At 43.4% G+C, this 69,079-nt stretch overlaps 6 protein-coding genes, 1 long non-coding RNA gene and 1 other non-coding gene across 10 annotated transcripts; 3 read left to right on the top strand and 5 right to left on the bottom strand.

Annotated features, from left to right (window-relative positions):
• Positions 1-1,614: 1,614 nt before the first annotated feature.
• Positions 1,615-1,775, bottom strand: LOC123400452. Its single transcript, XR_006610724.1, has one exon. It is a non-coding gene; the product is annotated as a U1 spliceosomal RNA (small nuclear RNA).
• Positions 1,776-12,406: 10,631 nt separating this feature from the next.
• On the bottom strand, positions 12,407-14,552 carry LOC123453072 (B2 protein-like). The gene is made up of 4 exons (XM_045129835.1): positions 14,218-14,552; positions 13,861-13,971; positions 12,963-13,186; positions 12,407-12,693 (listed from the first exon to the last, which is right to left on the bottom strand). The coding sequence occupies exons 1-4, from the start codon at positions 14,503-14,505 to the stop codon at positions 12,582-12,584; spliced, it is 735 nt and encodes a 244-aa protein (XP_044985770.1). The 5' UTR covers positions 14,506-14,552; the 3' UTR covers positions 12,407-12,581.
• Positions 14,553-15,733: 1,181 nt separating this feature from the next.
• LOC123453071 (alpha-mannosidase At3g26720-like) lies at positions 15,734-29,225 on the bottom strand. Its single transcript, XM_045129834.1, has 29 exons — positions 28,818-29,225; positions 28,593-28,676; positions 28,207-28,295; positions 27,930-28,104; positions 27,278-27,397; positions 26,871-26,957; positions 26,718-26,789; positions 24,904-25,017; positions 24,059-24,159; positions 23,872-23,965; positions 23,590-23,757; positions 23,414-23,503; positions 23,265-23,330; positions 23,074-23,130; positions 22,682-22,901; positions 22,447-22,580; positions 22,162-22,230; positions 22,013-22,072; positions 21,814-21,885; positions 21,341-21,388; positions 21,084-21,203; positions 20,768-20,833; positions 19,941-20,053; positions 17,126-17,210; positions 16,847-16,957; positions 16,668-16,763; positions 16,332-16,379; positions 16,176-16,244; positions 15,734-16,086 (listed from the first exon to the last, which is right to left on the bottom strand). The coding sequence occupies exons 1-29, from the start codon at positions 29,025-29,027 to the stop codon at positions 15,868-15,870; spliced, it is 3,057 nt and encodes a 1,018-aa protein (XP_044985769.1). The 5' UTR covers positions 29,028-29,225; the 3' UTR covers positions 15,734-15,867.
• Positions 29,226-31,639: 2,414 nt separating this feature from the next.
• LOC123453070 (putative methyltransferase C9orf114) lies at positions 31,640-38,371 on the top strand. Of its 2 annotated transcripts, XM_045129832.1 has the most exons (10): positions 31,641-32,001; positions 32,090-32,299; positions 32,382-32,448; positions 33,810-33,868; positions 35,606-35,684; positions 36,090-36,208; positions 36,284-36,363; positions 37,120-37,189; positions 37,433-37,510; positions 37,592-38,371. In XM_045129832.1, exons 1-10 carry the CDS (start codon positions 31,735-31,737, stop codon positions 37,655-37,657), a joined length of 1,095 nt encoding a protein of 364 aa, XP_044985767.1. In that variant the 5' UTR covers positions 31,641-31,734; the 3' UTR covers positions 37,658-38,371. The 2 variants fall into 2 exon arrangements, with proteins under 2 accessions (XP_044985768.1, XP_044985767.1); XM_045129833.1 differs by lacking the exon at positions 37,120-37,189 and having other exon boundaries at positions 31,640-32,001; positions 37,592-37,695.
• A 1,222-nt stretch (positions 38,372-39,593) lies between these two features.
• Positions 39,594-47,341, bottom strand: LOC123453069. Of its 2 annotated transcripts, XR_006632696.1 has the most exons (4): positions 47,243-47,341; positions 46,324-46,542; positions 40,153-40,243; positions 39,594-40,043 (listed from the first exon to the last, which is right to left on the bottom strand). It is a non-coding gene; the product is annotated as an uncharacterized LOC123453069 (long non-coding RNA). The 2 variants fall into 2 exon arrangements; XR_006632695.1 differs by lacking the exon at positions 47,243-47,341 and having other exon boundaries at positions 46,324-47,231.
• On the top strand, positions 41,982-45,771 carry LOC123453068 (WAT1-related protein At5g64700-like). Its single transcript, XM_045129831.1, has 7 exons — positions 41,982-42,218; positions 42,297-42,359; positions 43,093-43,209; positions 44,384-44,624; positions 44,696-44,854; positions 44,951-45,099; positions 45,186-45,771. The coding sequence occupies exons 1-7, from the start codon at positions 42,037-42,039 to the stop codon at positions 45,382-45,384; spliced, it is 1,110 nt and encodes a 369-aa protein (XP_044985766.1). The 5' UTR covers positions 41,982-42,036; the 3' UTR covers positions 45,385-45,771.
• Positions 47,342-47,801: 460 nt separating the features above from the next.
• LOC123453067 (pentatricopeptide repeat-containing protein At1g59720, chloroplastic/mitochondrial) lies at positions 47,802-49,792 on the bottom strand. The gene has a single exon (XM_045129830.1). The coding sequence runs from the start codon at positions 49,738-49,740 to the stop codon at positions 48,112-48,114; it is 1,629 nt and encodes a 542-aa protein (XP_044985765.1). The 5' UTR covers positions 49,741-49,792; the 3' UTR covers positions 47,802-48,111.
• Positions 49,793-60,715: 10,923 nt separating this feature from the next.
• On the top strand, positions 60,716-61,636 carry LOC123453065 (photosystem I reaction center subunit IV, chloroplastic). The gene is made up of 3 exons (XM_045129829.1): positions 60,716-61,126; positions 61,229-61,294; positions 61,371-61,636. Exons 1-3 carry the CDS (start codon positions 60,857-60,859, stop codon positions 61,476-61,478), a joined length of 444 nt encoding a protein of 147 aa, XP_044985764.1. The 5' UTR covers positions 60,716-60,856; the 3' UTR covers positions 61,479-61,636.
• Positions 61,637-69,079: the final 7,443 nt, after the last annotated feature.

Below are 69,079 nucleotides of genomic sequence, written 5' to 3'. Positions count from 1 at the left end.
TAAAGCATATAAATAACGGAAATACACATTTTTCCTCCGAACCAGAGCAATAACAAGGGAAAGAGGGAGAAGCGAGTTCGGGGCAATATCAGAAAACCCACCGTCTGCGCCTTCATCAGGAACACAAGACTATGGGGCGAAAATCTAGATAACACCCAAACCCGTCAGAAACTAGGAAAGAAAAATCACCGCCAAGTACCGCAATCAGTCCTACCAGACAACAAGACAAAACCACCAGTACTACGACAAACCACGCAGGGTTAGCAAAACATAAACAACAAAAGACCAAATTGAATACCAGCAGCATCAGCACATCCTCCACCAGCTTGATCCGCAGCTCACCACTCATCCCATTTGTCACCTTCCTCGCCCTGCTCGCTAGATTCTGGCATTGGAGGTCCACAGAGCAGCAACATTTGTGATGCATTTTCCTTCAGCATCTCAACACCTTTCTTAATCACCTCAGCCATTTCCGGCTTCTGCAGACCTGTCCAATATTGTATGAAAGCACACGCTGTGAAAACAATTTCGAAAGGGTTATTAATCCAAAAAATTTTCAAAAGTGGCACGGTTGCGTGCCAGCCACATTGCCCAACATATCGCATCAAGACCAACAGTATAAACATCATTACAGACAGGTAAGAACACATTAATCCAAACATAATATTGCCATATATAATTAGGCCCACACTCAGAGGGTGCTTGGATCCAAAAGACTATAACTAGTCTGACTAACACTAGTCTTTTTGAGAGGCTAAAGTTCCAAGCACCCCTGACGAAGGAGAGGCTAAAACTAGTCTTGAGGCTAAAATCTTTTAGTCAGGGGTACCCCTACTAAAATGTGCATTAGTCCTCTCTCTCCTCATTTAACTCCTCATGCAAGTTCTGAACTGGAGGATTTGGAGGATAATAAACGTTCATTAACTTGATTTTAGTCTCTTTACTACTTGGATCCAAGCATGGTTGAGGCTAGCAAGTTTTAGTCTCATTACTTTTAGTTATGGGACTAAAACGTATCCAAGCACTCTCTCGGTCCTCAGTATTGAACCCACTGTTCTCCATACTACTCTAGCAACAAGGCAAAGAAACATCAGGTGTTGGGCAGACTTTAGCTGATCACAAAATGAATACTAGGTTGGATCCCCCTGTCAGTGCCTTTTTTTAAGTTGTCTCTAGTTAGAATGACCTCTTGGCACAATTGCCTACAATAAAGATCATATTGCCGGAATTTTTACAAGCTGGTGGCCGGCCAGCGGCACGACTGGGCTGGCAGCGGCGTGCGGATGGCGTCGAGGCGAGCGACTGGTGGCGCGGGCGCCTGCCACCACCACCATGCCGATTAAGGGATAGACTTTTCCTTAATATTTCCCTTAGGAATCTGAATTTAAATAAAGATACCTGATGAAATATGGACCATGTTACACGTCCTATCGAATTCCTGGACAAGGCAGGGACTAAAATGAGAACTACACAGTTGCCCTGTTTGAGAACAGGCCAGGGATCAAAATTACTGCATTTTTCTCAAAAGGGCAGGGACTAGAAAGAAAACTAAGCAAGGGCACTTCGCTCTGTTTGAGAACATGCCAGGGATCCAAATTTAATTTAAAGGGATTGGCAGGGGCCGCGCGAACGCGTACCCCCTCTATCACAAATTATGACGTCCACTCTCCCACTTGGGGAGATGGTAGGCCAGCGCACCCACCAAGTGCAATGTGGGCCACTGATCTAGGCCACGGGCCTTCTTGATCGCCCGTCGACCCCGTCCAGGTAAGTATGTAAGAACGGAGCACCACGCCCTCCTTATATAGCCAGCTCGGCCGCCCGACGCCGCTCGCTAGGCAAGGTGGGACTAAAACCTGCAAAACGCAGCAGCACGCCAGCACCAGCGGCGGACGGACGTGAGGGGCGCTACGCTATTGATCGGGAGTATTCTGCAAAATGGGCTGGCGTTTGCTCGATCTGGGCCGTAACAGCAGCTTTATTTTGTGCTCGCTCAAATTCTTCTTGTTGTAAAAAAAAGGTCCAGTACTACTACTCAAACTACACTCCAAAGAAAAAGAAAAAATGGTAATACTACTCATACAACATGGAAGTCATTTCCTTCCCGCGAACAAGAAACAGAATCAGAGCAACTCATGCATGTATTGATTGGTAATCCCATTCTAATGATTTTATACAGAAACTGAAGGTACCGGGCTAGGTAAAAATAAAAAATGATGTAGTGGCATGCATGGTATTCTACCACTTAAGTCCATATATTCACAAGAAATATAGACATGTCAGCACAAATGGGCGGTGCACAATTTCTAAAATTGGGGTAGAGGATATGATGACGCGCTTTTGCTCAAGTGATAATGGGCGGCTGGCCTTTGGCGAGCTCGCAGTCTAGAGAACTTCATGGTGGATGTTGTCCAAGTTGATTGGTCCGGACCAACAACATGAGTACCTTCTCCGCTTGCATGTCAGCCGCTAATATTGTGTTGAGATTTGCAAGTATTGGTCTACGGGGATACCTGCTAATACAGCTGGCGGGCAAGGCGGTAAAAAACCACAGTTGGCTCCTATTAATCGATGTTATATGCCCATCATTGCTCTGGCGACAAATTTACTATAAGGCGCAACAAAAAAATTCTACAATGAAAATTCCACCTCGACCACTCGCGACCTCATCATGGGCTATGAATAGCGCAAGGTATGTTAAACTAAATGTCGATGTTACTTCTAATATTGACCAGGGTGAGTGGTCGTGCATTGCACTGGAGCCACATATATTTTGGGGGCACGATCAAAATTAATCATGCGAACAAATATGGCTAAAACAACACAAATGCTATTTTGCCATGTGGATCATTAAAAACTTTTGAGGATGGAAGTATTGTTTTCACGCAAACTCAAGTTACCAAAATATTATTTTTAGAGAGATAGGGACCATACTTATCAAAGGTCAAGCTCGGGCTAATATGTTGATAATCTACTTAAGATGCTACTCGAACAACTCACCATCGATGCTCACTATAAATGAGAAATATAATTGCAAGTTATGGAGTTGCAATCTAAAACTCTTGTAACACATGGCATGCACGTTAATGATCGTTCATGCTCATTTTCACCTGCTTATAAAATTGTAGTACATCTAAAACTAGGATCTTTCGATGAGACTATTGGTTTTAAAGCCAAGCAGAACAAAAAGCTTAGAGCACAATATATCTATAGTTAGCAATCATTAATCTTGCTATGCTAAAGCCCTTGCAAAATTGTTCCCCCATGTATGTATGTACATGTAAAGTCTCGTAGTTTAGAGAGAACGTTTTTTTATTGAACATTGCATTCATCATCAAAAACTTGGGATAAATTTAAATTTTTCATTTGAATTCAGAAAAGTTTGGCTCAATTCTAAATATGGGCATGACCTTTGCTCATTTTAAGTATTTGGATCACAACTCAAATAACATACTCCCTCCGTCCCAAAATAAGTGACTCAAAAATGGCTCAGTTTTGTGAGTCATTTTTGAGTCACTTATTTTGGGATGGATGTAGTAGAACATAACGACCGAAGTCCATAAAGTGCAATTCAAATAAGTGAATTGGTAATTCAAATCACATGAATTCAAACTGATTTAGAATTAATACATGGATTTACATTACAAATATATCATACAAAAGTTGATACAAAAATGAATAAAGGAAACTTTATTGATAATAAATATTATTACAAAGTGATATTACAAACTATGATGTGAGCAAGAAACAATTCACTTTATTGAGATTAATATAAATTACAAGTATTCAGGAATCACATCCTTGAAATAGAAGTAAGAAAAAAGAAAAGAAATCTAAACTAAACATATCTAGTTCTTCTTCTTATTATTGTTTTCTTCATGATCTGCATGATGAACTGCAAAACAAACAAGCAAGCAAAGGAAAGATGTTAAAATGTATCATTTCCCTTAGGGAAATGCATTACTATATGCCCTAGTACTTAGGGCATTTGGAACTGGTCCAAACCCCCTAATAGGATAGTATCCAAGATGGTTTTCACAAAACCAAACAAGTAGAACATCAAATGATCTAGGAAATAGTGAATGATCACATGCAACACTAGCGACTGATCAAGTCAACGGATGCCAATGCAAGTGTAGATCCAGAACCTAGTCCATCCAAAGTATAGGGGAGTGACCAAATGTGCAGTTCAGAGACCAAAGCACACTAAATGGTCAAGTTTCAGGAGTCATAAGTAGCACCAGATCAAGTCTAACAGTTCAGAGACCAAATGAAAACTAATCTTGAAGTACATGAAGGTTACTTTGAGAATATACGATGAAGAACTCATGAGATAATTTCCTAGAAAACACGGAGAGCAAACTGAGTTAGCACTGATTTTACCTGTTGCAACCGCAACAGTGGAAAGAGCATTCTCAGCAATGAGCATTATCAAGACTGGATTGAGGAACAAAATGGACAATGATTGGATGAACCATAGATTGGTATGTTACATTGAGCTAGGTGTATTTGTTAGTATTGAAGAATCAAATAAAATTGAGCGATTTCAAGGTTATCACACACGTAAAGGAGTTTTGCCTTGTCCTAGACGTAAGTTTTCACATTTTGCATCTATTTTTAAGTAGTTTTACCTGCTATATTATGCACTATTTGCATTTCAAAATTGATGATCAAAGCTTTAGCTCCTTCTATTATTAAAGATGTAGTCATGAGAGGCTCGGATCAACCAATCTTTTGATTGGGTATTAATCTTTTGTATCATCTATCTATGCTAAATATTGCCTTTTGATTTGTCTTGATTTATTAGTTGACATATCATGAAACAAATGTTGTCAATAAATATTATATTTGGTTTCTTATTAGTTATGCAACATTGAAACGATTGATATAGTTGACTAGAGGGGGGTGAATAGGCATCTACCACTTTTTAAGTTTTCTTTAACAAATTAGACTTCGCAACAAAAGGTTGACTAGATGTGCAACTAGGTGAGCAACCTATATGATGCTAACAACAATAACAATACAAGCAAGGAGATAAACAATACAAATAGCTTGCACAAAGTAAAGGTGGGTAGTAACCACAAGTGGAACCAAAGAAGACGAAGATGTGTTACCGGAGTTCCTTCCCGGTGAGTGAAAGTATGTCTCCGTTAGACCGTTGTGGAGGCACAGTGCTCTCCAAGAAGCCACTAGGGCCACCGTATTCTCCTCACGCCCTCACACAATGCGAGATGCCGTGATTTCACTATTGGTGCCCTTGAAGACGGCAACCGTGTTGGAAATATGCCCTAGAGGCAATGATAAATAGTTATTATTATATTTCTTGTTTAAAGATAATCGTTTATTATCCATGCTATAATTGTATTGAATGAAAACATAGATACATGTGTGGATACATAGACAAAACAATGTTCCTAACAAGTCTCTAGTTGGCTAGCCAGTTGATCAAGGATAGTCAAGGTTTTCTGACTGTGTGCAAAGTGTTGTTGCTTGATAACTGGATCACATCATTAGGAGAATCATGTGATGGACTAGGCCCAAACTATGAACGCAGCATATTGATCGTGTCGTTTTATTGCTAAAGTTTTATGCGTGTCAAGTATTTGTTTCTATGACCATGAGATCATATAACTCACTAGCACCGGAGGAATACCTTGTGTGCATCAAACGTCACAACGTAACTGGGTGACTATAAAGGTGCTCTACAGGTATCTCCGAAGGTGTCCATTGAGTTAGTATGGATTAAGACTGGGATTTGTCACTCCGTGTGACGGAGAGGTATCTCGGGGCCCACTCGGTAATACAACATCACACACAAGCCTTGCAAGCAATGTGACTAAGTGTAAGTAACGGGATCTTGTATTACGGAACGAGTAAAGAGACTTGTCGGTAACGAGATTGAAATAGGTATGCGGATACCGACGATCGAATCTCGGGCAAGTAACATATCGAAGGACAAAGGGAATGACATACGGGATTATATGAATCCTTGACACTGAGGTTCAACCGATAAGATCTTCGGAGAATATGTAGGATCCAATATGGGCATCCAGGTCCCTCTATTGGATATTGACCGAGGAGTACCTCGGGGCATGTCTACATAGTTCTCGAACCCGCAGGGTCTGCACACTTAAGGTTCGACGATGTTTTAGTATAGTTGAGTTATATGTGTGGTTACCAAATGTTGTTCGGAGTCCCGGATGAGATCACAGACGTCACGAGGGTTTCCGGAATGGTACAGAGACGAAGATTGATATATAGGATGACTTCATTTGGTTACCGGAAGGTTTTTGGGCATTACCGGGATTGTACCGGGAGTGACGAATGGGTTTCGGTTGTTCACCGGGAGGGGGGAACCCACCCGGGGGAATCCCAAAGGCCTTATGGGTGGCTCACCAGCCCTTAGTGGGCTAGTGGGACAGCCCAAGAGGGCCTATGCGCCAAGGAAAGAAAACCAAAAAAAAGGGGAGGTGGGAAGGAAGAGAAGGACTCCACTTTCCAATCCTAATTGGAGTAGGATTGGAGTAGGACTCCTCCTCTCCCTTGGCCGGCGCACCCTTGAGGGCTTGGCCCTCAAGGCAAGCCTCCTACCCCTCCCTCCTATATACAGTGGTGATTTAAGGCTTATTTGAGACAACTTTTGCCACGTGCAACTCAGATCTAGACACCATAGTTCTTAATCTAGATCGTATTTCTGCGGAGCTCGGGCGGAGCCCTGCAGGAGTAGATCGTCACCACCACGAGAGCGCCGTCACGCTGCCAGAGAACTCATCTACTTCTCCGTCTTGCTTGCTGGATCAAGAAGGCCGAGATCATCGTCGAGCTGTACGTGTGTTGAACGCGAAGGTGTCGTCCGTTCGGCACTAGATCGGAACGGATCGTGGGACGGATCGCGGGACGGTTCGTGGGACGGTTCGTGGGGCGGATCGAGGGACGTGAGGATGTTCCACTACATCAACCGCGTTTCTTAACACTTCCTGCTGCGCGATCTACAAAGGTACGTAGATCCAAATCTCCTCTCGTATATGGACATCACCATGATAGGTCTTTGTGTGCGTAGGAATTTTTTTGTTTCCCATGCTACGTTCCCCAACAAACCGGACCTTTACAAACAAGGTTGGGGCTCTCCCCGACACTTAATTGAAGGCTCCCAACGAAACCACGAAGCTTCACCATAATGGAATATGGCTTCGAGGTGATCTCTTCCGTCTAGGGTGCTCAAATAGCCAAGAGTAAAAAATCCACACAAGAAAGTATGAGGGAATCAATTTTTCTTTGGTAGAAGTGTAGATCTAGATCTCCTCCTTCAATCCCTAGCAAGACAACAAGTTTGGGTGGCTACACAGAGAGATGAGGCAAGAAAGTTGTAACGCCCAAGATGCGGTCCGATCCTTATTTTGGTGCGAGGGCCTCGATAGGGATAGAAACGCATCTCGTCATTTCGCAAGAATGGATATCGTTACAAGTACATGTATTGAAAAGATGAGTATAAGGAGTTGGCTTACACTTGCCACAAGCTACATCAGAGTCACATCAATACAACAACATAATCAGTCATCATGAAGAAGAGCAGGGTCCGACTACGAACGAAAACAAACGACAAAAGAACGACGTCCATCCTTACTATCCCAGGCTGCCGACCTAGAACCCATCCTAGATCGATGATGAAGAAGAAGAAACTCCAAATGAATAATCAACGCGCTCACGTCATAGTAACTCTTTACCCGTACCTGTAACTGGTGTTGTAGTAATCTGTGAGCCACAGGGACTCAACAATCTCATTTCCAAACGTATCAAGACTAGTAAAGCTTAATGGGTGAGGTATGGTTAAGTGGTGAGGCTGCAGCAAGCGATTAAGCAGTTATTTGAGGTGGCTAACTTACAAGTATAAGAATAAGAGGGGGACGATCTACGCAGAGCGGACATGAACTACTGATGATCAAATGAATGGTCCTGAACACCTACTTACGTCAGACATAACCCCACCGTGTCCTCGATCGGAGAAGGAGCTCATGAAGGAGACAGTCACGGTTACACACTCAGTTGGCATGTTTTAATTAATTTAACTTCAAGTTATCTAGAACCGGATGTTAAACAAAGTTTCCACGTTGCCACATAACCGCGGGCACGACTTTCCAAAAGATTTAACCCTAGAGGGGTGCTCCAACTAGTCCATCATAAACTACCACACGCTACGACGGAATGACCCGTGGGGAGACCCATGATCTCCTTGGGTTCCTATTGGAACACCTCAACCTCGAGATAACCCAAAGCATCCTCGGAATCCCTCGCACAAGATGCTCGAGAAAGGTAAAACAAGCCCATCAAGGCCGCCCGACGTGTTGACAATCCCGATAGGAGCCGCGTATCTCGTTCTCAGGACACAACGGATAAGCACAGCGTACGGTGGCGTGATAGACATCTCCTGAATTTCCCCGGGTTGGCCCCGCAAACGGCTCTAGTTTGGACCAGCACCAGTAGCACTGGCCCCCTGTATTTTGTTGAATTACTCCTCGGGTTCATGACGCCCTATGTTTTTCAATATTAACGGAATTATTATGTTGAGAAAATATAGTATCAATGTTGGGCCTTGCCAGACGAGCTTTATCCCAAAACGAGAATCTAGTAGGTCCCCATAAGAACCCCAAGCATGTTAGGAGCGCTCATTTATGGAATATAACACCGGTAGCCGAAACTAAGGCGACAAAGGTGGAACAAAACACCAGGCTAAAAGGCCAAGCCTTCCACCTTTTACCAAGTATATAGGTGCATTAAATTAAATAACATTAATAGGGTGATATAATAAGGAACCCAAGTTAACACATGGAAGCAACTGCACCTGCAACTAGCAACGCTATCCAATGGTTAAGCAAGCGGTAACATATCCAATCAGTGGTTTGCCAGGTTGTAGATAGGTTGAAGGTTTTCATGGCAATGTTGGGAGCCTGATATTCAACAGGTGGTAGGTGATACGTCTCCATCATATCTACTTTTCCAAACTCTTTTGCCCTTGTTTTGGACTCTAATTTGCATGATTTGAATGAAACTAACCCGGACTGACGCTGTGGTGTTGTTTTTGCGCAGAAATAAAAGTTCTCAGAATGATCTGGAAATTTACGAGGATTTTTTGTGGAATATATAAAAAATACTGGCGCAAGAATTACCTGGAGGGACGGAGCTAGGAGCCCACAAGCCCAGGAGGCGCGGGCCCCCCTGGCCGCGCCTGGCAGGCTTGTGAGGCCCTCGTGGCTCCGCCGCCTCCAACTCCAGCTCTATATAGTCTCTCTCGCCTAGAAAAAATTAAGAGAGAAGAGTTCATCGCGTTTTACGACATGGAGCCGCCGCCACCACCTGTTCTTCCTTTGGAGGGCAGATCTGGAGTCTGTTCTGGGCTCCGGAGAGGGGAAATCGTCGCCATCGTCATCACCAACCATCCTTCATCGCCAATTCCATGCTGCTCTTCACCATTCGTGAGTAGTCTCATTGTAGGCTTGCTAGACGGTGATGGGTTGGATGAGATCTATCATGTAATCGAGTTAGTTTTGATGGAGTTTGATCCCTAGTATCCACTATGTTATGAGATTGATGTTGCTACTAGTTTGCCATGCTTAATGCTTGTCACTAGGGCCCGAGTGTCATGATTTCAGATTTGAACCTATTATGTTTTCATCAATATATGTGAGTTCTTGATCCTATCTTGCAAGTTGTAGTCACCTACTATGTGTTATGACCTAGCAACCCCGGAGTGACAATAGCCGAAACCACTCCTGGAGATGACCATAGTATGAGGAGTTCATGTATTCACTAAGTGCTAATGCTTTGTTCCGGTTCTCTATTAAAAGGAGACCTTAATATCCCTTAGTTTCCATTAGGACCCCGCTGCCACGGGAGGGATGGACAATAGATGTCATGCAAGTTTTTTTCCATAAGCACGTATGACTATATACGGAATACATGCCTACATTACATTGACGAACTGGAGCTAGTTACAAATCACCCCATGTTATAAGTGATACATGATGAATGTCATCCGACATAATTATCCATCACCGATCCAATGCCTACAAGTATTTTCCTACTGGTCCTTGTTACATTACTTTACCGCTACTGTTGTCACTGCCGCTACTGTTACCACTACTGTTGTCACTACCGCTACTGTTACCGCTACTGCTGTCACTGCTGCTACTGTTACCGTTGATACCATTGCTATCACACTACTTTGCTACTGAAACTTTGCTGCAGATACTAAGTCTTTCAGGTGTGGTTGAATTGACAACTCAACTGCTAATACTCGAGAATTCCTGCTGTGTGCCGAGGCGTTCTCTAGCCTTCGGACCAGAGCTGAAGAAAACAACCTGATCCAGGGGGTCAAGGTGTGCCCCAATGCACTGAGCATCTCCCATTTGTTCTTCGCAGATGATTCTCTCATCTTGTTCAAAGCAAATAAATAAAGTGTGGAGCAGATCCAACACATCCTACGGGTGTACGAAGCAAGCTCAAGCCAAACCATAAATAAGGACAAGTCTGTAGTTTTCCTTAGCAACAATGTGAAAGCGAAGGATAAAGATGAGGTGATGTGAACCTTAGGTATCTCGAAAGAGGCTCTTAATGAGAGATACCTAGGTATGCCAATTCATATGGGAAAGTCAAAATTGAAGACATTTAGGCACATCATTGAGAGAATACTACAGAGGATTCAGGGATGGCAGGAGAAGCTGTTGTCTCGGGCGGGGAAGAACTACTGATCAAAGTCGTCGCCTAGGCTATTCCCACTTTCACTATGTCTTGTTTTGACTTGACCAAGACTGTGTGTGAACAGATCAGCACCACGGTGTGCAAGTACTGGTGGAGTCAACATGATAAAACAAATAAAGTTCATTGGCTGAGTTGGGAAAAGTTGACAAAACAAAAGGCCGAGGGAGGGTTAGGTTTCCAGGATATACACAGTTTCAACATGGCAATGCTTGCCAGGCAAGGATGGCAGATGATTCAAAACCAGGAGTCCTTGTGTGCTCAGGTACTTGGGGCTAAATACTTACCAAATGGAAATTGTTTGAATGCGACGGCCACGAGTAATATGTCCTATACTTGGAGAAGCATCTTAAAAGGTATTGACCTTCTGAAAAAGGGGCTGATTTGGAGGGTGGGTGATGGTTCCTCGATCAACATGTGGCATGACCCATGGATACCCAGGGGAATTACCCGTCTGTTGGCTACCCCGAGAGGCATGAACCTGCTTTCAAAAGTCCATGAGCTAATCAATCCAGCGACAGGCATGTGGGACGAGGCTCTTGTGCGAGATGTGTTTAATGAAGATGATGCGGCCTGGATACTTGCTATCCCAATCAACAGGGAGCTCGAGGATCTTCTCGCGTGGCATTTCGACACCAAGGACAAATTCTCGATCAAGTCTGTATATTGGGTCAACATAAATAACGGAAACCTGGAGGGACCAAAGGGGGCCGCATCCACAACTGAAGCCTCAAACATGCTATCCCCATGGAAGAAATTGTGGAAAACTGAAGTACGAGGCAAGATAAAGCACTTCTTGTGGAGAGTGGCCCACAACTCTAATGCCTTTTGTGTAAACTTGGCTCGAAGAGGCATGGACGTTTCCCTTTGGTGCCCTGTCTGCCAAATGAATGGAGAAGATGGGGCCACATTCTGTACAAATGCAAACAAGTCAAAGGGCTCTAGAGAGAATGAAGACTGGAAGAGGAGAGAGTGCTGCTCAAGGACCAGAGGACGGCCTTGGTGATGATGGACAAATTAACGGCCCTCACGACCGAGAAGCAAGCTCTTATTGCCACTCTCATGTGGAATTGGTGGTGCAAGCGCAATAATGACAGAGAGGGGGGAAAGGGAGACAAGGTGAGGAGATAGCATGGATTATTAAACACCAAACCTTTGATACTTGTGAAGCGTTGATGCATGTGAAGCGTTGGGCACCACCAGCGGAGGAATGGGTTAAAATAAATGTTGATGGCTCTTTCAAGGCGATAAACCTGAATGGCGGGTGGGGCGCTGTGCTTCGAAATCATGATGACGAGGTTGTTGCTTGTGCCGCTGGTTTTCTTTCAAACATTCATAGTGCCTTGCACTCTGAGGTGCTGCTTACTGCTGAAGTTGGGCTCCGACTGGCCTCGGAGTTGGGTGTTCAGAAGGTTGTGTTGAAAACTGATGCACTAGTACTGAAAGAGGCACTTAAAGAGGAGGGTGTCAATTTCTCCTACCTGGGAGTGGTTTTTGACCGGCTCAGAACATTTATTCGTAGTCAGTTCATGGGATATAAGATTGAGCACTGCCCCAGAATGTGTAATCAAATAGCGCATGCTTTGGCTGCGAAGGGAACACTCAGGGCCGGTATGACTGACTCTGTATCTGACGGATGTGATCCGTGTGTATCTGCTTTGGTGACGAGCGAATGCGCTTCGCACACTGTTTAATGCAATGCATTGAGTTTTTTAAAAAAGATAGTGTTATAGCTTCTGTATGAAACTGCTCCAAAGTGAATTTGATGAAGTGAAACTGATTTTGATAAAGTGATCGCTGAGGCACCCGCATGGGAGTAGATCGCTCCGTCAGTACTGGACTTGTGTAGTTTCTCCGGTTGCACCCTCGCTGCCTGCGGCGTACCCATAGTGCATGACAAGTTGCGGGTTCGTCACGGACAGTTCATGTGGTGGCACAACTCTGAAACAACATTCGAGGAAAAAGCATGATCAATTACTTGTGCGTGTAGCAAAGGGAAAAGGACACATGAATAAATGGTGGTTTCCAATCTACATTGTCCCCGCAAGTAGTTCCTTTTTAGAAGTATCTAGACTAGCTGAACAATACGGTTTTGAGACGGGCCGTCATTGACCTATGTATACAAACTGGATTGCAAAAAATAGCTTTGCATGTAGCAGATATTAAGAAACAGAGAAGTACTAGGCCCAATTGGTGGCAACCATACATACCTCCCAGGCACTTCATTTGGCACTAGATGAGCAGCTGGAGTGAGAACATAGGCGCTTGTGTGATGCACATAAGAAGCTGGCTGTGTTGGGTATGAAGATGAAGCTGAAGGATGCAGAAAAGCAGTAGATGGAGCGGCATGACTGTTGTCAACATAATACAGAGGTGGTGCCTCTGGCACTGGCAGTGAAGTAATTGGACGGAACAATGCTCTCAGTTTCTCAACCTACAACAGAATACCAAAAACAATGGAAATTCAGTGCAGGTAAATGTTTATGGAGTAGTTCACAGCTAAGCACTGATAAAATTAAAGACAGACAGAAAGATGGAGGATAAAGGTGCTATTCCTGTCTATTCCAACTAGCCAATACACTGATATGACTATACCTGTAATTCCACCTAAAAACTCTATAGAAGAAATGATAGAAAGAAGAACGTGTTAGCATTACATCCGCTTTTTTCATCTCTATATATACCATGTTGCTATTTTCCCATGAAAAAGAAACAGTTTGATAACCAAACAGCTTAATACAATCAGAAACCCTATGGGTGCTGTCATGCTAAAGAATATTCGAGTTCTACAAAATAAATGGCTGAGATGCAAAAAGAAAAGGCATTATCAGAAAAATAAACTTCAGTTCTCGAAGTTAAATCATAGTCAATAAATAATTAAATATTAGTACATTATAATCCCTCTCAATCTCGACTTGATTCTACATATGCTTACACCACAGCAGCAAGTTCTGAAGCACATGGCTCTCCTAATTACTGTTTTCCATAAAATATCCTTCCATCCGTAGTTCAAACTAGGCACAACAAGATGAGAATTGACTAGGCACAAATCGTTTCACCTCTACTCAAGTGGAGTACAAAACATCAATAAACACTGGTTGCACTTACTTGTGTAAAGGTAAGTTCTGGCAAGAACTTGCCGGGATAATTCTCTTTTATGGTGTATCTCATAGTTTTCCCTCGGACAGGCATGAAATCGCCATCAATCATAAATTTGACCTGCACATACAAGGACGCTGAACATTCAATTTACGAGAAATAACAATGTATGGCTAACCTACCAGGTTGATTGCTGGATGCCACTGGAAACTGAAGATTATAATATGGGGCAAGATGAACCGAAATTTCAGAGAAGTAAAATTGTGAGGATTCCTTTGGGAGATAAGGGACTTGCAAAATAAAACACTTATGTATCATTCATCATAGCAGTGGATTTGGGGCCTAACAAAGGTGCTGGGATGGTACCTGGGCAGGTAGGCGGCCTTGGAAGGCGGCGGGCTCGAGGTCGCGCCCGCCGTCGGAGTCGGCGCGGTAGGGCCCGTAGAGGTACCTAGCGTCGAAGTCGTAGAGGAAGAGCGCCGCGCCGCGCCTGATCCGGGAGACGGCGCCCAGCTTCCGCCGCGGCAGGCCCAGCACCCTGTACCTGAAGCACTCGGGCGTGGTCGCGCCGTCGCACACGAAGATGAACCCGGCCGGCAACGGGGCGTCGTCCGCCGACGGCTGAGGCCCCGGGATCTCGCGCGCCGGCGCCATGGGGGCGGCGGAGCGGGCTGGGGCGTTTGCTTCCGCTGTTTCCTTTGTTGGCCGCTCTTTGCTCACAGCCCCTTTGATGTGTAAATGGCTGTTGGAGCTCGTTTGAACAGAGAAATCAACCTTTTATGTTTTAAAAAATCGTGAAAAAATATACTCGCTCTGTTTTTACATATAAATCTTTTACAGATTTTAATAAAAACCACATACAGATGTATATAGCGTATTTTAGAGTAAATATTCTTATTTTTCTCTGTATGTAATCTTAGATTTTTTTTAAATTTAATAGGAGTGTATAGAAAGAAGGGAGTAGTACATTTAAAGGCTTTTTTGATTCATAGGACTCAAAAAATGCGAGAAAAATGAAAACACATAGGCCTCCTTTCATTTACAGAATAATCATGTAGGAATCCTGAAGGATAGAAATTTTGTAGAAAAAAAATCTTAAACCCATTGGTTAGAAATGAATTCGTCTCTATATAGGATAGGGATTAATCCTTAGATTTCAAAGAAGAAATATATATTAGCCTAGACTCAATGAACAAATTCCTATTCTATGAATCAAATGACATCTCTTCGCTCTCAGTTCTTAAGGTTCTCTTGTTTCCATTATATAAATCAAGGAAGATCATAGGATTGAAATGTCATACTCATCTCCATGCTACATAATTTTGGTTTGTTTGGTTGTATCATAGAAAAAACAAAGGTTTATTTCAAAGAGGTTTGAGTGGATGCTAGAATTCCTACTAATAAATCCTTAGAAAAGATTCTTATGGGATTCGATCCTATAAATCAAACAACCAACATAGGAAAAAAATCATTTGAATTATAATCCTCCAAATTTCTATGAAAATCCTCTGAATCAAAGGAGCCCTAAGTATGGACGTATACTGCATGTTTGTAAAGTTTCTATGATGAAATATGTTTGTATGTGAGACACACACAAAAAAGCATGGTATCGCATCAAAACATATTTCATCCCTAATATGTGGAGTATTTTTTCAACCTTAAAAAAGGATTCACTCCTGGCCAAATTATTTTTAACAGGCAACTTATTTGTAAGCTTTGAGTAGATTTATAGGTAAAAATGTGAACATTTGAATATAATGGTATTGATTTAGTACCGTAAGTTGATAATTTTCTATAAACTTAGTCAAAATTTGGCAACGGAGGGTGCACTCGACTACTCAAGCAACTCACCGCACTAGCGGAAGCTTATTTAAGAAGCTGATGATGCTCTAGGCCGCCATGGCCACATTATTTCTTATTGCTATTCACAACTCAAAATAGGATTTAACTTTAACAATACAACATTCTGATTCGAAATGGAAAATGTTACAACGTCGGCAATCATCAACATGGCGCTCAGATCGGACGTGTGGCGAGTCGGTGGGTGAAGCTGATGACGAATGTGCGGATCTCCATGGGCGCCAGCTCAACAACGAGCTTGGAGGGGTCCACGGGTCCTCCACGGGCCACATTTTCTTTTGGTGGAGGCCCTGCCACCTTCCATTTCAGCCTCTTCTTCTCCATGGCGGCGCGCTCTTGGTTCGCTGATAGGCTTGTTTCAATTATCTTGCCGACCTGGAGCATCAGGATTGGGAAGGGAGTGAGAACATCCATCAAGATCCAATCAAATAAATAAATAAAGTGTAGATTTTAATGGAGATTACCTTTTTATCTGGGAATACCCTCTTGAGGTCTACACTCGCCAGAGCTGAGAGATCCTTATGCTCTCCAGCCTATATGCACAGGACAATGTTTACAAAAGGTGCAAAACTGGATCTGACTGGAGCGAGAGAAAGTAATAAATGGCCAAAGTATGAGACCTCGTATAGGTGAGCCAACCGAAGGAGAACACTTCCATCTTCAAGTTCCTGTACAATTCATAGCTGTTTATAACACGCGCATCGAACGAATCCAGATATCATTTTCATCAATATTCTGTGGTGGTTTGGATAACATTTGTTGCAGCTAACTGGCTGACATTACTTGTAACCTCTCAGACCAGCAGGATAAAAAACTAGCTTGCACCATTGCAAATTAAATGGTACAGTACTCAGAATTATCAGATCAGCATTCTCTTGCCCAGTACATAACGATTTTTTTGTTCATTTTAATGAGATATGATAACAATAGTCCATTCTCCATAGACATACACATACCTCAAGCGTAAGCAACGCGACATTTTCAGGAAGACTGTAAGTTGGATCCATTGCAGAGAAAGATGAAACATGTGAATTCGCCCAGTTGCCTCCATCCTGGAAAAGCAAGTAGGGGAATGTTCAATATGACGAGAATAACTGTTTGATCGACCACGAGTGCAACAAAATTTATGATGTACCTGCTCTGCGAACGCAAGAAGAAGAGGGGAGTACAGTTCCTGACCAAATGTACGACGCCACCTAGCCCCGTCACCTTGTGGGTCAATTTTGAGATAGTATTTTCCTTCAATCTGTCGATAATGTAATAAGTTGCTTTAGATAATGTTTCTGCACAACATATTGTGTGCTTGCAAATAATAGAATAAATTGATCTGCTCAACAGGATTTGGTGATATATGTCAACATCTGGCTTTGAATTCCATCCAAAGCACATGGTCAGAAAGATATTCATTACTTACAACTAGTCCTTCACATTGATCATCCAAACAGACTTTTTCATCTAGTGCTTCCGCAACACCACGACCATCATCGTTGAGTAGCCTCCTGCACAAGGAGTAAGAAATATTTAACTAAGCAGAGGTAGAAAAAGAAAAATGTTACAGTATGAAAGAAGCAAGAAAATACTGTGCAACTCTGATTGTGACATGTGTTAGGAAGTATTAGTATTAGCCTAGGAGTCCTTATTAGTATTAGTATTAGTCTAGGAGTCCTTATTAGTCTATGTTTACTTTCCTTGCACCTCAAGTCATGTGTAATATATATATGCCCCTTGGGCCTTCAATATAGACAAATTGCTTATTCCTAACATGGTATTAGAGCTAGGTCAATTTTCTACACGCTGCAACTCGTGCGATTGATCCGTCTCTCTGCTCCCGATCGATTTCGTCCTCGATCTCCTTCTCCCGCCCCGATCGAAGCCGCTGCCTCGGTCTCCCGTCCCGCTCGAGCGCATCCTCCCGATTGGATCGATCCCGCTGCAGATCCCTCCCGCCCCGATCGGATCGCGTCCTGTCCGTCCCGCTCTGATCGAGGCCGCCGCCAGCCGCCCCCGTTCCGCTCGTCCTCCCAGCCGGATCGGTGCAGTCAACCGTGGATCCCACCTGTTGCCGTCTATTGCTGCTGGATCCAGCCTCTCGATCCTGGTTTCTGTTAGTACAGCCGATCTGTTACTACACCGGGATCCAGTCTCCGTCCTCCCAGCCGACCACGAGGTCAACGCAGCTCCTGTTACTACACAGGATCTGTTACTAAGGGCGGCTCCAGATCAACGCGGCCCCTGACGCAGCTGCGGATCCAGATCGACGCGGCTCCTGACGCAGCTGTGGTTTGTTGACTGCGTTTCTCCAAAAAAAAATGTCTGCTGCATCCGGCTACGTTGCTGTTCCTCGTTGTCCAGTGATCTTTGATGGCACTAACTACACCGAGTTCATTGGCTTCATGCACATTCACATGCGTGGCATCCGTCTATGGGGTGTTCTTTCTGGCGAGGTCTGTTGTCCGCCATGTCCGGTTCCTCCCGTGGCTCCCACTCCGCCGACCCCACCGGCTCTTCCTGCGGATGCTTCTCAGACCGCAAAGGATTCGGCTAAACTTGCTGATGAGGCCGTTGTGAGTGCTTATGATGAGAAGGTCTTGGCTTATGAGGAGGCTCTTCACGTGTATCGTGGTGCTCTGACCGTTTACACCCAGTGGCTTGATGATGATGCTCGTGCTGCAGCTGTTCTCACTGCTAGTGTTCTGCCTCAGTTTGCCTCTTAGTTTTTGGGCCTTCCTACTGCCTTTGAGATGTGGACTCGCCTTCGTCAGCGCTATGCGCCCTCTGGTGATGCCTTATACCTCTCTGTTGTTCGTCAGGAGCATGCTCTTCAGCAGGGTGACTCTACTGTTGATGACTTCTATGCACAGAGTTCTGCTATCTGGCGCCAGCTCGATTCTCTCCGCACTGCTGGTTGTCGTACTTGCCCCTGTTGCCAGGCTGTCCAGACCAACTTGGAGTTTCATCGCGTCTACGAGTTCCTGTCTCGGCTCCGTAAGGAGTTTGAGCCTCGGCGTGCTCAGTTGTTTGCTCGTGGCCGTATTTTCTCATGGAGGCGCTTTCTGAGATTCATGCTGAGGAGACTCGCTTACGTGGTGCTGGTTTGCTGGAGGTTCCCTCGGTGCTCGCTGCTCGGGCTACTTCTACGCCCCCTGCTACACCGATCCCTTCTCACTCGAGTGCTCCGCCGCTCTTACCCACTCCTTCTGGAGGCTCAGGTCGCCCCCGTCCACATTATGGCTACTGCAACAATGATGGTCATATTGAGTTCCACTGCTACACGAAGAAGAACCACTTGCGCCAGGCGCAATCATCATCTACAAAGACCTCGTCATCTACCTCGACGGCTTCAGCCATCGCTTTGACTGAGCAGGATATTCTGCGACTTAAGCGTCTGCTCGCTGCTTCAGGTTCTTCCTCGACGGGTACTGTTGGTATTCTGACTCAGGCTTTCCGCACTGAGCAACCACCTCCTACACAGTCAGGACCGTCTCACGCACACTCTGGTTGGAATTGGCCTTCGCCGCCATGATCTTATTTTTTCTCTTCCGCTGCCATCATCCCTAATCTAGTGTGTGTTTTCTAGTTTTCTTTGTTTTCCGCTGCGTCCACCAAATCCGTTGATATTTTGTGTTTTCTCATGCCATGCGAGTCCACCATACCTTAGTCCGTCAGCCTTTTTCCGGTCCTGATCCTTTCTATGCAACTTTTGTGGCCTACTTGCCCTTGTTGTTTTCTATAGGATTTTTTGGACTTCTTTTGCATTGTCGATCTACGTCCATGTGCCTTAGCCGCCGAGCTTCTTTCGTCGTCGGTTGTCGTGGACTATGATTTTCTGCACAATGCTTTATTCTCTTGATGTGCCATCTTCTTTTGACAACTCATCTTCTCTTGATACTTATCTTGTATCTTCAAGTGATGCGGTGTCTACCTATGATGTGCCATCTCTTCGTTATCTCCTTCGGCGACTCGACAAGTTTTGAAGACTCTTCATGCTACGACGACACTCTCAAGACGCGGATTTGGATTATCATTTTTTTTAGTATTACACTTCTTCAAATGCAATGCTATTGCATACGCTTTGCATTTGATGGGGGGTGTTAGAAAGTATTAGTATTAGTCTAGGAGTCCTTATTAGTCTATGTTTACTTTCCTTGCACCTCAAGTCATGTGTAATATATATATATGCCCCTTGGACCTTCAATATAGACAAATTGCTTATTCCTAACAACATGTACCTGTGTAGCATTAGCTCTATTTGTCCATCCTTTATGCTCGAACCTCCAACAGACCTGTCTACAAGTATAGACAACTCTTTGTTGCCATCTTCCACATAAATGCCAAGATTAATCTGAAAATAAATACAGATCTATCAATCTGGTGTATAAATCAGCCCCGTCACAATCTACAAGCAAAACTACAGAATAATTCGCAACTTTGGATCCTCCACAATTCAACTTCACACAATTCCCAATTTCTTCAAATATTGACAAAAGTATGAATAACCTGGCTCGGAGCATTTAAAATTACCGGCCTTCCATAAACACCAATAGCCTCTCGCCAACCAAAATTTTCCAAATACGACTAAATCTTAACTTCTTATCCCACCAGTTGTTTTTAAAAGATCAACTTCCTATGTCACCATCTTGTATGTCACCAAATACAGAGACTTGCATCATCTGTCATTAAATGTCAAAATGTGTGTGTCCTTTTGAGCTTCAAGATGCCAAGATCACATCATCTCGTCTAATAAACTACACAATTACATCACTACATGTAGAGATCAGGTCTTATTCTTATGGAGTAAAGAAGCGAGCTGATTTAGCTGCCACTAAATGTCTGTTGCCATCTACAGGTAGAGTCAATGACCAAAAATATATCAATTACAAAGTAAACCAAAAATCCTCCAAAAACAAACTATGTATAAACTGAGGGGAAGTGCAAAGTGAACTCCCAACTACTTCCGGATGTTGACTCAACGATGGAAAAGGATGAAAGAAGCTATTTCTTAAAGACACTACTAAGCTTCCTTGTTAAAAATATAATAGAGCAAACAAGAGCTCACAGGATAATAGTTTCCAGCAACAGGTTGGTTTACTTCAATCTTCCACTCCGAGCGATAATCCCGTATCTGAAAGAAAAAAAAAGGGTATCATACTAAAATAAGTAATGACATAATTGTGCACCATTACAACACTTTAATTTATGTTGCAGTTATCCTCTATAACATCTCTAGTTTCTCCTCCGTTTCAAAACTAGCACAGAAATCATTACTGCAATTGTCTGTGAACTATATTTTGCTTTCACTACATTTATTAGAAAGACAATAGACAATTTTTTGTCTGGGGAAAGGGTCAAGTGCTAGTGGTAGTGCATCATACCCTTTTGATGAAATCACGTCCACTGGAATCAGTGTAAAACGTTTTGTTTGTTGCCATGCTAGTAATGATTTCAGTTGAAAGTTCTTTTCCATTTTCATCGTCTACTGGTATTGGCCCAACCTACGAATAAAAACATTTACACATAAGATGTTAGAAATATGTAATGGTAGAAAAGAAACAAGGCAAATGTATTATCATGCAAAATGTGAAGTCCTCCAAGAAGAAATCAATGCAAGGTGCAATGACACAGCACTCACTATGAACTCAGTTTCCACATAGTCCTTTCCCTTGTAAACTCTAGTGATCTGCACAAAGATAAGAAAAGCTATATCAATTATCAAGAATACAAAAAATATTTTTAATCGATCAACAACAAACGAAAAGACAGAATAAAGCCTACATTTTTGGTACTATCAACCTCACATTTCTTTTACATATACATTTCACCAAAAGACATACACATGAGTATTTGCTTGATCTAATCATAGGTGAACCTCACATGCTATACAGAAGATGCTGAATGGACAATAGTAAGTCTACTGTGTCGAAGGTATATGATAATTCAGAACGAATAACGTTACTGTCAAAACTTTCAAACGAATAGCGTCATGTTTTTGTAGCGACAAAGGTGTGTGCTAGAAATGCGTTGAGAACAGTAAGATTAGGAACAAAAAAAGAAGCAAGTAAACCCTTATGAATGGTGGTTCAGAGCAGTATTCATATGATTAACCTGATATATCCATGAATTAATCTGCTGGTGCACTTCATCCAATATGGGCCCACGCAGAATCATGGGAGGAACCTTGAAGTGGGAAACATAAATTCGTCAGACCAATAATGCACCTTTTTTTAAGAACCCTTTGATTCATTCAGTAGAGATACTTTGATTCATTCAGTATTTTAGAGATACTTTGATCCCTTCTTCATACCTGACCATCAGTTTTGATAGGAACGACGTCCTTAGGGCGAAATATGTACGCTCCAGAAGCCTACGGTCCAGGAAAAAGCAAACAAATGCCAGCGTAAGTAATTGCTACTTTTGAGGTAAAATAGATTATTTGTAGAATCCCTGGTCCACCTGAGGATCATTTCCGTATCCATCTTGTCCTACGTAATACTTGTACTTCTGCTCGAAATTTGCTTCAACCTTGAAATATGTCAATGATTCTTGAGTACAAGTGATTCTAGATAACAAGCAAAACTAAAAGCGAAATTCAATATCCGATACCAGAATGGATAGATGACCTGCTAGGGAAGATAACCCGGATAATCTTAGTGCAAAACTTTCGTATTTAAGATGAAATCAAGGCAAGAGGTAAAACCACCTCAGTTTGAAAATAATGCTGGGCAATTAGCAAATTACCCGAGTCTTGCTATCGGAGTAGTGGGATAATGCTCCAGCTGCATCATATTGAAGTTTCAAATACCCTTGCCCAACTTGCAGGTTCGTACTTTTACTTCCCTGAGAGTTTAGAGTGGATGTCGAAGAGATAGATGCTGAAATGTATATAATGCAATAGAGAAATTGTCAAACTTCCAACTTTTCGAGTAATCCTTTCTATTCTGGTGTATATCAATATGAAAGATATGGAATTCACCTGATCTCTTTCCGCTCGAGATAAAATAAGTGCTAAAACCAAGTGGTGCTACCGAAGCAGGAAAAGCAACCCAAAACTTAGGTTTTGCAGCAGGCGATGTGCCCAAGTAAGCCTTGACATGTCTGTCCCGTAGATCCGATGAGGCATTAGCTATAGGCAGAAGTTGTGATTCAATTTCTCTTCCCTCGGAATCATGGACAACAATTGAGTCACTCATGACCTGTTAATTTTACAAAGAGGCACATTTAGTTTTCATTCTACAGTATAGGAGTTTCATGGTAGTAGCACTACTAATAAGCACATATTATTCATATACAGAATGGATGGATATATGAATGAGCAATAAAAGATCAACAAAACATCTTGTTTTTCAGGGAACAAAAGTTGCATACTGGTATGCGGAGGACATCCTCTCGTTTCCATCCAAGAGAGTTGTACACAAGAACAACCTGTAACAAAGAGTTGAAAACAACATATTAGATGTTACACGGGTTTATTTTCCGAGAAAGTATCATGGATTAATTAAAACCTATACAAACTTCATCTTGAAAAGAACCATGCATGACTTAAGAACAGAACTCACCAAGCTTTTTCCTTGAGAAAAGTTCAGCTCGGAAGGGGGGCAATAAGTAATGTTCAGGAGAGGACACTGAAAAAATATCAGTAAACAGTAAATACTAAGTCATTTTTAACTAAAAAAGCAAATTAGTTAAAGAAAACCTGCAAACCGACCTGTCCAAACTTTGTCGTTGGGGACGAACAACGAGAATTTGATCCTGACTCACTCAAGCAAGCGAGAGAAGTAGAAACCAGTTCCTCTGCCTGGATAAGAATCGAACCAAATCAATCCAACAAATCTCAAAAGAAATCATCAAATGTGAATTACAGCAATTTTCTCGAGAAGTTACTTTCTTATAGCCAATTGATAATCTCTTCGCATAATCATTTGCAACGTGTTGCTTCTCTGTTCCTGTAACAGCATCATGATGCTGAGCAAGAGCTAGAGCATCTCCTAAGCTATCTGTCGTGGAACCTGACTTGCTTCTCCCAATGAAGAACTCCAGCTGTCTAGCTGCCTGAAAGTGAAAATATATTGACCTTTAAGCACGAACGCCACTAAGTGACCAAGACAGTATATCATATGGTGTTGGACATCTGAAAGAAAACATTAAAAGAGTAGGTAAAACTACCAAGTAATATCCACTCATCATGCGGACATATCGTTTTAAGGCGGGTCTGCTTGTGAAGTAACCTGTCCAGTATGCATTGGGGTTATCTGCATATCTGATCAAAGAAACACAGCCATATGAATGAGAAGGAACAAAAGTACAAAAGCGAAGTTAATTGTACCAATTATGAATATAAGATAGAACATACGGAAAGAAATCATTTGTCTTAAGAGGCCATGGCTCATTTGCAGAAAATTTTGCATCGGTGTAAATGGAAGGTGTAGAGTACAGAGCATTCACACGGCCATCCTGAGGTATGGTCAAACAGAATAAGCACGGTGAGTTATAATGTGTTAATAGCTATATTAGATAAAATCTCAGCACTATTTACTTAACTACCAATTTAAAATAAAAAGGGCAGCCCAGTGCACGTAGCTCCCGCTTGCGCAGGGTCCGGGGAAGGGTCCGACCACTTTAGGTCTATAGTATGCAGTCTTTCCCTACATTTCTGCAAGAGGCTGTTTCCAGGACTCGAACCCATGACCTCATAGTCACAAGGCAACAGCTTTACCGCTGCGCCAAGGCTCCCCTTCTAACTACCAATTTAAAATGCTCAAACAAAATCAAGTTGTATCAGTAGCAAGAAAAGGAAGGCATGGACCATTTTCTTAAGCATTTATGTCCTTATCTAATTATACGACACAAGAAAAAAAATCAAATGCATCCCATGAAATGTTCCCATGTATTAGTGTGAGAAGACTGAAATATTTCAAATGTATTGCATGATCCATAACTGAAACAATCATGACGGCGATAGCTCACGAGATATGATTAAGTAGTGCTGTGATTATAAGTTTGTGATATAGCTTCGAAATTACTAAAGAAATACACCCACTGATTCACAATACAAGTAGTTTAGGACATTTACGGTCCTCAAAGTACCACCTTAACCATATTCTTAAATATGTTATGTCAAACAAACATAACTATATCTTTAAAAAACATGCCATGAAAATCTAGTATTGTTCGTCTTATTCCAGGCTCATCCTTTACCTTGTTCACATAATGAATTAATTTGTCCATCTGTCTGAACCAACTTTCCGCGTATTGATATTTGAAGTCTGTTCCCATTGTAAACATGACATGGTTTGTCCTTGTAACATTTGCCTACAAAAAGAAAATATATAACGAGTATAAATTACGATGAACACCTGCACTACCAAATAGAACAACTTTAAGTATGAAATGATGCGGTTTAAATAAGAGAAATCTATTTGCAGAACGCTCTGTATTTGGCTTATCGGTAGAACCACATGCGCGCTGTCCGATCGGCCTCACTATCATATTTTCCACGAGCCGCGCGACTCAGTGGTATGGCGTACACGGGTTTAGGACAGACAGTCTTACCTGTCGTGAAGTTTCTCTTGCATCCTTTAAATTTTCAGCATGAAATGCTAAGGTCAAAGTAACATAAAAATCTGAAGCCGCATTTTCAATGTTAGGTATGAACTTGTGAACACAACCCAGATGGCTGTTCTAATTAAATAAGAAATTTGTAGTAGACCAATGGATTTTCATCCAATGTATATAACTAGGCAAAATGCCTGGGAGGTCGACCATGGAAGCCATTTTCTTGGTACGACAACTTATGGAGAGGTATAGGGAGCAAAAGAAGGACTTGCATATGGTGTTCGTTGACTTGGAGAAGGCCTATTATAAGATACCGCGGAATGTTATGTGGTGGGCCTTGGAGAAACACAAAGTCCCAGCGAAGTACATTACCCTCATCAAGGACATGTACGATAGTGTTGTGACAAGTGTTCGAACAACTGATGGCGACACTGATGACTTCCCGATTAAGATAGGACTACATCAGGGGTCAGCTTTGAGCCCTTATCATTTTGCCTTGGTGATGGATGAGGTCACAAGGGATATACAAGGAGATATCTCATGGTGTATGCTCTTTGCAGACGATGTGGTTCTAGTCGATGATAGTCGGACGGGGGTCAACAGAAAGTTGGAGTTATGGAGGCAAACCTTGGAATCGAAAGGTTTTAGACTTAGTAGGACTAAGACCGAGTACATGAGGTGCGCTTTCAGTACTACTAAGCACGAGAAGGAGGGGGATGTTAACCTTGATGGGCAGGTGGTACCTCAGAAGGACACCTTTCGTTATTTGGGGTCAATGTTGCAGAAGGATGGGGATATCGATGAAGATGTTAACCATCGAACTAAAGCCGGATGGATGAAGTGGCGCCAAGCTTCTGGCATTCTCTGTGACAAGAGGGTTTCACAAAAGCTACAAGGCAAGTTCTATAGGACGGCAATTCAACCCGCTATGTTGTATGGCGCTGAATGTTGGCCGACTAAAAGGCGACATGTGCAACAGCTAGTTGTGGCGGAGATGCGCATGTTGAGATGGATGTGTGGCCACACAAGGAAGGATCGAATCCGGAATGATGATATACGAGATAGAGTTGGGGTAGCGCCAATTGAAGAGAAGCTTGTCCAACATCGTCTGAAGTGGTTTGGGCATATTCAGCGTAGGCCTCCAGAAGCCCGGCTAAAGCATGCTGATAATGTCAAGAGAGGTCGGGGTAGACCGAACTTGACATGGGAAGAGTCCGTAAAGAGAGATCTAAAGGATTGGAGCATCACCAAAGAACTAGCCATGGACAGGGGTGCGTGGAAGCTTGCTATCCATGTGCCAGAACCATGAGTTGGTCGCGAGATCTTATGGGTTTCACCTCTAGCCTACCCCAACTTGTTTGGGACTAAAGGCTTTGTTGTTGTTGTTGTTGTTGTATATAACTGGGCAAAGTATGCATCAGCGTAAAAGTATGGACATACACGAGACCCTACTGTACCTGTGCCAGCGCTGCAGCAACAAAATCATTCACCCGTTGTTCAACGTTGTAATCAAAAAGAAGGGGATCATCCTACACAGACAAAAGTAATGAAGAATGGGTTTATTCCTGGTGTTGACAAAATTAACATATCTGAAGTTCTCATCAATTTACCTGGACAACAGGGGAAGTAGCATCGACTTCAAAATAAAAGTCACCAGGTGGTGGTTCATAATTTTTTGGGAAGATGCCAGCAAAAATCTGAAAGAAAATGAGCAGATTTCCACCATTGCATATGAAATATGTTTACCAAATTTTAAGAACTTCAAATTGATTGTTCTCCGAGAAAACTGGCAGGAGTGCTGCATACTCATTGACAATAAAGAAACTGTTACAAAATATATATGGTCATGGTTTTTATTTGGAGCATGCCACCTCAGTGCGGTGCAGACCACTTGCAGCGAGAAATACTGCTAAGACCCCATGGGTGCGTCGTAATGCAGGTCTACGCTTAATCATCAGAATGAAATGTTTCACAGCACTGACGTAGTTACATTAAGGAAAAGGAAAATGCTACTTACATCAGCTGATGAGCCAAAGGTCTTGGAGCCCCTCCATACAACCTCGAGTTCTTTTGTCCCCTTCCTTGTGTCACGATCTTGGTAATCAATCCGGAAAAAATATAATGCATCAAATCCTACCTGAAAGATGGTAAATGTGTTACACTAGTATACTCCTTATGCACACTAGCCATACATCCAGTCTAAGGCTATGAGATCGCGACGAGCATTGTATCAAGAGCAAAAGATGAACATTGCAGAGAGAACAAGAATAGCAGAGACAAAACAAGGATATTGTAGAGAGAACAAGAATAGCAGAGACAAAACAATCGCGACAAGAGATTTCTCTCTTGGAATTCCTATTATGTTGGGTGGTCAAGAAGTACAGTCAATCACTTGACTCTTGAGAGCATAGTTCTGGGAATTCCTATTATGCACGCTCTGTGAACCTACAGTACTACATCTCAACGTTTAGGTATTACTGTAACCAGCAAGTTCATAGTAGCTAGAACCAGTGCTGACAGGTAACCTATCATAATGGTACAGAAGTCAGCATCCTGAGTTTGAAACCCCTCTTGTCATGCAAATGAGACGTACACGGAAGTAACAGCGGACCATAAAAAAAGTCACACAAAATCTGAAAGCATGACGTAAAATGGATACAGTGAATTACTTCTGCACCGAGGAGGTAAGCCTGAACTGCAGAGTGCCCAAACGGATCTATCTGCCAACCAATCCTTGGAATCTGACCAAACTCCTCCTTGATGAACCTGTGGCCCAGCGTAGTCTGATCAATCATGTCAATGTAGTGCACGGTCGCCTCGTCGTGCATGCACATACCCCCATTTCTTCAGCATCACAAGGAGTAATATGTCGTCAGTCAAAATACAGAGCAGAGGCATGATTTCCAATGCAGCCTAAAACGAAAGTTGTTGAAAGAGCCAGCGTACATGAATTCCAGCCGCCCGGAGCTGACGAGCCCCTTCACCGTATCCTTGATAATGTCGCTCTGCTGCCTCCACCACCTCTGGAAAAATGCCTGCAACCAACCATCCATAAACAGTTTACTGAAGATAAATCACTGCATCGAAGCCAAAACTGAACCCACATTGTAACACCATCCGTTCTATTAGGATGTACAACTGCTGGCCCAGCTCCAATTGTGGAAACAGACAGCAGGGGACAGAGTTCCTGTAACACTCTGACAACTGACAAAAATGAAACTGTTGTACAGCAGCAGGGCTGTTACAGGTAACTGTTGTACATTGCTCTGCAACCTCCCAATTCCACAGCTCCAAGCCTGTCAGATTGCTGGCGGCCATGAAAACCCCCTTACCTGCTCGACGTAGATGAACTTGCGGTTCTCGTCCCTGAGCAGCGCCGGCACGAGCGAATCCAGCACGTTCTGAACGCACGCGCCCTGCGACCAAAATTCCGCTTCAGCGACATCCGAAGCCGACGGGGGCCGGAACTGTAAATCTACACCGAAGCCAAGGGCGACGAATCTAAGGGGACGGAAAACCCCCGGCGGAACCCGGGAGCGGCGGAAGGGAACTCGGACCTGGATGGAGTTGTTGGATCCGACGTAGTACTGGTCGACGGTCTTGAGCCAGCCGACGTCGTCGTGGGTGTGGGGGACGACGTGCACGTTCAGCTTCCCGTTGACCACCCCCGCCGACGTGTTGTAGGGGATGTACGCCGCCTCGCCGTCGCCGGGCAGAAGCAGGACGGCGGCGAGGAGGAGGAGGAGGGCGAGCCGGACGGGGCCCATGGGCGCCGCCGGGGAGCGGAGCGAGCGCGGTGGGGAGGGCGAGGGGAAGGCGGTGGCGGTCGTCGGGTTGCGAGAGTGACGGCTCCACTGAGTGGCCCGGCCGGCGCGGCGAAGTCGACTTGCTAAGACTGAGAGCAGCGGGGGGACGGGCCCGGGCCCGCCTGGCGGTGGGAGGGGTCGAGGATGTGCAGGTGGTTGCGCCCTCGCTGTGCCACGTCGGATATCCGGGGTTCTATCCAGTAGAGCGAATTGCTGTGAGGTCCTCCCGTCCTCTTGATAATTACGGTCTTCTCCTTCAAACATTCCCTCCCTCCTCTCGTGTTTTCTTTGTAAGAAAAAGTCCAAAATAAACATTGAATTTGTAGTCGAAAGATAAATTAAACCCTAAATTTCCAATCCTTGAAATCAGCACACCAAACTCTCTGATCCCGGTCTATTTTCAACCTTAAGAGTGTCTCGCTGGGAATTGTTGACGCGGCAGTCAAATCGGGTCGGCTCATTAAATCAGTCCCTTGCACGCCCCCTCTACCATGGTTTAACCCATTTTTTTACACATGCCTAATTTTTCTCAATACATGAAGTACATTTTCAACACGCACACGAAATATTTTTGATGCACTTTTGAGATTTTTCAAATATCTTATGTACACTTTTGAAAAATACATGTTTTCAACTTTATTTTGAATACACGGTAACGTTTTGCCAGATGCATGTTAACATTTTCTGAAAAATATTCATGTTAATGGTTAAATTTCAGTCCTCTCATTAAATCACTAGCATTTATTGTAGTGGTTTGTGCGACGAGCTCAGCAGCAGCTGGTTGCAAGTTCGACTCTCCGGATTGTTTATTAAAGGGAAGAAAACTCGCTTCAAATGCGGTAGGCCGGCCAGTCACGTTCAGTAAATAATTGTATTTTTTTGATATTTTTAAGGTCATGTATTATAAGAAAAAAGACACCAGAACAAACGAATACAAAAAAAAGACATCTCGCTTTGCGCGTGTAACATTTTCGTAATACTCCCTCTGTCCCAAAATAAATGTCTCAACTTTATACTAACTCTAGTATAAAGTTGTACTAAGCTTAAGACAGTTATTTTGGGACGGAGGGAGTACATGTTTTCGACACTTTTTGAATAAACAGTGACATCTTTTGAAATAGACGTTGCACATTTTCTTCATGACAATGAAACATATTTTAAATTTCTATACAATAAAACATATTCTTGAATACATGGTTACGTTTTGGAATGTTGTTTTCCAAAACACAAACAATTTACAAAATTCTAAAAATATTATTTGAAGAATGTGACACAATTTGTGAAAATCCTGAAGATTTTTCAAAGCATGTGAAAAACTGTTGGAATTCTGAATATTTTTCGTAAATGTGATTTTTTATAATCGCGGACGGTTTTTAAAACTTTGAATATAATTTCAAAAGTACAGTCATTTCAAAAACAATACAAAGGGAAATTAAATTCGGGCCAAAAATAAGAAACATAAACAGTTCTTAACTTCTAAATAATTTTAGAAATACGCGAACATTTTTTAAACTACACGAAATTTTGTTGTGCTATAGTGGGCCAGCCCAAATTCTCGTCCGTGAGAGAAGAAAGTTATCCCGGTCAGGATTATAGTAATCCCAGTGTGTCAAACAGGTCTAGGGTATAAAATAGACCGGGATTACAAGTTCAGAGTGCCAATTCCCGGGATTTAAAATTCAGGGTTTGATTTAGCTTTCGTTTACGACTTCAAGGTTTGTTTTGGACTTTTTCCTTTCTTTGTACTCCGCGGAGGACATCCCTACCAATGACGCATCATCCCCTTTCGAGGAATCCAGTTATGATTCCATGCTTTTGTCGCTTCCTCGATTCATATTTTACTTATCAAAATTTGTTTTACTATATCAACTCCATCCATCATGATTCCACAGACTTTTTTTGAAGTAAATCATGTGTCATTCATAAAGTAGAGTACAAGACCCACACATAGCCGCCGCATAGAGGCAACCAGAACACAATAGGCTCAACACTTCATAAAAAAAGACCCAAAGAATTACGAAGAAACTCTTAGGGGAACTAAAAACAAAATCATCATCAGTCGTCACCATATATCGTTGTTGCCGAAGCTTCAATGAACAAAGGGAAGACACCAACTTGCCTAGGATCAACAGAATGCCACAACATACAAGGTTGCGTTGTGAACCGAAGAAGCAAGGACGCTGCGTGACCCGAGACCTTGTGGCTCGTCGGCCGATGATCTTCCCCATGCTCGTAGAGCGGTGGCTCTATTGTCCTTATCCGACATAGTAAGGAGTCTCGAAGCCGCCTTCCTGCAACCACCACTCTTGTGTTGCGTTGTCCCACAACCGCGGGATTGCGTTCGAAAGGGAAGAGATTTGGTGGTCGGAGAAGGAGAGTTTGATCATGAACCTCCATGCTTGTGATGGATGGGAACCCAGCGATGCCGAGAAGAGACCCGTGGGTGAAAAATAAACCGCTTTAAACACTCGAGCACTCTTGTGTGTGTAAAAAACGGTTGCCTTTATAGGCCGCCGGCTCGGCCACAGCCCAACGGCCCTTGGGCCGATATATGCACGGGAGAGGAAGCCACTCACTTCCCGAAACCCTTTGGTCAGCCCGTTCCCCTAAAAAAGAAAAACCAAAACCCACAAATCCATCCCGGCCGACCACCGCCGCCGCCGCCGCCATGAATCCGGCATGCGCGGAGGCAGCAGCCGCCAAGAAGTCCCGGCACAAGGACAGGAAGGAGAAGAAAAGCAAGCGCAAAGACCCCGCGGAGCACGACGGCGGCGAGTCCGCGGCCGCCGAGGAGGAAGCCGTCCACAAGAAGAAGAAGAAGAAGCAGCACGGGAAGGAGGGGGAGAAGGCGGGTCCGAAGCGGAAGCCGACGGTGAGCATCGCCGTCGCCGGCTCCGTCATCGACAACGCCCAGTCCCTCGAGCTCGCCACCCTCGTCAGTAACCCCGCCCCCTATTATTACCTTCCCTGTACCTTGCATTTCCTAAGCTGCGGATGCTTATAGCGCTCCTCCCCTGCTTCAGCTGGCCGGTCAGATAGCCCGCGCGGCGGCTGTATTCCGTATCGACGAGATTGTCGTCTTCGACAGCAGTCCAGCAGCGGAGAACGGCGGCGGCGCCGAGGAGGAAGAGGAGAGCGGTGCGCGGTTCCTTGTCCGCATACTGGAGTATTTGGAGACGCCGCAGTACCTGCGCCGCCGTCTCTTCCCAATGCACAAGAACTTCAAATATGTGGTGAGAATCTTTAAGAAGGTGGTTGGGTGATAAAGTGGGGATTTCTTGAGGTCGCTGACTTCGTGCTGCTTCTGCTATGCAGGGGTTGCTTCCGCCGTTGGACGCGCCGCACCATGTGCGCAAGCACGAGTGGTCTGAATTCCGTGAAGGTGATGTATCTCTCTTGTGCTGACATTGGTCTCAATTTCGGTTGCTGTCGCGTGTGATCACAACATGAAATGGAGTTTCAGTTTATTCAGAGAGCACTTTGATAGTAAAACATGAATTTGGCAATTTGCCGTGGGCTCTTAAGCCCCCTTTGTTTGGGCTACAGATTTTTAAGAATCGCTTTGGATGTGGATTTTGAGAATCAGCTGCAGCTGCAGATTCCTAAGAATCAGAATCCAACTGTTTATTTGTCATGATTTTGGATAGCTGTAGAAATTTTGAGAGATGTGAAATGCCTATAATCACCGTGGAGCTAGAGGTCGCCTTGTCGGGCGGCTGGCCTGATGGTGAGGTACTCTGTAATAGGGGCAGAGCAGCTGGGGCTCAGGCGTCGGGGGGAGGATCCTGGGAGGCGGATCTGGTGGCAAGGTAGACTCCAAAGGGCGGGACAACTGAAGCTCGAGCGTGGGGCGGTGGATCTAGTTGTGAGCTAGTCTTCAAAGGCGACGGCGCAGATGAAGCTCGGGCGCCGGGCGGAGGATGCTTGCCGGAGGTGGGGGAGGGGCCGAGGCACGCGGATCCGTCCTTTGGGCACCAGCAGGAGCGGTGCGGGTGGATCCGCCGGATTCTCCGCTTTGTTCGCTCGTGATGGAGAAGAGGTCGGGGTGGAGAAGAACACAAGAGGGACAGGGGCGATGAATTTTAGCGGTGTCAGTTCTGTCGTAATTTCGACTGAAAATAGGGCAAGTGCTCAAAACGAATCGTTTTCTTTTGTGGGAAGCTGTAGAATCTATGGAATCACCAAACTCGCTGCCTTCTGGATTTGCTTGCCTGCTAATTCATTTTTAGAATAGATTCTAGGAAGCTAGATAGGAATTTGGTGTGTTTGTTTGAGATTCTGATTTTAGAAGGCCTAGAATCCGAGAACCAGAAGCTGCAGCCCAAACAAAGGCCACCTTAGTAGTGGTTCTTGTGATATATTTTTTGGAATGTGGGCCACAACTAAGCATTTCATAAATTAGGGTGCAGAGTCTTGCAATTGTCCTTTTTTTCATAACCTGGATAGCTTTATTTCAGCGTTCGATTGTTACTTTTGTATTTCGAACTATACCAGTCATGTCATTAAGAGAATACTTTGTTTGGCTTTTGTTCTGCTTTTTCTTAAGGGCTGCTTGAGCTGTCGATGGTACTCGGTAACATGGTTATGTGTGTAGAATTATTTGCTTCATTAAATGCTGCTTCTGTTATTTACCTCTAACTTTTGTTAAGGATCAGCTATGTCATATCGAATGATGTTCTATCACATCTTATGTTCCACATGTATGATTTGACATGATGCTTACAGTATACTGAACTTCGACAGGTGTAACATTGGGTGGGGATCGTTCAAAGGGTACACCTGTTGATGTTGGGTTAAGTCAGGTGAGTATGGTACTCTTATATGCTCATTTTGTTCTCCTGCACATGTTTGAGGAAAGGGTTTTGTTGAAATTTAAATTATGATTTATGCTTGATGTATTCATTTAAGTATGTAATTCTTGGTCGTGTGCTTAGAGTTAACCGATTTGTACCATGGTGGCATACTAGCAAATACCCCACTCTATACAAGTTATTTGACAGAAAAAATATGTGTAACATTCATAAAGTTATGCCATTCTTGAGTAATGCTTCATGCCAACAACAACCCGTCTGCGAATGTGGCAAGCCTATTTCATTACAAGCAAGCACATTTAATTTTTTTTCTTTCTCAGGAGTCATTATTCTTTATATAATTAATGTTTTTGAATTAAGTTGCATTTACAAACGGTCAAACATGTAATACTAATTGATAGAAGCAGTGGCGAATCCAATTGGATGTTGAAACTAAAATAAAATGGATCTATTACGCTTACCTACAATGTGGTATTATCTATATTTGGTTTGATTTATTATTTTGGGTGTTGGGATGTTGAGATTATAAGAATACTTGTTCAATTCTAAATTATCATCTCTAGGAACTGTGTTATGTTGAAGACAAATTATAGGTTTATAACAGCAATCAACTTGTCCTCAAGCTATAGAAGAAGCTTACTGCACCACTTACTATGGGTAATGGTGTTTTACTTTGGTAATTTATTGTTTTTAAATAACCTGCAAAGAAGCGTCTCCAACTCTTTCATTAAAAGAAGTAACTAGATACTCAGGACTTGGGCTGGGATCAAATATTATACAATGCACAACACATGCAACATGCACGCAGTCACACACTAGCTACTCCTCATGGCAGTTCGCACAACTTGTAATTGAAAGCCTGCTGCCATTGCTCCACCTCCGTCTTAATATCATTTGCCACAGACCGGAAGTCCTTGCTCACCCCCTGGAACACCCTGCTGCTATTTTCTTGCCGTGGACCAAACATTGAGGGCAGCCATGGAGCCAATATTCTCCTTTTGCGCTTAGGTCTGGTCACCTTAGCCACCAATTCTATAGGTAGTCTATATCTCGGTAGGGATTCCAGAGTCGTAACCAACCCAACTTTAGGGTGAGAAACCAAACTTGTTCTTTGATAATTTACTGTGTTCTGACTGCTTACACGCCATTTATTGTGTTTGACTGTTTTTAAATTAGAGTGTTCCCATAAAATTGTTTTTTCTATGAAATGTTGGAAAATGAAGGTGTCATGGGTGGGTCGAAGGCCCAATATCACAGGGCAGCACCAAACTAGGAGTAGTCCCATGATCAAGGATATAAGTATAACAGGTTATTTAGTTCGTAAGGATATCAATTTGGTTAGGCAAGTTATAAGCTTAAATACAAAGATAATGATATGGGTCATTAGAAAAGTTTAGATTATGTTCTTTGGTGTCAATCAAGTTTTCGTTGTAAAAGGGATACCATGTACGGATACTGATTTACCCCATATGGATTACCCCCCCCCCCCCCCCCCTCTCTTCGTGGCCCAGACCCATCATAGAACATGTGATTCTGTTGCTTCACGTACTAAACAAAATGTCTGCATGTCTTCCTTTGGATGACCCTCGATTTATTATTAACATATTTGACAAAATGCCAGAACGCATACCGTCCCATCCACAGTTCTACACCTAAATTGCCTCTAGACAAATATCTGACCATCTTGATCTAATGGATTTGGAATTAATAGTTATCACAATTCTGCAGAACGTTCTGGTTGAGCAAGTCCTAGAACAAGGAAAAAGGGTAACTGTAGCCATGGGAACCAACAGAGACCTTACACCAGGTAAATGGCCGTTTCAATTACTCCAGTCAATACACATGGTTATGTTGATTCTGTGTTAAATTTTGGTAATACTTGTAGAATTTAGGAATCTTTTGTGTAGTATTGATATCGTATTTAAGTACCCTTAGTATTGGTTCACACTTTGTACGGATTTTCCATATTTTAATTTTCAGCTTACCGCATGTTCTTATTGCACCCACTTGGGTGAGTCACATTCCAATTTACATATATATTGGAGAGCCACAGCCATTTCGGTTTTCAGTGGCCAAATATATTTAATCTAGACCCCATTTTATTATACCTCTGGTGTACGTCTCTTTGTTCTCATCTAGTTCTATCTTTAGTAACTTGAACTGTACTTGTGTCGTTTTGCCATCTGATTGCAACTTTTGTATGTGCATCTAGCTTGTGTAAGGAAAGTTGTTCCTCCGTCCTCACCGAGCGAAGAAATGGGATCATATTGGGGCTATAAAGTCCGCTATGCTTCAAATTTAAGTGGTGTTATCAATGATTCGCCATACAAGGTACTGCCTGTAAGGCTGTTATAATGCAAATACATAATTTATTTTACTATTATTTACTATTTTCATCACTTCTAGGAAGGATATGATCATATCATCGGCACTTCAGAGCATGGCGAAACCATTATTTCATCTGAGCTAATCTTACCTTCATTCAGGTATTTGGACCACCATCTGGAACAGATTTGGTTGTCTGATTGTGTAAATTTCTTCTTCCTAGATGATATGGTGTTAGAATTTATGAAGCTTATTATTTGCCAATTCATTACAATTTTGAGGTATAACTGGAGCAGACATAAACTATAGCAGTTCAACAAATAAAATGACGCACAGTTTCATTTTTTAAATTTTAATTGGATTATCCGAGAGAAGTTGCACAAAAGCACCAGTTTGCTGAACAACATGTGCACCTCTTTTGTACTTGTAATCAACAACAAACCTTTTTTTTCCGGCTTGATCAGTTCATAAGCAGAGAAAACTTTTTGACCAAGGCAATGATGATTGATGAACATTCACTTGGAATAATGAACTAATTCATGTTAGTAAAACCTTTTTTATATCGATTCCTGGTTTGTATCCATGGACCATGTCATCCTCTTCTATTTTTTAGAGAGGGTCTTGTTCACTATCTAAGCACCCCTAAACTGCACAGGTATATAAATAATTGTTCCTATGATATGTTAATTCTGACAATCAAAACTCAGAAGCTTCAAACCCTGAACTGGTTGTAGCCTAGTTAACATGAACTCGCCAGGTTCCAATTTTTTCTCATGGTTTTCATGATCTGAAATCCTGGATGTACTCATGTGGTTTCCACATTCCAAATCTACGAGTTATGCTTAGAACCTGCAACATCTATGAAGTCTATTGCGGGAGTCTGTGCTGTTAGTAAAAACGTGCTCTTCATTGCACAGGCACCTTTTAATTGCGTTTGGTGGATTGGCTGGTCTGGAAGAAAGCATCGAAGAGGACCCAAATCTGAATGTATGGTTGCATTTTACAGTTTCCTGCATCTATTCTGATATTTACTTTTGTTGTCAGACATGCATGCAACCTGATTACTTATATGACAGCGAGGAATCATCACTGCATGTATTTTTTTACATGATTAAATAAAAATACTAAAAGGTTACCTCCATTGGATGATAATGTGATTGGTCATCAATTAGTGTCTGTACTCTGTACTATTGTTGTTCGTAGTATTAAAGTGACATGTTCCTCTGACAGGGCAAAGGCGCAAATGATGTATTCCCATCTTATTTGAATACATGCCCCAACCAAGGTAGCAGAACAATAAGGACAGAGGTATGTGTCACTCGAAAGCTTGTAAGCTTATTCTTTATGTAGGCTATTTGTTGTGCTGAGAGAGTAGGCAACCATTTCCAGGAGGCACTTCTCATATCCCTTCAATACTTCCAAGACCCCATCAGGCGGGCAGGGATCGTGACTTAGAAGGTTTTATGCAGACACATGCAGATACAACATCGCACTTCAAATGGAATGCTGGGTGTTCATGTCATGTTGAAGATGCACCTTGGGTTTGTTTTTAATGGTCAATCGCTGGATTGTAGGTTGTAGCACCTATGGGTTTTCTGCTCGGGTCAAGCATTGTAAATGCAAAGGGGAGGTGCAAGAATAGGCGATAGCTTTAACTTCTATTTTTGAAATAGGCAAGACACACATTTTCATTAATTAAGAAGAGAATTTGCCTGGTTAATTAGAGGAAAACCAGGCAGAAGCTGAGATAGCTTGAACACTTTCTTAAGGGAGCATTGATAGAGTTGAGAAGATCAGTGCCATGCAAAAGAGTGTTTAGAGAGGGAGCATAATTATCATAGGTGATTTGTTTTCGTTGCTCCAAATTGGCTAAAATCGGTGTTCTGTTTTATCTGCTCCAAGTTGCCTTATCTATGATGTATCACCTATTTATTTACACACCTGGCAGCTTTGTACCACTGTATTAAGCTTCAGCTTACTGTATTTGGCTGGCTTAATTAATGGCTTAGAAGGTTACTAACAAAACATTGGTTGCAAGAATGGCAAGCAACATTGCTCTGACTTGTGGTGTTCATTTCTGTCCTCTGAGAGCCAAACTTGAATTTGAATTTGTTACATTTTGTGCCAAATTGGGGTATTATGATGCAAAATTGAAAGAAATATTACTAATTTTGATTTGTACTTTATTTCTATGATCTGGTATTGAATTTAACTGTTTTTTGGAAGGCGAGATTCAAGTTATCCAAAGCAAAAAACGAGAGAAGTTTTATTTCTTTGCATTCAGTCGCATCAATCCGAACTGGCTACCTGATTTAAATAAAAAAGATTCTGAACCAACTTTTAGGATTGGACGGTAAAAGAAAAAGAAACAAATAAGAAGGTGAATTCACCAGATTAGGATTACTCGAGCTGACAATTCCATAGAATAAGTATGACACAACATACGTGTACACAACTCCTGAGAAGTTCAAGTATTTGAGGTACTTTGTGTGGTTGCTATACCAAATTGTCAGTTTAACTACCTTTGTTTACTCCCAAGAAAAATGGGACCAAGACCACCTTTGTTTATACCAAAGTAAAATGCGGTTGGTTTATCATGCCTGATCTAGAGTACTCTTCTGCCGCAGCACTCCGTCTATGAAGAACTTTGCCAACCAATGTTCAGAGAAAACACAGCGCGCGACCAATCTTGCGCGCCGTGATCGATGTAGTCGCCACACCATAGAGCATCCCAGCAAACTCAAACTCAACCCGGGAAGGAATCTCTTAGCACTAACCAAAACCAAGACGTTTAGAACAGGCTGCTAAGGAGTATGATATGGTAAATCCATCAAGGACGCAAGCCTACCCATAAACCTCCATTTGCTACAAATTGCTTGAAATCGGCCAACCTCAGGCCGCCCACAAGAACTGACTTGTGGGCCGAGGGAGTTGAAGAGGGGGTAGCAAAGTGAGCTTCTCATCCACATTTCCAACTTCGGCATTGATTCATGCTCACTCAACTACAGACAGACGGTGGTAATGTCAGATCCAGTGGTTCCAAGCAAGGAATTCAAAAATAACCAAATGAAAACATATGGACAAACACAATGGTTAGTTAGTGGCTGAGACCAGGTGGTTTCTGGCGTCACTTGTCAAGTCTTTGGCAAGGATGGCTCATGGTCGTTCAACTGGTTTGACATGAGTGCTTATGGCTGGGGATGGTGACTAGATGCGAAATGATATGGGCTGTCCGGTCACAAAGCAATATCACATTTTTTTTCTTTCAATATTCCGTTTTTAATAGCAAAAGAAGTTCTAGCATTCTTTTTTTGTTTGTCAGTTGTGGAGCTCCTAATAAGCTCTGAGTAGCTTAGGAGCTAAGCATTACAAAGACAGAACTCAGAACCACTAGATTACTAGCTTTACTTGTCTCAAATTTATATCATGGCATAATCTCCGTATCAAGATGACTTTAACATCAATATTGAGGTAACATAATTTACATCAATAATGAGGTAACATAATTTACACCAATAATTAGTCCCTCGTCAAGAATGAGGGACTAAATATACTCCCTTGTTTTGGGATACCTTCTTCAAAATGACACTGCTCATTAATTTCTCTGAAAGTTGTAACTGAAATTTCATAACATCACATAAATTACAAAATTAGCAAATCTGCATACATATATGATTGGTAACAAAGTGACATGCATGTAACTAAATAACACTCACATACTAACCACTAGGGTTTGGCCTAATCATCTGTAGCATCACCAAATTATGGCCCCCCTATGTAGAGGTTTCTCATCCACCCTTCCAGCTTCTGCATAAACCCATGCAATTTCATGCTCACCCAACTGCAGAAAGTGTTCATGTCAGAGATAGTGCTTTCTTACGAGTTATGATAAACTCATATAGTGAAGTAAAAGAACAACAAAGTGAAGCCACATGGACAAAAATACCTACTGTGACTACCAGTTGTTTGCTAAAGTAATACTCCCTCCGTCCCCAAATAGATGGCGCATAAACTTGGTCAAATAGTCAACGACTTCTAAATCTGATCAAATATATCGAATAAAATATCAGCAACTACAACATTGAACAAAGCAATTATGAAAATATATCTAATGATGTGTATCTTGATATTGATTTGGTATTGTTTATCTTCATATTTTTGTATATACGCTTGGTCAAATTTAGAAAGCATTGACTTTTTGAAATAACTTATATGCCATCTATTTTGGGACTGAGGGAGTAGTAATTAATTAGCATAACATTAATATATTAACTAGTAAGAAAAAATATGCCCATTAGTGTGCTAGGACTTACCACGTCCTTCTTTTGTTTAATTAATTGTATGATTTGAGTTATATTGACAAATTTGCTTCTGAATCATGTATAAACTGACAGATGATGATTGACTGTTTCCTCCATCTGTTGTATTGATCTGTTGAAACTAGTGAGATTGTAAGCAGCAAGATCCATTTATAATCATTGCCCATTAGTTTTGGATTTATGGCGCAAAGCTAATATTCATCATAAAACCAAATCAGTTTCATCATCAAACATATATTCATACTATATATATTTGATTTTGTAGATACTAATGTATGTTTCTAAACTTACCTAAAACTTTAATTAGTTTGGAACAGAGGGAATAGCATGCAAGCGCTATTCTGGATTTAGTGCCATTTAGAAGGCGATATATACTAATACAACTTATCCTCTAATCATTTTACTCTTTGTCCATAGCCATTGCATGCCCTTTTCCTTCTCCACTTCACGTGTCACTTCTGCCATTGATCCCTCTACTCTTCATACAGATGCAATTGTTTACTGCTGCCCTTTTCTTTCCACATCATGCATGCATGTGTCACTTTTGCCACGTATCCCTCCACCCTTTCATAAAGATGCATTTGTTAACTGAGGCCACTAAAAGGCCTCTTTCAAACGGAATAATGTCTTTGGAAATATATAGTCCGAATTGACTCACCGAGCATTAGTCACTGAGTACTATGCTTTGTAGAGAATGTCCAAAAAACATCCGAGTCACAAAGTTGGAAATATCGAAACCAGTTTTTTCATTAGAAATATAAATATGTTTTAGTTTTCCACGCGGCACACATTCCACGTCATCACTATTGTGCACTGGGAGCAACGAGGGAACCTTCACTCCGAAGATTTCCGATACTTCAATATGTGGTACAATATTTTAGTTCTTTTATCCGAGGTAAATGATGGTTGAAGTATGACCGTTTTTATTTATGTTGTCAAAAATATACAAGAAATTATTATGTAATTCTTGACACCATGACCGGGAAGTGAAAGCCCTTCAAAATTTCTACCTCCTTTTATGTATAGGAAGATGAACAACCCTGAAATGAGTAATAAAGCTAGTGCACATGCCTTTTCATTTGCGATGCAACAATATATGAGTGCTGGATGCTTCAAATCTATATCAGTATGCTTTTTAGGTAGTTGCATCATGCATTCTAATAAGTATACACGCACTTTGGAACTGATAAAACACCTAGTTTGTTGCAATTACTGTGTTCTGTACAGTGTAATTTTTTGCTGTTCTGAAGCATGATGTAATCAACTTGTTAGACCTAAAAAAAATTGCTGCTGGTTTTTGACCTTGATTAAAGCAAGCGAATAGTGCGGCCTCCACATAGTGAAACATAAGCAAAATATTATTTGCTTTAGTGGATACCTATAAGTCGTATCTGAACAAATCTTATGACAGTGAAGGTTTGATGAGGTGTCCTGACAATGACGTTTGATGACGTGCCCCTAGCCCCGGATGGACAAGCAATAGTATTTAAGCAACCGTCTTTGAAGTTCTAACAAATGAGAGCAATGGGCAAGACATCACCTTATGTTGTTTCCTTTCTCGTAAGGTTTATCTATGGGGTTATGCAGATACTCACCAAAGTTGCTTTTAACCAAGGTACAAGTACATACGTTCTTGTTTTCTACAGGCATGTAATAGCTACAATGGTGTTACTCCCCATTGCTTTTGCAACTGAAAGGTATGCAATTTTTTGGCTGCTTCTTTGCCTGGATCTGGATTTCATCAAGGAAGCATGCACTGACATTTATTTTTGCAGGAAAACTGCCCCACAACTGTCACAGAAAGTCTGTCTGAAGCTATTTGTGCATGCACTATATGGGTAGGAAGTATAATGCAGAAGTGTTGCCTATACTAGATAAAAAAATGTATTTGCAATGATGTACTCCCTCCGTCCGAAAATACTTGTCCGAGGAATGGATGTATCTAGATGTATTTTAGTTCTAGATACATCCATTTCTATCATTTTTGCGACAAGTAATTCCGGACGGATGGAGTATTATTTTCATAATTTTGTATTTTAGTGGAATGGGTATATTCATGTGAAGAATTGTGACTTGGAGTTGTTAGACATCTTCTAATACCCTAATTATTTCATTCTGTTAGTTATCCAAACTTTATATGTTTGAAGTTCTTTTATGTGCATCCATGTACCCTTGTGATATAAAAAATACTTTATTTTCATTAGGTTAATCCTCAGCCGTTTTGGTTACAGTGTAGTATACCCATCACCTTCATCAATTGCAAGCCGGCCTTTCCGACAGAGAATTTCAGTTATATCATATTTAATCTATATTTCTAATTGATCCTCTTTGTGGGAAAAATACTATTTAGTTAGGTTAACTGATTTGCTTTCGACAGAAATATTATGCAAAGCTAAGAATTATGTAAATAGTTACTGTGTAAAATCATACCATTTTTATTTGTTCTTACAACTGACCCTTGTCATTTCATAGTTATCTTAACTGTTTCCTTTTCTTTATAAATGTTATACATCTTATACTGTAAGTATGCAAATCTTTTACTAGTAATTTTCTTTTATTTCATTTCCCCAGGGTGTCTGCTTCTCTAAACATATCGTTTGTTGGCCTCAGTTATGCTTCAGCAACTTCTGCTTCTGCAGTACAAAATATCCAACCAGTGTTAACTTTCTTTTTGGCTCTTCTGTTAGGGTATGTGTTTTTAATGATGATTGCATTACAAAATTTTAAACATGTCATAAAGCTAAAAGGGGGGTAGCACAATGCACATAGCTCCCGCTTGCGCATGGTCCGGGGAAGGGTCCGACCACTTTGGGGCAACAGCTTTACCGCTGCGCCAAGGCTCCCCTTCACATGTCATAAAGCTAATGTTAGTAAATTTGTATTTAGGATATCCATACATAAGTAACATGAATATGTTATATACAGAAGAATAGCTTGCATAAACACCTGATTATTAGAATCAGTGGCGGGCATAGTTGAGATTGTAATTTAGAGATGTTTTGCAGCCTAACGAAATGGTTATATTGTGATGTTTATAACTCTTCATGTTAAGAACACAGGAAAGAAAAATATTCCTTTTGCTATGGGAAACTACAATTGTTCATAAAAAGAAATATAATAATTAATTCAGTTCTACATGTTCTATTGATAGCAAGATCATCCTAGGCCCTACCAAACCTAACCCGGCCGGTCCTAAACCAGGCCCAAGCTTGCCTAACCATTTTTCGGCCAGAAACTGTAGCGGCCTAGTCAAGCCCAATTGTGCAACAGCTGGGCCCAGCTTCAATCAAACTTTAGATAAAGGGTGGAGATAACACCTTTGAGTGATAACTTTTCTCTCATTAACTTTCCAGCCATAAGATAGTTACAGAGATTTATATTTATTTATAGTGGGAGTGCTAATCAATTGCCATTGTTTATGTTCGCGTGAAATCTGAACTAGAGATAGTCCTAAGGTGCCGGTAACCCTGGGTAAAGTATCGGTTCATCAGATAATTGTGTACCAGTTTATTGTTTTGCCCAATTGACACTATGGCAGGCATATAATTTAATTGTGTGCCATTGTCAAATTTGTTTAAGTGTGCTTCTTTGAGTTTAGTAAAAAATATTTGTGGTAAAATAAAATGTAATCGTACATCATGTAACTGAACCATTAGTTGTTGATTGTTTTTGAAAATAGCTAATGAACCATTAGTTGTGTAAACCTACTTTTGTGTAGATGTGAGTGCTTTGATGAACTTGGTGCCGCAACAATAGTGGGACCTGAAAAATAAGTATGTTTTGTATAGAATGTGAACTCTTATGATTACAACAAAAAAAAAACTGTGGATCAGTTTGTGATTTGTTGTTCCACTTATGGTAGAATGGAGTCCTTGAAACTAAGGAGCTTCCATGGGATTGTGAAAGTTTCTGGTATAGTGCTTTGTGCCAGTGGTGTTGCCGTACTAGCGCTATACCAAGGACCTGAGCTCAAATCTATCATCCCCCACCCTCTTTTTCATCACACAAGTCAAGTTGATATCCATCCCTCAAGGAGCTGGGTACTGGGAATTCTCTTGCAGGCTCTTGCAACTCTACTGTTTGCTCTTTGGACGGTGTTTCAGGTATACATCACACATTCATGTTCAGAAGCTAATTTGTTCACCCTAAATTTGGCATGCATGTTGCATTCTAGGGCCCTTTGCTGGAGGAGTATCCGTCCAAGTTGCTTAACACGACCCTGCAGATTTTCTTTGCGACCGTTCAATCTTTTTTTATGGCTCTTGTGATGGAGAGAGATTTTTCAAGATGGAAGCTGAGACTGGATGTAGGCCTTGTCGCGATCGTCTATTGTGTAAGTATAAGAATCCCCTCAACAGGAGGCAAATCATCAACTGATTAGAAGACTCTTTTTAAAATACTGACTTGTGAAATTACTTTTACATTGCAGGGCATAGTTGTTTCCGCATTTTCAAATTACCTGCTGATCTGGTTAATTGGCAAGTGCGGCCCGGTATTCCTGGCCATGACAGTACCCCTAACTTTTGTTATCACCATTGTTCTGTCACTTCTCATAGGAGAAGCAGTCACCCTTGGAAGGTGCATTGTCTTAATGTTTGCTTGCTAGACAGAAGACCTACACCACCAATTTTTTTTTTTTTAGAATTTTCTTTTCTGATGAACAGCATAATAAGTGGCGTGCTGATGGTCGGTGGTCTGTACAATGTTCTCTGGGGGAAGAGGATAGAGCAAGTAGCTCTCAGCAAGCAAGGAGGCATCGAAGCAAATGCAGCAAGCTTTGATTTGGAGGAACAAGAAAGCGGCGCACCAGAACCAGCTCCATTAACGCGAGATTCGATCAAGCGGTGTGAAAGAGAAGACTGATGTGTGGCAAGCTTTAAAACTCCGAGCAGCAAGCTTTCTTATTAGGCATCTGCCTCAAGCGATCCCCCATTAGGCAGCTGTAGGATCGTTTGACTTGGAGATTGTGGGGAGTGGTAGAGCAATGGGTTCTCTTCCTATCTTAGTTCAAGTGCATACATAGGCAGAGATACATGAACTTAGTAGTCAAAACTCAGACAATTAAGTTCTAGCTTGAGTTTCACGGGTTAGTTAAATTTGTACTAGCATGTCGCTTTAGCGGGCCTTAGTGGAATGTCGCTCTGCATCCTTATATGTAATCACGACAATACATGCTTCGACTGTGAGCAACTGTAATCGTTTTCTTTATTAGTGCTAAGTTTTACAGATGTTGTTCTAGATTCTGACTTTCTGCCATCTTGCACAAGTTTACACATCCAACGAACTACAAAAAAAGAGGCAACTGTAATCCTTTTCTTTCCTAATACCCTTGTTTAAGGATTTTTAAACCCCCCATAATTGGCATTGATTGGCTGTTGGAGAAGAGTCATCCCATGGATCTGAAGTTGGCATTTATCTCTGAAACCAGAACAATATAGTTTACTATCGAAATAGCTACCGTAATTTCACAAGGCATTGGACCTTTTCACATATGTTGCTGATCCTTTCTTCTTTAATTTTCATCTTTACTATTCTCAGTTTATTCAGAAATGAGTGTAAATTATGCTTCACATATACTTCGCTTGCCTACATAGTATCCATTTGTATCCATTTTTGTGACAAGTAATTCCGGACGGAGGAAGTATATTTTTTGTTTTATCTTATCATACAATCTGCCTTCAGTTAGGGCTCCATATAAACATGAAACAAAAATGATGAAATATTTACTGCCATCAATTGCCTCAGTGAAACACCAAAACAACAGTCATGTTGTATAGAAGGTATACATGAAAAAGGGCATACCTTAAGAGTCATCAGCCTGTCGGGAGTTATCTACCAGACCCATACTGTAGTTGCTTGGCAAACTAACACGGCAGATGGAGATATCTATGATTTAAGGGGATCTTTGCTGCAGTCTCGAAAAACAATGTCAGACCAGGAAGAACACCAACAAAAATGTAAGTCATGGGAGTTGACTAAGAGCCAGGTGTTGTTTCTGACAGATGGTTGTAAGATGGGTCCCTGGAAATGCAAAGTAACATGAAGCACTTATAGATAGATGCATAAGTATGACATAAAAAATTCTATTGTTTCAGTGCTCAAGATAAAAAGAATTGGATTCAATATTTGGCATCCCTGACACGCTCAAAGGCCCATACCAATACTGTTTGATAATAAGATTCAACAGAAACTATTTTATGAATAAAAAAAATATAGATGTGTGAGCAATAAACATGGTACCATGAGGTTACTACTCTCAAGAAGTTGTATAGCTATAGCTGAAAGCTCCTTAACTATTTCAAAAGAGAAATGTGAGATGGGACTGTTAGACCCAGTCCAGAAGTTGACACATTTTGTAAGATCAATTATTAGATATACTCCTGAATTAATGGCATATAGTATTTTCATGTCAGAAAGTTATACAGTGGAAGGGGTCACCCCCTCCATTACTTTGTGTATAATATAGATTTCCTCCTAGAACGTAAATAATATGAAATGTCTCTTGACATCCTGTTATAAAATGAGAAGACTAATTGGGGCTCAATTTAGGCAACAATTGAGTCGCCTGCTATCATAACAGAACAATCATAAGGATATAAAGTACATTTTGTTGCTCTCTTAGAGGTACACTGAGTTAGATCAAGATTTACTGTAGTATCCACAACCAAGAAGAGTAAAAGTGCGCTGAATATTTTCCACATGAAAAAAAGGAAGAAAGTACCTGTAAGTTCGAGATATGAAAGTGAATGAAATCTGGGGAAAAAAAATCATCTCAGCGAAATTGATAAGGTTACCAAACTATATTGCATAGAAACATAAACTTTTAAAAGGCACACCATTAATGTAGTTCTTATATTTAAATATGCCTGTAAGTTCCTATAGAGCTATAATCTGCCGTCTTGATAGCACAAAGGAACCCCCCTAGAAGTATATTGTCAGGCAGCAAGTCCTACAAAAGAAACCAGATGCCACTTTAGAGAATATTTCCCAAAATCAGAGCTGATCAGCTAATACATGTTCACACAATTCATACTCAGAGCAATTCTTACGGCACAACTGACGAGTGCCACTCTGTTTCATCAGCCAAAGCTACCAGTATACTCTCAATCTTTCAATAGGTAAAATGAAATGGTGGGACTACTTACCCCCTTGTAGTTTCCAGCAGTTTCACATCATTGAGATAATTCATTTCTCTGATAAATTCGACTTTGTGTCCCTAAGATATATGGAGTGGGAACTTCAGTTCAACACAAGTATGCTTAAGAATTACTCAAATTCAATTCGTGCAGAAGCAACGGGCTGGCCAGCCTCATATTTCTCGTGAGGTCAATGTAACTGTCATTACAGTATCTACCTTATAGTGTTTGAGTGAAAGTGAAAACTCAGAAGTCGAACATGTATCTAATAACATCCTGTTTATCTGACCAATCAGCTAATTTCGATCTGGACAACTAAAATAATGAAGAAGAGACATGCTTCGGTACACCCCCTAGTTCATTTCGTGTCTTGAACACCTGCAGAGATGCATTATATGTTTTGCTAGGGCACTCTCAACAAAACGTCAGCAGTGCAGTCTCTTTGGCTCAAGTATCACCAGTAGTCTTTGCAGGAACATGCTCCATCCTTGAAATGGTGAAACCGAATCCGGTCCCTAACAATGATCTCAACACCATAGAGCCCTGTTATGAGCTTGCTGATAGTATGGCAGTCTTTGCACACCCTAAGGTTCTTCAGGATCCGAATAGGCGCACCAGCTGTCCCCTTGAGCAAACCAAACGATATGGCTAGCCGCTCGCTGTGCAAACGGAGGGCGGCACCCTTGGTATGGTCCATGCCAGCAACCATGCGAGCCTCTGACAAGTCTGGCTTGTATCCAGAGGACGCAAGCCTCTGTCCGATCTCGTCCAGCTTCGCGTATATCTCCTCCGACTGGGGGTGTGACGTGTCGCCTGCGACAAACTGATGAACCAAACCATCCATTTCAATGGAGCTGAACCCTGGCTCCTTTTTGAGACCCTCGTCGCTCATCAACCGCCGGACCATGCCCACATCGTTCCACTTCTGTGCGAATGCGTAGACCCTCGAGAGCAGGACGTAGACACCGCTGACAGCATCATCCGGAACATCAAGTGCCAGCTTGGCCATGGCCTCGCTAAGCTCTAAGCGGGCATTCTGCCTGCAGCATGCGTCTAGTAGGCTCCTCCAGATGATGGCATCAGGCCGGCAGTTCATGCCGGACACAACATCCAGAGCCTCTTCGATGAAGCCAGCTCGTGCCAATATGTCCACCATGCACCCGTAGTGCTCGATCCTCGGCCTGATCCTGTACTCGCCCACCATCATGTCGAAGTATCTTCTGCCTTCCTCCACCATCCCGCCATGGTTGCACGCGCTAAGAACCGCGACGAAGGTGATTGCGTTGGGCACAACATTCTCCACCCGCGTCATCCGATCAAACAGCTCCACGGACTCGCGCACGCATCCGTGGTTGGCGAGCGTGAGGATCGCCACGTTCCACGACGTGACGTCCCGCTCGGGCATCCGGTCGAACACCTGCCGCGCGAGCTCGACGGCCCCGCACTTGCCGTAAAGGTCGACGAGCGAGTTGTTGATGAGCACGTCGCGGGACACGTCGCCGTGGCCCCCGAGCTCGCGCAGCAGCAGCGCGTGCGCGTAGACCCCGAGCGAGAGCGCGCCGGCCCCGGCGCACGCGCCGAGGACGCTCTGCAGGGTGTAGGCGTCGGGCGCGAGGCCCGTGTCCCGCTGCATCTCCCTGAAGAGGTCGAGCGCGCCGAGGTGGTCGGCGTTGCTGGCGAGCGCGTCGACGGCGGTGTTCCAGGAGACGAGGGACTTGGCGGGGATGCAGCGGAAGAGCGCGAGCGCGGCGTCGGGGAGGCCGCAGGAGGCGTAGAGGTGGAGGAGGGAGTTGGCGACGACGGTGTGGGCCGGGGCGAGCGCGAGCTTGGCCGCTAGCGCGTGGAGCTGGCGGCCCTCGGGGAGCGCGGAGAGAAAGGAAGCGGCGGAGAGCGCGGCCGGGAGGGAGAAGTGCGGGGGCGGCGGGGAGGGGGAGGCGTGGAGGGAGCGGAAGAGGAGGAGCGCGCGGTGGGCGTGGTCCGCACGGCGGGAGCGCGCGAGCGAGCGGAGGAGCTGGACGGAGGAGGATGAGCTGGGGTGAGAGGAGGTGGCGGGGAGCGGCGTGGCGGCGAGGGAGGGGGCCATCGTTGGCGCTGCGGCGGCGAGGCCGAGTCGGGCATGGCGCGCGACGGCGGGAGGCTGGTGTGGAGGATATGGTGGTGGTTTGTGTGGACGGCTGCGCGCGCCGGTTGGCTTTCTTCTTCTTTTCTTTAAAAAAAACTCTTGTGATTTTTTTGAGTGACACACTTAGTGCTAAAAACGTTATTATGTTGTGGGACGGGGGGAGTATTTTTTAATATGCCAACAATGCATATCGATATTTGTTCAAAGAAATGGAGTAGGTTTATACGGGGAAACAAGTTTGAAAATTGTGATTCAGTTCATATGAAGAAAGAAAGCAGATCGAGAATCGTGATCCGATCAACGTACGAAACCAGATCGAAAACCTTCACAAGTCCAAAACAATAAAACACACACAAAGATCACTAAAAGATTAATGACATAATACATTAAGGACATCACTAGGCAACACCAAGAGGTTGTTAAGGTAGCACTCCATGTCAAGAGAGAGGAGAGAAGCAAACTACATGGTACAATACTGGAGAGCTCCACCATGAAAGCATCGAAACTGTCGATAGGGGTAGGCCGCTATTGGTCACACCCAGGAATGGTACCATTACACACCCCGAACCACGACCACTCAACGAAAGAATGGTGATTGTCAATAACATAAAGAAGTGAGGATGGGAGAGATTTTGACGCACGCATGAAGGGGAAGCGCTATGTCACGACGAGAAGGGTGGTCATAGACCAAGGGGTTGATGATGCAATGGGTGTGAAGTGACCTGATATAGAAGAGTGCCACTAATGAAATTATCTCCAAAGGAGGATGATCATTGCCGAAAGTGGAGTGTAGATGAAGGATACACGCAACAACAAAAGAGATGACGGTATGGGACGACGTGGAGAGCCCCAAGAGGTCCCTGCGACGCATCACCAACACCCGTTGCAGAGGCCCTCTTCGCCCTCAAAGGCGGGTACTCCAACATTCTTTGTAGGAGTAGTTGTTACACCATCTTGACAAAATTGTATACATTTTGTTGGACTAACCTATTAATTCATTGCCTACCGCCAGTTTGTTTTTTTTTGCTCGTTTCTGGATTTTGCTGAAACAATATTTCTCGCGTACCAAAAAATAAAGTAAAAATACAACCAAAAGATTGAACATCAAGAGACACTAGAGGGTGCAATAAGCAGCAGAGGGGTGGCCCATGGGACCCACAAGGACTGTCCCTAGGCCACATCGTAGGTGCATGTGGGCCCACTAGGACATGCCTCGGCCGCCTCTCAGTCGCTTTGACTTTATATCATGTCAAAAACCCAGAAAGATTTAAAGATTAATTTTATCACCGTCATCACGTGTTTCGAATCAATTCAATTTGGAGGCCTTTTCGGGTACTCTGTTGGAGGGGTAATTCACTGTCAGATTTATATTCATCGACCTCGTCGCTCCGATGCCCATGTGTAAGTAGACCTCCTTGGTATATGGGTCCATACCAGTAACTATTGGCATCGTCTCTCCCTTGTTCCTCAATACAAGGATCAGATGAGGTTTCCTACATGATCGTGATCAATTTGATGTAATTCCCGATGTGTTTGTGCCGGCGTGATAAACTATCACTTTATGATTCATTATACATGGATTTATATTGGTTTCTTTTGGTCCATTTCTACATGATTTACAGATGTATGTGATCTTCGATCTATTAGGCTTTCACTAATCATGATTAGATGTATAGTCTCCAAGAGGGGTTGGTGTATGTTGTTGGGTTAACTTTGCAAGTAATCTCTCGAAGTGACAAAAAGGGAAAACAAGGATTGTAGTGTGTTATTGCCACTAAGGAAAAAAGATAGTTTCCTAATAGTCTCAGTGGTGAATTGTAAATAAGGAGAATACCATATCAATATTATGACACCTAGCTTAGTGCAAAGCAGCCAGATCAAGAATACCTGCACATTTGCCTAACCCCAGAGTTTTTCATCTATTTTACTTAACACTTTATAAGATGCATGTTGGTTAACGGTCTTGGGGTGGAGTATTAGCTATAGGTGTAGTTGTATAATGGTCCATGGATACAAGTATGTAATGCCTATATGCAATCATGTCATGTATGATTGAATCATAAACACTGCAATTTAATCGATACACAACTGTAATATGTCACATCAACAATGTTTTTATGGAGATGTCGCTAGTGAAGGTATATATCTTCGTCCTTAATTCCCATAAATACAACCCAATCACTTTATTTTATGTTCCTTTACAGTATCAAATTTTACTTTCACTCTTTACAAAAGTGATTTCCAACCCCACAATACGTTATTTATTATAACTAGCGAAGCTAGTGAGGTTGACAGTCTCACTAGTCTAAGTTGGGGACCAAGAGAACTTTTCTAATTTTGTGTACGTACTAATCGTTGACTCGCCAAAGCACTACGTTAATGAATGTGTTTCTTGAAGAAACATAACATGTGGAGAAGCATGCTATCAACTTCAAGGGTTCACCCCCCCCCCCCCCGACATGTAGTGTTGAATCGACATCGTGTCGGAGAACGTTGCATGGGAAACAAAAAAAATTCTACGCACACGCAATACCTATCCATGGTGATGATCATCTATGAGGGGGAGAGTGAATCTACATACCCTTGTAGATTGCTAAGCTGAAGCGTATATAACGCGGTTGATGTAGTGGAACATCTTCGTGATCCAAATCACGGCCCGTCCCACAATCTCATCACGATCCATCCTGATCTAGTGTCGAACGAACGACACCTTCGCGTTCAGCACACGTACAGCTCGATGACGATTCCCCGCCTTCTTGATCCAGCAAGAGGGGCGGAGAGGTAGATGAGTTCTCCAGCACGGTGGCGTGGTGGTGGTGGTGGTGAACTAATCCAGAAGGGCTTTGCCTAAGCACCGCCGAACTAGACTAGAGGAGAAACAAATCTAGAGAGAAGTAGAGGGAGCACGTGGCAATTAGGGTTAGGGTTGCCTCTAAATACTCTAGTATATATAGGAGGGAGGGAGGGAGGGGAGGAGGCAGCCTCAAACCCTCAAGGTTTTGCCGAAATTGGAGGTGGAGGAGTCATACTCCAATCCTACTAGGAGTAGGATTCCTCCTCTCCACTTGGAAACCCTTTCCTCCTCTTCCACCTTTGGGTTTTTTCCTTCTCAAACCTCATGGGCCTTAGTGGGGGCTTAGTCCAGCCCACTAGGGGATGGTTTGTCTCCTCCCACAGCCCATGAGGCCCCTCGGGGCGTGACATCCATCCCGATGGTCCCCGGTACCCTCTCGGCACTCCCGGTACACTACCAAAGTACCCGAAATTTTTCCGGTGACCAAAACAGGACTTCCTATATATCAATCTTTACCTCTGAACCATTTCGGAGCTCCTCGTGATGTCCATGATCTCATCCGGGACTCCGAACAACCTTCGATCACCAACACCTATAACTCAGCTATACCGAAACGTCACCGAACCTTAAGTGTGCAGACCCTACGGGTTCGAGAACTATGCAGACATGACCTGAGGCACTCCTCGGTCAATAACCAATAGAGGGACCTGGATGTTCATATTGGCTCCTACATATTCTACGAAGATCTCTATCGGTTGAACCTCTATGTCAAGGATTCAGTTAATCCCGTATGTTGTTCCCTTTGTCCTTCGGTATGTTACTTGCCCGAGATTCGATCGACGGTATCTCAATACCTGGTTCAATCTCGTTACCGACAAGTCTCTTTACTCGTTCCGTAATACAAGATCAAGTAACTAACTCCTTAGTCACATTGCTTGCAAGGATTGTTGTGATGTTGTATTACCGAGTGGGCCCCGAGATACCTCTCCGTCACACGGAGTGACAAACCCTAGTCTTAATCCATGCCAACCCAACAGACACCTTCGGAGATACCTATAGAGCCCCTTTATAGTCACCCAGTTACGTTGCGATGTTTGATACATACAAGGTATTCCTCCGGTGTCTCAGAGTTGCATGATCTCATGGTCATAGGAACATATACATTGACATGCAGAAAATAGTAGCAATAAACTCACACGATCATATGCTACGTTCATAGTTTGGGTCTTGACCATCACATCATTCTCCTAATGATGTGATCCCATTATCACGTGACAACACTTGTCTATGGCTAAGAAACCTTGACCATCTTTGATCAACGAGCTAGTCAACTAGAGGCTCACTAGGGACAGTGTGTTGTCTATGTATCCAGACATGTATTTGAGTTTCCAATTAATACAATTCTAGCATGGATAATAAACTATTATCATGAACAAGGAAATATAATAATAACCAATTTATTATTGACTCTAGGGCATATTTCCAATAGTCTCCCACTTGCACTAGAGTCAATAATCTAGTTCACATCACTATGTGATTGTAATGAATCTAACAACCATACAGTTCCGGGCTTCGATCACGTCTTTCTTCGATCAACTTATCAGAAAATCTACAGTGCTCCCACTCACTTCTTTGGAAATACAAGTTTCTCATAAACTTTGTATAAACCAAAAACTATGATCATCTTATCAAAGCATATATTCCAACTCCGAGATGCTTGCTCCAGTCCATAGAAGGATCGCTGGAGCTTGCATACTTGTTAGCATCCTTAGGATTGACAAAACCCTCTGGTTGTATCATATATGACCTTTCCTCAAGGAAACCGTCGAGGAAACAATGTTTTGACATCCTATCTGCAAGATTTCATAAATAATGCAGCAACTGCTAACATAATTCCAACAGACTTTTAGCATCGCTACGAGTAAAAAAGTCTCATCATAGTCAACTCTTTGAACTTGTCGGAAACATCTTTGCGACAAGTCGAGCTTTCTTAATGGTGACCTTTCACCATCATCGTTTGTATTTCTTTTTAAAGATCCATCTGTACTTAACAGTCTTACGACCATCAAGTAGTTCTTACAAAGTCTACACTTTGTTTTCATACATGGATCCTCTCTCGTATTTCATGGCCTCCACCCATTTGTCGAATCCGGGCCCACCATCGCTTCTCCATAGCTCGTAGGTTCATTGTTTTCCAACAACATGACCTCCAAGACAGGGTTACCCTACCACTCTGGAGCAGTACATGACCTTGTCGACCTACGAGGTTTGTAGTAACTTGATCCAAAGCTTCATGATCACTATCATCAGCTTCCACTTCAATTGGTGTAGGCGCCACAGGAATAACTTCCCGCGCCCTGCTACACACTGGTTGAAGTGACGGTTCAATAACCTCATCAAGTTTGCACCATCCTCCCACTCAATCCTTTCGAGAGAACCCTTTTCTCGAGTAAGGACCCGTTTCTAGAAACAAACACTTTGCTTCCGGATATGAGATAGGAGATATACCCAACTGTTTTGGGTATCCTATGAAGATGCATTTATCCGCTTTGGGTTCAAGCTTATCAGACTGAAACTTTTTCACATAATAGTTGCAGCCCCAAGCTTTTAAGAAACGACAACTTAGGTTTCTCCAAACCATAGTTCATACGGTGTCATCTCAATGAAATTACGTGGTGCCCTATTTAAAGTGAATGCAGTTGTCTCTAATGCCTAACCCAAAAACTATAGTGGTAATTCGATAAGAGACATCATAGTATGCACCATATCCAATAGGGCGCGGCTATGAAGTTCGGACACACCATCACACTAGAGTGTTCCAGGTGGCATTAGTTGTGAAACGTTTTCCACACTATCTTAATTGTGTACCAAACTCGCAACTCAGATATTCATCTGTACGATCATATCATAGACATTTTATCCTCTTGTCACGATGATCTTGAACTTCACTACTCTGAAATTACTTGAACCTTTCAATAATTTAGACCTCATCAAAGCCTCTGGAGGCGGATGCTCCGCTGCTCCCACTCACTTTCTTGTAAATACAAGATTCTCCAACAACTTGTATAAACCCAAATGCCTTGATCACCTCATCAAAGCGCTTATTCCAACTCCGAGATGCTTGCACCAGTCCATAAATGGATCACTGGAGCTTGCATACTTTGTTAGCATTCTTTGGATCGACAAAACCTTCGGGTTGCATCATATACAACTCTTCCTTAAGAAAGCCATTAAGGAACGCCGTTTTGACATCCATCTGCCAGATTTCATCATCGAAAAATGCAACTATTGCTAACATGATTCGGATGGACTTAAGCATCGCTACCGGTGAGAATGTCTCATCGTAGTCAACTCCTTAAACTTGTGAAAAACCCTTTGCCACAAGTCGAGCTTTAGAAACGGTCACATTATCATCCGCGTCCGTCTTATTCTTAAAGATCCATTTGTTCTAAATAGCCTTACGACCTTCAGGTAATACTACCAAAGTCCACACTTTGTTTTCATACATAGATCCTATCTCAGACTTCATGGCCTCTAACCATTTGTTGGAATCCGGGCCCACCATTGCTTCTTCATAATCCGCAAGCTCATTGTTGTCTAATAACATGATAGATAAGATATGATTTTCGTACCACTCAGGAGTAGTACGTGATCTTGTCGACCTGCGAGGTCCGATAGTAACTTGATCCGAAGCCTCATGATCACCATCATTGGCTTCCTCCTCAACCTGTGTTGCCTCGACAGAGATTTCCCTCTGCCCCGCGCCACCATCTAGAGGGAGCAGAGGTTCCACAACCTCATCAAGTTCTATCTTCCTCCCACTCAATTTTTTCGAGAGAAACTCCTTCTAAAAAAAGCTCCGTTCTTAGCAACAAACACTTTGCCCTCGGATCTGAGATAGAAGGTGTACCCAACTGTCTCTTTTGGGTAACCTATGAAGACGCACTTTTCCGCTTTGGGTTCCAGCTTTTCAGGCTGAAGCTTTTTAACATAAGCATCACATCCTCAAACTTTAAGAAACGACAACTTTGGCCTCTTGCCATACCATAGCTCATACGGTGTCGTCTCAATGGATTTTGGTGGTGCCCTATTTAAAGTGAATGCAACTGTCTCTAATGCATAACCCTAAAATGATAATGGCAAATCGGTAAGAGATGACATCATAGATCGCACTATATCTAACAAAGTAATACGATGTTCGGACACACCATTATGCTGTGGTGTTCCAGGCGGTGTCAACTGTGAAACGATTCCACATTGTCTTAAGTGAGCACCAAACTCGAAACTCAGATATTCGCCTCCGTGATCAGATCGTAGGAACTTGATCTTCTTGTTAGGATGATTTTCAACTTCACTCTGAAATTGCTTGAAGTTTTCAAACGTTTCAAACTTGTACTTCATCAAGTAGATATATCCATACCTACTCAAATCATCAGTGAAGGTGAGAAAATAACGATATCCACCGCGCGCCTCCACACTCATTGGACCGCACACATCAATATGTAGGATATCCAACAAGTCACTTGCACGCTCCATTGTTTCGGAGAACGGAGTCTTAGTCATCTTGCCCATGAGACATGGTTCACACGTGTCAAGTGATTCGAAATCAAGTGACTCCAAAAACCCATCAGCATGGAGTTTCTTCATGCGCTTTACACCAATATGACGTAAGCGGCAGTGCCACAAAAAGGTGGCGCTGTCATTGTTAACTCTATATCTTTTGGTCTCAATGTTATGTATATGTGTGTCATCACAATCAAGATTCAATATGAACAAACCCCTCACATTGGGTGCATGACCATAAAAGATATTACTCATAAAAATAGAACAACCATTATGCTCAGAATTAAATAAGTATCCGTCTCGCAATAAACAAGATCCATATATAATGTTCATGCTTAGCGCAGGCACTAAATAACAATTATTTAAGTTCATAACTAATCATGATGGTAACTGAAGTGAGACTGTGCCGACGACGATTGCATCAACCTTGGAACCATTTCCCACGCGCATCGTCACATCATCCTTCGCCAGCCTTCTATTCCGCAATTCCTGCTACGGGTATCTAGTATGATCACATCTTACTTACGCAAAACCACAATGGTGATGTGCAAGTTGCTATTTAACATTCTCCAAGGACCGCCTCGGTCAAATCCGATTCAACTAAAGTTAAAGAAACAGGCACCCACCAGTCATCTTTATGCAACAAGTTGCATGTTAGTTGATGAAACCGGTCTCTCGTAAGCATACGAGTAATGTTGGTCTGGGCCGCTTCAATCCAACAATACCGCCGAATCAAGAAAAGACTAAGGAGGGCAGCAAATTGAACATCAACGCCCACAAACTCTTTTGTGTTCTACTCGAGATATCATCTACGCATGAACCTAGCTCATGATGCCACTGTAAGGGAACGTTGCATGGGAAACAAAAAATTTCCTACGCACACGAAGACCTATCATGGTGATGTTCATCTACGAGAGGGAGGTCGGATCTACATACCCTTGTAGATCGCTAAGCAGGAAGCCTTAAGAAACGCGGTTTATGTAGTGGTACAGCTTCGTGATTCAAATCACATTCGTCCCATGATCCGTTCCGATCTAGCGCCGAACGGACGACACCTCCGCGTTCAGCACACGTACAACTCGATGACGATCTCCGCCTTCTTGATCCAGCAAGAGAGACGGGGGAAGTAGATGAGTTCTCCGGTAGCATGACGGCGCGCCGATGATGGTAATGGTCTATTCCTGCAGGGCTCCGCCCGAGCTCCGCAGAAAACCGATCTAGAGGAAGAACTACGAAGTAGAGGTTTAGGGTTGCACGTGGCAAAGTTGTGTCACAAAAACCCTAAAACCTCTAGTATATATAGGAGGAGGGGAGGGGCTAGCCTTTGGTCTCAAGGGAGCCCCTAGGGCGCCGGCCGAGAGGAGGAGGAGGAGACTCCAACTCCAATTCGGTTTGGGGAAGGAGGAGTCCCCTCCTTCCTTCCCACCTCCCTCTTTTTTTCCTTTGATTTTTCCTTCTAGCCAACATAGCCCACTTCGGCTGGCCTCACCAGCCCACTAAGGGCTGGTGCGCCACCCTTGGGCTATTAGGTTCACTCTCGGGTGGGTGGGCCCCTCCCGGTAAAAACCCGGAACCCATTCGTCACTCCCGGTACATTGCCGGTAATGCCCGAAATCTTTCCGGAGGCCAAATGAAACAATCCTATATATCAATCTTCGTTTCCGGACCATTCCGAAAACCCTCGTGACGTCCGTGATCTCATCCGGGACTCTGAACAACCTTCGGTCACCAACACCTATAACTCAATTATACCGAAACTTCACCGAACAGTGTGTAGACCCTGCGGGTTCGAGAACTATGCAGACATGACCCGAGACACTCCCCGGTCAATATCCAATAGCGGGACCTGGATGTCCATATTGGATCCTACATATTCTACGAAGATCTTATCGGTTGAACCTCTGTGCTAAGGATTCATATAATCCCGTATATCATTCCCTTTGTCCTTCGATATGTTACTTGCCCGAGATTTGATCGTCGGTATCCCTATACCTATTTCAATCTCGTTACCGGCAAGTCTCTTTACTCGTTCCGTAATACAAGATCCCGTGACTAACGCGTTAGCCATATTGCTTGCAGGGCTTATATGTGATGTTGTATTACCGAGTGGGCCCCGAGATACCTCTCCGTCACACGGAGTGACAAATCCCAGTCTTGATCCATGCTAACTCAACGGACACCTTCAGAGATACCTGTAGAGCACCTTTATAGTCATCCAGTAACGTTGCGACGTTTGATACACACAAGGTATTCCTCCGATGTCAGTGAGTTACATGACCTCATGGTCGTAGGAATGAATACTTGACACGCAGAAACAATAGCAACAAAATGACACGATCACATGCTACGTTTATAGTTTGGGGTTTGTCCATCACATCATTCTCCTAATGATGTGATCCAGTCATCAAGTGACAACACTTGCATATGTTTAGAAAACCTTAACCATCCTTGATCAACTGGCTAGTCAACTAGAGGCTTACTAGGGACATTGTTTTGTCTATATATCCACACATGTATCTATGCTTTCATTCAATACAATTATAGCATGGATAATAAACGATTATCTTGAAACAGGAAATATAATAATAACTATTTTATCATTGCCTCTAGGGCATATTTCCAACAACTTCATCGGTCAGCCCGTGAATTCGCCTCCCCTCCGACTGCTGCTCTGGTGGCCGATGATAGGGAGGGGAATCCTGCTGCCTTAGTTCTAGCTAGTAGTTTAGGTTAGGGTTTTTGGTCATCGCAGATGCGACGCTCAGGCGGATGGTTGCGCTTCTTCTTCGAGTTTATCTTCCCAACTCCGATCCTCCTCGAGTTCGTCCATCTTGATGTAGACGACGAAGCTCTTGCGTAGGTTCTTGTTGCCTCCTTGAGGCGACGAGGTCCGGGTTTCTCGTTATGCGAGTGTGATGACAAGATTTGGGGTCAGTTGCTTGAAATCAAATATATTAAAGAGTTCAATGACGATGGTTGCAGCGCTAGGGTGCTAACCCTTAGGGGCACATGCACGAAGACTTTTCGGTTGTCATCGACAAGGTCAAGCTGCCTCCGATAGGGGAGCGGTGACAACGACAAGTTGACGGCTTGCGTTCTTCAGTGTAATTTTCATTATATTTTCAGGTGTTTTACACTTGTGATGAACGATTTATAATATATCATGATCTTTTTGGTTAAAAAAATCGTCCATGTGGTCGGTTTTTTTTTTTTTTTGCCAAGTCAGCTCTTGACTAGCGAGGTCTACTGGTAGAAAGCATACTCAAAACACTCTAATCCACCTATTAGAAGTTTACGCAAAATAATAATAATAATGTAGACATGGTGTCTTTTACCTAATTTATGTAGAAGTGTGTTTTCAAGGAACCTACACAATTAACTGTAGAAAACTCGGCTGGAAACCAACGATGGCCGAAATAAACCAAGACAAGATTGCAATCTGTGTATGTGGGCGAGCAAGCAAGTCCATCGCATGGATGGGAGGTTATCCACATGGGAGGATAAGATATGCCATGCGGCGGCACCGCAGTGGCTGGCACAAATCACCCACTTGGCTGGAGATAGATAATCCGCCTATCTCCGCTCGCCATCCCGACCAAGGCTATTTCGCCTTACACCGACCTCGCCATCGACTTACATACTTTTGCCGGCCGGAGCCACACGACCACAAGGAAGGAGCGAGCTAGCTAGCACCCACAAACAGCACCTGCTGCCGTCCCGATGGCGAGCACCAACATGGCGTCGGCCACCTCCAGATTCATGCTGGCGGCGGGCATCCCCAGCGGCGCCAACGGCGGCGTGAGCAGCCGTGTCAGCTTCCTCCCGTCCAACCGGCTCGGCTTGAAGCTCGTGGCCCGGGCCGAGGAGCCGACTGCCGCCGCGCCGGCGGAACCAGCACCGGCGGCGGACGAGAAACCGGAAGCCGCCGTGGCCACCAAAGAGCCCGCCAAAGCCAAGCCGCCGCCGAGGGGACCCAAGAGGGGCACCAAGGTACGTCAGTACACTACACTCCTTAATTTGTTGAGCTTCTTTGTGTGGACCGGCTAGGGCAATCGTGGCTCAGCTAGCTCTTGCATGAAATGAAACGATCAGGTGAAGATTCTGAGGAGGGAGTCCTACTGGTACAACGGGACTGGATCCGTCGTCACGGTTGATCAGGTAACCAACGATCTTGTTGCAATGGAATGCTTCTGTGAGCGAATTCGATGATCAATGATGAATGGTGCGCGTGTAGGATCCCAACACCCGTTACCCGGTGGTGGTGCGTTTCGCCAAGGTGAACTACGCCGGCGTGTCGACCAACAACTACGCCCTGGACGAGATCAAGGAGGTTGCTGCTTGAACGATCGAGGCTGCCGCGTGCCCAATCCAATGTTTGTATCAGTAGCTCGTCAAGTGGCGATGTGAATGTTAGCCTCACAAATCTTATGTGTAATACCTCTGCGATTATATGTATTTGCCTGCTTCCTCATGGACCTAATAATCTCCTCTTGCTTAAAATGATCATTTTTGTACAAAAGATCGGTTGTTCATGTTACCGAATGGCAACAGAGCAATACAGCATGCACAGTGCAACAACGTTCACAAAAGACATATCCACTCGATTACTGATTTCTTTTTAGTCGAGAACGGACATTGTTGTTCAAATTCTTTGAAACGAAAGGTCTCATATGGAATTCTAGAGAATCTGGCAAAAAGGTGGATTTTTTGGGGTTGTAGGAAACAATGGGAAAAATACCACATAGTTTCTTTAGAAAATTTGAACCTCTCGATCAATTATCCTGCAGTGAAAATGAGAACGGCACCCCCCCACCGGCCACCCCGTCTCCTCACCTCAGTCGGCCTCCCTCCTCCCTCCCCCTTCGCCGCCGGCGGCCTCTTGCCCGGGTGGCACCGGCGGCGGCGGATTTCTCTTCCCCGCGCGCTTGGAGGCGGAGGCGGGGCTCTCTCCTCCCGATGGCGGTGCTCCTAGGGCAGCTGCGCTCGGCGCAGTCTGGCTGAGGGCTCTTCGACTCGGCGGCGCAGGCGTTGTCTGCGGGGCGATGTTGGTGCGGCCATGGCCGGCGGCGCCCGCCCGGCCCATACCTGGGCCCCTTTGGGCCCCATCTGAGTTGGCGCGGGCCGGTTGTCCTGTGCGCGGCGGTGGCGCTCACTAGCGGCGGAGGTCGGGTGTTAACGGTCTTGGGTGGCGGCGGTGCGGTCTGCCCGCATGCTGCAGCGTGTGGACGGGGGCTTCGCGGGACCGTTTGGGCCCGGCCGGGACACTAGGGGCCTGGTTTGTCCCTATTGACGCATCCGGACGGTTGTCGCAGTGGCAGTGGAGGCAGTCCCCCCCTTTCCGGTTGCGTGGTTGTTTCCCCCAACTCTGATGTCCCTTCTTCTTTCGCTTGGCCTCATGTCGGTGATCTCTGAGCAATGATGAAGATGGTTCCAAGATCGTGGTGGCGCATGCTGGTGGGCGGCTAGCTGGGTGGAGTTCGACGGGGAGTTTGGGGTGGTGCTGGTTGTTTGGGTCGGGAGAAATCCCCTGGCGGCTCGTCCGCCACCAACGCGGTGACGTCTGCGGGCGCCGCCGTTCCTCCTTAAGGGGTGTCGGGTATACCCCTTCCACACTGTCTTATGCATACCGGGGGAAACCCTAGTGTAAAAGCACAATTTCTCCTAAGTAATTTCGGTGGTTGATGACGATACCCTTAGCGGACTAATCGTGGTGGCACAAGACGCTTATATTCCCCTCAGTAAGTGAAAGTGAAGACAATGCTTAGCTATTGATTTAGGGTTGGTGGACTCGAGTCATAGATAATCCCGTACTATCAAGAGGGGATCCGCGTTTGGAAAACTTGGGTGGAACACTATCTCTCATTCTTGCTCCCCATCCCTTTTCCGGAGCAAAGGAGATGCCGTGAATTAGTGCGGAGGAAATTGTAGAAGCGGTAGTACCGCTCTAGCGGTACTGCCGCCCACTAGAGTCGGGCTCTCTGCCGCTTGTTTTATTTCTCTGGTGTCGGGGGGGGGGGCGTTTTTATTTGTTTGGGCGGAAGTACCGCCCAGGGGGAGCGGTAGTACCGCTCCAGCGGTACTGCCTCACCTTCTGTCGTGCCCACTTCCGCTTAGTATTTTTCTCTGGTATCTTACCTCTCCACGACCAGGCTGAGCGGAAGTACCGCTCCTACAGGACGGTAGTACCGCCCCAGCGGAAGTATCGCCCTAGTGCACAATACTACCGCTTAGCTGGGCCAGTAGGGTCTAGTAACGGCCAGATCCCCCCATTATAAATAGGGGCCTTCTTCCCCGAGGAGACCTCACACCTTCCTCTCAAGCTCCATTTTTGCTCCAAAAGCACAAACTTGCTCGATCTCCCTCCATAGCCATCAACTCTTGTTGATTTTCTAGGGTTTGGAGGAGAAGGTCTCCCCCGACACTTCCACCAAGAGAAAAGTTGTCCCCCCCATTAATCTCTCGTGGATATTGTTACTCTTGGGTGTTTGAGCACCCTAGATGAAAGAGGTCACCTTGAAGCCATATTCCATTGTGGTGAAGCTTTGTGGTCTTGTTGGGAGCCTCCAATTAAGTTATGGAGATTGCCCCAACTTTGTTTGTAAAGGTTCGGTCGCCGCCTTCAAGGGCACCACTTAGTGGAATCACGACACCTCGCATTGTGTGAGGGCATGAGGAGAATACGGTGGCCTTAGTGGCATCTTGGGGAGCATTGTGACTCCACACCGCTCCAATGGAGACGTACTTCCCCTCAAAGGGAAGGAACTTCGGAAACACATCCCCATCTTCATCGGTTCCACTTGTGGTTATTTCTTACCTTTACTTGTATTTACTTCTTTCTTATTATTGTTGTTGTTAGCATCATATAGGTTGCTCACTTAGTTGTATATCTAGACAACCTATTTGTTGCTAAATCTAATTTGTTAGTTGCATATTCACACTAGTAGAAAATGGCCCATTTGTCTCGGTTTCAGAGGCCCATTAGCCCCGGTTCTGGAACCGAGACTAAAGGGTCAGGACTAAAGCCCAAAACCTTTAGTCCCGGTTTTCTTACCAACCAGGACAGAAGGATCTCCACGTGGCCGCTGCGGGGAGCCCACGCAGGAGGAACTTTAGTCCTGGTTAGTCACACCAACCGGGACCAAATGGCATCCACGCGTCAGCATCTAGCGGAGCTGTTTTTTTAGGGGGGTTGGGGGTTTTGGAGGGTTAATTTAGGGGGGGGGGGGGGTTGGAGGGTTAATTTAGGGGGTTTCTCCGTGATTGGTCGAACAACAAGTTTTCGTAAATATATCCGACGCTACTACATATATACAATATAACATCTTTTACAATCCCTAACATCATCTACCTAAGATCCAATCACAAATCCACATGGTATTCTCCGTCTTTAGGTATGACGTGGTCAAGAAATAATCCCGCCAATTCCTCTTGAATTGCTCGTATGCGATTGATACGTCTCCAACGTATCTATAATTTTTGATGGTTTCATGCTATTATCTTGTCAAACTATGGATGTTTTGTATGCCTTTTATATCTTTTTTGGGACTAACTTCTTAACTCAGTGCCAAGTGCCAGTTCCTGTTTTTTTCGTGTTTTTGACCCTTTTCAGAGGAGAATTTTGAACGGAGTCCAAACGGAACAAAACTTCCGAAAAGATTTTTTCCGAAACAAAAGACGATCGGGAGACTTGAGAACCAAGGCAGAGGGACACCAGGGACCCCACAAGCCCCCTAGCCGCGGCCAGGGGGGCCGCGCCTCCCAGGCTTGTGGGCTCCCTGGGCCTCCTCTGCCCTAGGTCTTTCGCCTATATATTCCATAAAATCCCAGAAAAATCAGGGGATCATCGAAAGTACTTTTCCGCCGCCGCAAGCTTCTATCTCCGCAAGATCCCATCCGGGGCACGTTCTGGTGCCCTCCCAGAGGGGGGATTCTGATACGGAGGGCTTCTTCATCAACACCATGACCTCTTCGATGATGCGTGAGTAGTTCACCATAGACCTACGGGTCCATAGCTAGTAGCTAGATGACTTCTTCTCTCTCTTGGATCTTCAATACAAAGTTCTCCATGATCTTCATGGAGATCTATCCGATGTAATCTTCTTTGCAGTGTGTTTGTTGAGATCCGATGAATTGTGGATTTATGATCAGATTATCTATGAATCTTATTTGAGTTTCTTCTGATCTCTTATATGCATGATTTCATATCCTTGTATTTCTCTTCGAGTTGTGGGTTTTGTTTGGCCAGCTTGATCTATGATTCTTGCAATGGGAGAAGTGATTGGTTTTGGGTTCATACCGTGCGGTGACCTCACCAAGTGACAGAAGGGGTAGCGAGGCACGCATCGTGTTGTTGCCATCAAGGGTAAAAAGATGGGGGTTTCATCATTGGTTTGAGTCTATCCCTCTACATCATGTCATCTTGCTTAAGGCGTTACTCTATTCGTCATGAACTCAATACACTAGATGCATGCTGGATAGCGGTCAATGTGTGGACTAATAGTAGTAGATGCAGAAAGTATCGGTCTACTTATCTCGGACATGATGCCTATATGTATGATCATTGCCTTAGATATCGTCATGACTTTGCGCGGTTCTATCAATTGCTCGACAATAATTTGTTCACCCACCGTAATATTTGCTATTTTGAGAGATGCCTCTAGTGAACACTATGGCCCCCGGGTCTACTTCACACCATATTTTCAGCCTTGCTCTTTTACTTCGTTGCACTTTCCGCCTTCAGATCTCACTTTGCAATCAATCTTGAAGGGATTGACAACCCCTTTATAGCATTGGGTGCAAGCTCTTTTGTGTTTGTGCATGTACTCTGGACTTGACACGATTCTCCTACTGGATTGATACCTTGGTTCTCAAACTGAGGGAAATACTTACTGCTCCTGTGCTGCATCGACCTTTCCTCTTCAAGGGAAAAACCAACGCAAGCCCAAGAGACGACAGAAGGTTTCTGTCGCCGTAGCAGAAGGATTTTGGGTGCCGTTGCCGAGGAGGATCAAGTCAAGAACTCATCCAAGTAAGTGTCGCAAACTCATCTCTTGCATTTACTTTTTTGCCTATCGTTTTCCTCTCCCCCACTTTTGAAAAACAAAAATTTACAAAAATATTTGCCCTTTTCTTCGTTTGCCTTTTTCGTTCGCCCTCTTCTCTCGCTTGCTTCCTGTTCGCTTGTGTGGGATAGTCTACCTGTACTCATGGCTAGACCCACCGCTCCGAACGATACTCCCGAGAACGAAGTTCTCAATTTCAAGCAAAATGAGGAAGAAAACTTAAAGGACGCTTGGTATAGGATTTGCAATTCTCAGAGTAGATCTACTCGTAAGCAGTCTACTACCGTCCTGCTTCGCAGTTTTTATGTGGGTATTTCTCCTTGGAATAGGTATATTCTTGACACCATCGTAGGCGGAAATTTCTTGGGTAGCCATACCGTTGATTCTTACGGAGCTGTAATAAATTTGGTAGGCTCACCCCCACTCATGGTTAATGGAACTACCTTAACTCTGGAACATGTGATGCGTAGGCTGGACGTTATTGAAAATAAAGTTGCTACGATCGAACTCATTGAGAATTTGGATAAAAAGATCCACAATCAAATCATTCAGTACGGATCCAAGGTGGGAATGGTTTTGAAAAATTTAAAGAAGAAGGAACCCACAGTTAACGAAAAACTAGGTCATGATTCCGCTAGGATTCGCAAACTAGAGGATGTTATAACCAACTTGGGTTCCGCTTTTGTCGCTGTGCAGAATACTCCAAACTTTGCCCACAACAAGGCCACCAAGTCTATTTTTGTTCCTAAAAATAGTGGTGAATCATCTAGTAAGAAAGATGAAGACCTTAAGATGATGAGTGATCACGCTACTTATGGTTGGAGCACCAAAGACGACGATACGTGATTCTATCGCTTTATGCCTAGCTAAGGGCGTTAAACAATAGCGCTTGTTGGGAGGCAACCCAACGAATTTATCTTTTTCTTTCTGTTTTGTTGCGTCTACACCATCATAATTCTGTTATGATAGTGTCTTTTGTGTTTCTTTTTGTGTTTGAGCCAAGAAAAACCTTTATGACTAGTCTTGGTGATGGTTGTTTGATCCTACTGGAAAAAGATAGAAACTTTTCGCTCACGAGATTATTTTTTATTTTTATTCAGAAAGATATTTTGAGTTGATTCTTTTTGCTTCTGGTTGATATGCCTTTTTCCCAGGCAGTCGTAATTTTTTAGAATTTTTGAGGTACCAGAAGTATACGAAGTATGCATATTGCTACAGACTGGTCTATTTTTGACAGATTCTGTTTTTGTTGAGTTGGTTGCTTGTTTTGATGAAACTATGGATAGTATCGGGGGGTACTAGCCATGGAAAAGTGAGAATACGGTAATCTGACACCAATATAAATAGAAATCAAGATTTCTACAGTACCTAAAGAAGTGGTAGTTTGTTTTCTTGTGCTAATGATATCACGAGTTTCTGTTTAAGTTTTGTGTTGTGAAGTTTTCAAGTTTTGGGTGATATTCTCATGGACAAAGGGATAAAGAGTGGAAAGATCTCAAGCTTGGGGATGCCCAAGGCATCCCAAGCCAAATTCAAGGACACCAAAAAGCCTAAGCTTGGGTATGCCTCGGGAAGGCATCCCCTCTTTCGTCTTCAATCCATCGGTAACATTACTTGGAGCTATATTTTTATTCACCACATGATATGTGTTTTGCTTGAAGCGTCTTGTATCGTAGGAGTCTTTTCTTTTTCTTGTGACACAATCATCCTTGCTGCACACCTTTTGAGAGAGACATGCACTCATCGTGATTTTTCTAGAATGCTCATCGTGCTTCACTTATATCTTTTGAGCTAGATAATTTTGCTCTATATGCTTCACTTAGATCTTTTAGAGCACGGCGGTGCGTGACTTGGTAGTTGGCGTGTGCTATGAAAGTAGTCCCAAAGGTGATAGGTACCAAAAAAGAGGATACAAAAACCTCCATCTTCATGTGCATTGAGTAGAAAGAAAAGTTTTGATTCCTCTCAATTAGTTTTGAGACGTGGATTTGGTAATATTAAGAGTTATGTTAGTAGGGTGTTGTGAATCTAGAAATACTTGTGTTGAAGCTAGTGATTCCCGTAACATGCACGTATGGTGAACCGCTATGTTAGGAAGTCGGAGCATAATTGATCTATTGATTGTCATCCTTTGCATTGAGGTCGGGACCGCGCGATGGTTTACACCTACCAACCCTTCCCCTAGGAGTATGCGTTTAGCACTTTGTTTCGATTACTAACAAAAACTTTCGCAACAAGTATGTGAATTCTTCATGACTAATGTGATTCCATGGTATAGATGCACTTTCACCTTCCACCATTTCTAGCCTCTCTAGTGCCGCACAACTTTCGCCAACGCACAAACCCACCATATGCCTTCCTCAAAACAGCCACCATACCTACCTACTATGGCATTTACATAGCCATTCCGAGATATATTGCCATGCAACTCCCACCGTTCAGTCTCATGACTTGTGCCGTCACTCTCATATTGCCATTGCATGATCGTAAGATAGCTAGCGAGATGTTTCAACGTCATACACCAAGCTAGATCGTTGCACATCCCGGTACACTGCCGGAGGCATTTCCTATAGAGTCATCATCGTTGTGAGCTTTGAGCTGTGAGTAAATAAAAGTGTGATGATCATCATTATTAGAGCATTGTCCCATGTGAGGAAAAAAAGAGAGGACAAAGAGACCAAACAAAAAAAGAGAGGCCAAAGAGCCCAAATAAAAATAAATAGAGAAGGGACAATGCTACTATCTCTTTCCACACTTGTGCTTCATAATAGCACCATGTTCTTCATGATTGAGAGCCTCTTGTTTCGCCACCACCATATGCTAGTGGGAATCTTTATTATATAACTTGGCTTGTATATTCCAAGGATGGGCTTCCTCAAAT

This window comes from Hordeum vulgare, chromosome 5H, assembly GCF_904849725.1.
Source record: "Hordeum vulgare subsp. vulgare chromosome 5H, MorexV3_pseudomolecules_assembly, whole genome shotgun sequence".
In the NCBI taxonomy this organism is placed as follows: Eukaryota; Viridiplantae; Streptophyta; class Magnoliopsida; order Poales; family Poaceae; genus Hordeum; species Hordeum vulgare.
Note: the sequence above shows the minus strand (reverse complement) of the source record. Positions and strands in the feature narration are given on the sequence as shown.

Bases quoted from the DNA above. Each gene is read 5' to 3' on its own strand.
- LOC123453072 (XM_045129835.1), bottom strand. From the start codon at position 14,505: ATGGCGCCGGCGCGCGAGATCCCGGGGCCTCAGCCGTCGGCGGACGAC. The intron at 13,972-14,217 runs GTACCATCCCAG...TTGTATGTGCAG, and splicing joins AAGGCCGCCTACCTGCCCAG to GTCAAATTTATGATTGATGG. The intron at 12,694-12,962 runs GTATGTATGGTT...ATGTTGTTTCAG, and splicing joins CCAAATGAAGTGCCTGGGAG to AGTTGTGCCACCACATGAAC.
- LOC123453067 (XM_045129830.1), bottom strand. From the start codon at position 49,740: ATGGCCCCCTCCCTCGCCGCCACGCCGCTCCCCGCCACCTCCTCTCAC.
- LOC123453070 (XM_045129832.1), top strand. From the start codon at position 31,735: ATGAATCCGGCATGCGCGGAGGCAGCAGCCGCCAAGAAGTCCCGGCAC. The intron at 32,002-32,089 runs GTCAGTAACCCC...CCCCTGCTTCAG, and splicing joins CCCTCGAGCTCGCCACCCTC to CTGGCCGGTCAGATAGCCCG. The intron at 35,685-36,089 runs GTAAATGGCCGT...ATGTGCATCTAG, and splicing joins CAACAGAGACCTTACACCAG to CTTGTGTAAGGAAAGTTGTT.
- LOC123453068 (XM_045129831.1), top strand. From the start codon at position 42,037: ATGAGAGCAATGGGCAAGACATCACCTTATGTTGTTTCCTTTCTCGTA. The intron at 42,360-43,092 runs GTAGGAAGTATA...TCATTTCCCCAG, and splicing joins TTTGTGCATGCACTATATGG to GGTGTCTGCTTCTCTAAACA. The intron at 43,210-44,383 runs GTATGTGTTTTT...CACTTATGGTAG, and splicing joins TTTTTGGCTCTTCTGTTAGG to AATGGAGTCCTTGAAACTAA.
- LOC123453065 (XM_045129829.1), top strand. From the start codon at position 60,857: ATGGCGAGCACCAACATGGCGTCGGCCACCTCCAGATTCATGCTGGCG. The intron at 61,127-61,228 runs GTACGTCAGTAC...TGAAACGATCAG, and splicing joins GACCCAAGAGGGGCACCAAG to GTGAAGATTCTGAGGAGGGA. The intron at 61,295-61,370 runs GTAACCAACGAT...GTGCGCGTGTAG, and splicing joins CCGTCGTCACGGTTGATCAG to GATCCCAACACCCGTTACCC.
- LOC123453071 (XM_045129834.1), bottom strand. From the start codon at position 29,027: ATGGGCCCCGTCCGGCTCGCCCTCCTCCTCCTCCTCGCCGCCGTCCTG. The intron at 26,790-26,870 runs GTAAATTGATGA...TTGTCTGTGTAG, and splicing joins CTACTTCCCCTGTTGTCCAG to GATGATCCCCTTCTTTTTGA. The intron at 22,073-22,161 runs GTGGACCAGGGA...CCTGGACCGTAG, and splicing joins GATACGGAAATGATCCTCAG to GCTTCTGGAGCGTACATATT.